A 71,001-nucleotide genomic window follows, 5' to 3' on the forward strand; every position below is an offset into this window, starting at 1 on the left:
GCCTTTCCCGGGTCCTGGGAAGCCGCCAGAGGGGCTGTTCTCCGGGAGGCGATGGTTTTCCCTAACCTTGTGGTCGCGCTCCGAGCTCTGGGGGATGCTTCGTTCCCGTTGCCATGGAAATGCCGAGCGGGCGGGGGGTGCGAGATGTGCTGCTGCCACCTCCTGGAGGAGGCCTGGATGGCGTGGGGGGTTAGGAAGAGCTCAGGCAGGTCCGAGATGTTTCAGGCAGAGCTCAGCCCAAATCTGGGCAGGTGCATTGGGGCCATGTGGTTTGAAGCCCAGCAGGGCTCACCTGGGCCCCCTCTTAGGGGCAGCCACCTGCAGAGTATCCCCCGAGCCAGCGGGTCTGCCAAACAGCCAGGAATGATTACAATGGCCCCAAATCACAGAACTGTTCAGGTTGGAAAAGCCCTCTAAGACCATCAAGTCCAGCTGTTCCCCCAGCACTGCCAAGGCCACCACTGACCATGTCCCCAAGTGTCACATCCACATGGCTTTGAAATCCCTCCAGGGATGGGGACTCCACCTCTGCCCTGGGCAGCTGTGCCAGGGCTGGACAACCCTTTCCAGGAAGAAATTTTCCCTAATATCAGGTCTAAACCTCCCATTGAGGCTGTTCCCTCTCCTCCTGTCCCCGTTCCCTGGAGCAGAGCCCGACACCCTTCAACTCCCCGCTCCTTCCAAGGAATTTTAGGGATCCAGAAGGTCCCCCTCGAGCCTCCTTTTCTCCAGGCTGAGCCTCCCCAGCTCCCTCAGGAGTTCTCCAGCCCCTTCCCAGCTCCATTCCCTGCCCTGGACACACTCCAACCCCTCAGTGTCTCTCCTGTCTGAGGGTCCCAGAACTGCCCCAGGGCTGGAGATGCCCCAGCAGTGCCAGCAGAGGGACGGGCACTGCCCTGGGCTGTGACCCACCAGGGCTGGCACAGCCCAGGATCACACCCAAACCTGCCCATGTTGTATTTTGGCCCCAGCAGCATCATCCTAGGGAGCTTTGGGCACATCTTCTGCTGGACTGGGCTCCCTGGGAGGGCCCTGCAGGGTTGGTGAGGTCAGCTCAGATGGAGAGTGACTTGGAGGTGGCTGCTCTTGGAAGAGAACACTCTGAAGGAGTTAATCCCATCCTTGATGCACCGATGGAAGTGGCAGCAAGGAAACACACGTGGCACACAGGATGCAGATGGGAGGGGATGGTGTGAGGTTCCTCTGTGTGTGTGGAGGCACCACAATGAACGTGGGACGTGTTAGAGCTGCAGCTGAAATGTTGTTTCTCAGGGTTACAACCAAGAGCTGCAGCTTTGCTGCACTTTTCCATGTATTCTCATCTCTCCTGTCAGCAGACACTCCCAGGGAACAGGAACCCCAGCACACAGGGCTGAGTGCTGCTTCCATCAGCATGGAAACCTTGGCTGGGGATGGTTCCTGGCCATGAAGGTGACATGAGACACCTGCCAGAGACCCAACGGTGGGGCAGGGGATGGAGACACAGCCTGGATTCCTGGAACTGATCATTATAGGGACAAAATGACAATAGCTGGAACATTGTTTGTGCCAATGGCCACAATCCCTGTGGTGTTAAATGATTTTAGAGGGGGGAGAACCTGACTCACCACCCAGGGAAAGGTATTCTCAGGAGCTGCCATTCTCCTGTGGGATGCCCTCAGCCCATCCTGGGATTCTACACTGGAGCAGATGAGAAATGTTTGGATTATTGGTGCTTCCAGCACAGCTCCAGCAGTCATTGTCCCATCGCAGCCTTCCCTTTGCTCAGAACTTTCTCCCCACGATCCCACTGACCCCTCTGAGCCACCAAAGAGCTCAGGCAGAGTGGGAGAAGCTCACACACAGCATCCCAGAGAAGCCTCTTCCTAGGAGGAGAGTGGGGAGAAAAATAAAAAACCTGCACAAATGTTCCCCAGCTCTCCTGGGGTGGGAGAATGTCCAAAGGTACCAGCAGAACCAGGACATCGTGTCCTGCACCGTGACTGCAGCACTGGCTCCTGATTCCAGAGTCCCCTGCCAGGCTGGAACGAGGCCACTGCTCTCCTCTGTCCCATGACCTTAATTTGATTCTGGCAGAAATTGTCCTCTGAGACAAACCAGAAATCTCTGTCATCTGCAGTGCCCCTGAATCCACCTGGCCAGGAGATGTTTTGGGAGATGCCCATCCTTCTTCCACTTCCCATCCCATTTGTCTCCAAGCAGTGTCATCCTCCCTGCAACCACTCTGACCCTGCTTTTAGGTCAGCTAAACCAGCTTCCATGACACTAAAATGGCCTGAAAGGGAGGCCAAAGGGAATTGTGTCTCTCTGCATCCCACAGAAAGGGAATTGTCTCTCTGCATCCCACAGTGCAGGTCTGCACAGGACCTGTGGGGTTTAGGGATAAGCAGATCAGCTGGATAAACTGTGCTGAAGATGCCCAAGAGCAGGATAAGCTGCAAAAGTCCTGCTGTGTCCATTCTCTGACCTCCAGGGTGGCCAGTTGTGCATCCTAGCTGTCACCTCTGCATCCATCCTTTGCCTAAGGAAGCCCTGGAATTCACCTGGTCCGACCTTTCCACTGGCACCAGAGCTAAGGGGGGATTGTCCACCTCATCATCACCTGACTGGGAGCACAGGGTGTGTCCCTGACCCAGGGGGATGGGTTTGGATTCCATGCTCTGGGCACTTCCATTGTCCATCTCTGCCTGTGGGATTCAGGAGAACAGGGCATGGATCCAGCCTCTGAAAGGTGGGAGCACAACTCTTATCCACAGGGAATGATCTGCCTCCAAACCAGATTTCTCCTCTGAGGGACAGCTTTTCCTTGCAGCCTCCCCTGTGGATGGGACAGGCCAGGCTGCCTGGCAGTGGTTTTGTCCTGATGGGCAAGCTCAGCACTTTTGGGAACACCCAACGGCTGCATCAGCACTTTCTGAAGGAGAGGAACAACATCAGAGGGGCTTATCTGGTGTCAGAAAGGGAAGTGCAGATCTTTGACTCCAAAAGGGGATGTGAACTGGGTCACTGGTCAACAAATCCATCTGGAGTTGCTTCTCTCTCACCACCAAACAACCCCTTCCTGGCATGAAAAGCCTTTTGAAGGGTGAAGAGTCACAGAATGATTTGGGTTGGGAGGGACCTTAAAGATCATCCAGTGCCATCCCCTGCCATGGGCAGGGACACCTCCCACCAGCCCAGGGTGCTGCAAGCCCTGTCCAACCTGGCCAGGAACACCAGGATGGGTGAAGAAGGCAAAGCTAAAGGTGGATCAGGTGGGCTGGAAAGGGCTGGGGCACCACTGGTGTGGGGTCTTGTCCCAAGCCAGCTGAGTCCCAGAAAGCGGTTCCACCACATAAGCAGATCAGAGACTTCTCCCCAGGGGCAGAAAATGCCACGTTTGGTGACTCCAGATGTACCCAGAAATCATAAAATGTTCCTTTGTCTTTAGGGCAGGAAGGAGATTTTTTCACTTTTCCTTTGTTTTACTGGAGTTTCAATTTTTTATTTTTTTTGTTATCATCTCAGAGAAGATGAAAAGAATTCAAGTCCCATCCCTACAGTGCTGCAGGCACAAAACCTCCCTGGATATGGGCTCTGTTGCAGGGCTCCCTGCAGTCATAAACTGGCATTAATGATCTGGATTTGCTTTTGGGGTTAAAAAGAAAGAAATCTGGGAATGCAGAACGTGGCTGTTCCTGTGCAGAGGGGAATGTTGCAGCCTCATGATTCAAAGCCATCTTGTGATATTTAGCATTTGCCTAAAAGGATGAACATACAATATGAATTAAAAAAGAACCCCAAACAACAAGAAAAAAACCCCAGATCTGTTCCCAGTATCCATAGTTACAGAGAAAACCTGGAAACCCTGAGGCTGATGGGCTCTAAAATTCGTATCACAAAGAAAGAAAACAAAAAGTTGTGACATTTGTTGCTTTTACATTTATTTTTTAACCTGCAAATCCTTCACAGAGACTCAATTTGTCAGCTGAAATAGAAGCTGGAGTTTTCCTTGATTAGATCCAACCTTGTGTGATCTGAACAGAAGGTTTTCAATCTCATTTTTATCTTGGCCTTTGCCTTCAGGTGGAATGGTAAAATTAGGACAAGCTCTCTCAAATGAGCCAGTAATTATTATTATGATTATTCCTTCCAGATGAAGTACCTGGGAGCTCTTGTGCTGGTTCAGAGGAAAAACATGGGGGAAAAAATGCTGCATAATGCATGGGAAAAGTTTAACAGAAAATAGGGAATTATTTTTTTTGAAAGTCACATAATAGGTGGATGCTCCAGATTTTTAAGAATTATAGAAGTAAATTGGCCCAAGCAGCAGGAAGCAAAATATCGAGACCATTTCCACACAGAAGGGCAGTGGGAGGAGATGTCCTTGCCCAGGGCTGATTCTGAGGAGGGGTTTCCATATGGATTATCCCAAAGGGAGGAGCCCAAAATCTTCAGTGCTGCCCAGTATTTTACGGTCTTTACAATTTTACCAGTATTTTCCTGCCCTGTATTTTGTTGCTGACTGAGCCAGACTGTTGTGGTGGGATGAGGGAGGGAATCAGAGGGGTAAAAGTGGGAAAAATCACAGGTTGAGACCATAGAATCGTGGAATGGTTTGGGTTGGAAGGGAGATGAAGGATCACCTCATGCCATGGGCAGGGACACCTCCCACCAGCCCAGGATGCTCCAAGCCCTGTCCAGCCTGGCCTTGGACACTCCCAGGGGCAGCCACAGCTTCTCTACCCAACCTGTGCCAGGGCCTGCCCACCCAATTCCTGCCCAATATCCCACCTATCCCTGCCCTCTGGCAGTGGGAAGCCATTCTCTGTGTCCTGTCCCTCCAGGCCTTGTCCCCAGTCCCTCTCCAGCTCTCCTAGAGCCCCTTCAGGCACTGGAAGGCTGGAAGGAGAGAAAGAATAAAGAGAGTTTAACATTTAAACCCTGGAGAAGGTGGGAGAGGGGAGAGGGGAGAGAGAGAGGGGAGAGGGGAGAAAGGAGAAGGGAGAGGGGAGAAGGGAGAGGGGAGAAGGGAGAGGGGAGAAGGGAGAGGGGAGAAGGGAGAGGGGAGAAGGGAGAGGGGAGAAGGGAGAGGGGAGAAGGGAGAGGGGAGAAGGGAGAGGGGAGAAGGGAGAGGGGAGAAGGGAGAGGGGAGAAGGGAGAAGGGAGAGGGGAGCCCCTCAGTGCCCAGAGATTGTTCCACCTCTCCAACAGCCCCTCAGCACCATCCTCACCCAGGGCATTGGGGACAACCCCCAGCTCAGCCACCACACACAAGGCTGTTCCCTAAACCAGTGCCAGCAGGGAGGGAATAACACTTCCCACGAGGTGCCTCTGGGACCTGTGAAATGTGTGTTATCACCTGATTGATGAATTCTGTCAGTGAAGCAATTCTGGGGACACAGCTCTGAGTTGCTTCCCCCTGCACACAGACACAGACACAGGTTTGAATTGCTCCATTTATAAACCATCCCAACAAATGGCCTGAAGCAATTGTATTCCAGACCTTCAACTGCCTTCTTGGACTGTGTATGTGGATTCCTAGAAAATACCAAGATGGTCTTTAATAGAAAAATGTTGGTATGATGTAACTGGGTGCAAAGTCCAGGATTAAGGCAGCAGAGCAGCAGCTGGCACAGCTACACAGTCACCCCTCACCCATTTCTAACACAAATCTCTGCAATTCTTTCAGTATTGCTGATTTTATTAAAAGAACAGTCTAAGACACAACAACAAAATCATGGCAAATTCAAGTAACTTTTAAAAGGTAATAATGAAACACTAATTTAGAGGTTTCATAAGCCTGAAACGTCAAGGAACCTGTTTGCTGGTTATGGTTGTACAACACTATGTGCTGGTCTCTCACACCATGTGGAGCTGCTCTGTAACTCCTGCACTCCCCCATCCTGCAGCAGGGCAGAGATTCAAAGGAAATATGTTTTATTGCTGTCTCATCCCACTGATAACGTGGCTTTTAGTCTACTCAAGTAATCTCTAAGTTTAGAAGAAACAAAACCTCTTGCCCTCCCCAATTACTGTTTATCCACATTAATTCTGTTGACTTCAGAGAAGAGAATTAACAAATTATTAAAAAAAATAAATATTCCTATGCAGGAAATATATTGACCCCTGCAATTAATACATTAATAATCATTTACTTGCAGCATTAATTGCATGACTCAGAGTGTCTGAAGTGTTTATTTAAAAACCCCCAACCCCCTAGAACACAGAGGCCACAGGGTGGGGGTGTCTGAGCCCTTCAGACACTCTGAGCTGGCTCTGACTTCAAAGGATGAATCATCAGAATCTGGTTGGTATCAGCAGAACTGCCCTGCACAATAAATGAGGCCAGTTCAGCCTTTCCCTGGAGGGGTTTCTGTCTCTTGGCTACAGGAAAATGATGCAGCTTGTCTGCAAGCAAAATTTTGTATTACTTCAACCAAGGAAAACATATTTATATAGCAAAGGTTGTCTGAAACAGCCTCTGAAGTTTTAATAACAGTGCAGCCACTCTTTGCAGAGTTTCAGGATGTATTTCAGTGAGAACAAAGACACACTTAGAGCACTTTCTTTTCACTCTGTCCTTCCACTGTGGACACAGCAGACAAAACCTACACACCCTTTTGTGTCCATCACTGCCACAAAGTTAAACAGCAGAGCAAGGCTGGAGGAATCAGAGTGCAATCCACCCAAAATCTGCTTGACACAGACATGCAAATCTGCAAAAAATCTACAGTTTGGGCACAGTCCCACAGGACTGACTGCTGAGGTATAAATTCCTGATACTGCTGGGCTACAGCTGCAGCAGAGTGTTTGAGCCCCAGCTCTGGCAGCCTCTGTTGTACAATCAAATGCCTTATTTTATCCCAGCCCTAACAGAGTGAAAAGCAAAACTTCTGAGAAGTCTCACAGCTGATGCTTCAAAAGCCCATCCTACCTTCACGCACCAAGCAGACTACAGAGCTCCTTGTTTGCTTTTAATTACCGGGTTTATTCACTCCAAGGTCAGACTCCTGCTGTGCTTTGCTCAGGCCACAGTTGGAGCAGCAGCTCTGCTGTCAGGCTGGAGGTTGATGAGGGAGTTGCTGGCCTGGGCCAGCTCTGCGATGGAGACTCGGCCTCGCTGTTTGATGTACTGAGCCACGGCCACCATCTCCTCCGGGGTGATGTAGATGAACTTCCCTCTGTCATCAATCACACCTACAGGGGACAACAAAGGGCCCTGCAGTCAGCACTGCACACACACAGCAGCCACTGCTCTGGGAAGGGACCTTCCAGCTGCTGAGGCAGCAGTTCCTATCTGGGGCAACAGAACGACGAGCCAGCACTCAGGCTTTTATCTCCTCGCTGCTGCTGGGGCTTTGAGCAGGGCTATGACAGTGGCCAAGTGACTTGATGAGACTCAGTTTGTTCAAAGGAACGTGTTCTTGTCATCAGGCACGGCTGGCTGGGAGTTCCACAGCTTCAGGTGTGTGGTTTTCATAGAATCATGGAATATCCTGAGCTGGAAGGGACCTCCAAGGACCATCCAGTCCAACCCTGGCCCTGCACAGACACCCCAACAATCCCACCCTGTGCCCCAGAGCATCATCCCAACCCTCCTGGAGCTCTGGCAGCCTTGGGGCCGTGCCCACTGTCCTGGGGAGCCTGGGCAGTGCCCACCACCCTCTGGGGGAAAAGCCTTTTCCTGAAATGCCACCTAACCCTGCCCTGACATAACTCCAGCCCTTCCCTGGGTGCTGTCCTGATCACAGGGAACAGAAATGGAGCTGCAGACCATGATGAGGTGTGATCTCAGCCTCCTCTTCTCCAGGCTGAACAAACCAAGTGCCCTCAGCCTCTCCCTGAATGGTCCCTCCAGACCCTTCATCTTTGCAACCCTCCCACTTTGCTGCTGATGGTCTAGGCCCAGGCAGCTGGTGGGCAGAGGCAAAGCAGGAGGGTCCAGGAGGGGATCCAGAGCCCTGTGGGGCCCAGCTCAGCCTTTAAAGCTTCCCCTCTGCAAGGGAATGAAGCTCTATTTCCATATTTCGGTGGCTCCAACCAGACTGAGAACAGTTCTCTCTGTTCTTCCACTCCAAGGCAGAGCCTGCCTGGCCTGACTTTGGGGACACAGACACAGCCAGGACTGTCCACATCTTTATCCTTCAATTCCAAGTACTTTGAGGCCATTTGAACAGGTATCCACATGTCCCTGCCAAGACAGCTGTTCCCCAGCCATGACCACAGGATCAGGTCACGGAATGTTTGTGCTGGCACCTTCCCCTCCTTCACCCTCAGGAAGAACGAGACTGCCCAGCAATAAACCAGATTTGTTCAGACACAGAACTCCCCACAGGCTCAGTCTCTGCTCACATTCCAACTTGGACTGTGTGGGTACATGGCTAGGAACAAGCACTTCACTTGCTCCAGCATCCTGGAGTGCTTTGGGATGTTTGCTTCTCCCACAGCACGCCCTACCCTGGTCCTGGGCTTAAACCACCAAACTATCCCAAATGATCCCAGTGATCCTTTCCAATTCAGATTTTACATGCCCCCATTTGCAGCTGGCTCCCAAAAGCCTTCAGCAGATGGATAAATAAATAAAATACAGGTAAGGATTTAGTTATCAAGCCCTACAAGGATCCCTAAAAGAGGAATGACACTGGAAATCTCTGTCTGACACAGGGAAGGCACATCCTGTCTCACCACCTCCCATCCCCTTTGTGTCTTGGCTGTCACCTGTCAAAGTGCCATCTGCCATCAGGGCCTGGATCCTGTTAATTGCATCCTGTGCAGGAGAGAAAAAGAAACAACAGACTGATCAAAAGAGAAGCAATAAACATTTCCCATGTTCAGATAAACCACAAATAGAGGTTTCCATTTAATCCCTCAGCATTAAGGGCTTCAGGGAGGGACACACACCAGAGTTCCAACACAGACAGGTGCAATAAGCCCTCTGGTCTTAGCAGGATGAAATTCCTGCATTTTGGGGTGTTCCAATCACTTCCTGACCCCAAAAGGAGGCTTTAATTGCTGTAAGGAAGAGGGGATGGCTCCAGAAATCCTCCCAGGGAAAGGCTGTGCAGTGCCACTGCAACAGGTGAATTCCATGAAGCACTGAGGGATCTCTCCAAGAATCTTCCTCAATACATTCCAGAGCTTTTTATATCTTTTCCTGCACCATTTAAGAGCAGGAAAACATCTTTTATCAATCCAAAGCAACAACTTGTTGAATTTATGGCTGGGTTAACTCCATAGTTAACCACGCACCTTAAGTATCACGCACCTTAAGTATCTAAGCCCTGGTTTCCACAATTCTGCCTCTCTCTTTCCTGTATTTATGTGACTGCAGAGGCAAATTAAAGTTTAAATTTCAACCTTAAGTGACTCAGTGCAAGTTTAAATGGAGTTCTGGTTTAAGAGACAGGCAGGGGCCCAGCAGCCTGGACTTAGAGCAGTGTAAGTTTTCTGTGAGAACAGAAACCATTGTTCCATCATTAGATTCACAAGCACCACAGGACCCATTAACCCACAGGCAGCTGTGGAAGGGGCACACTGGGCACTGTGCACTGCAACGGTCTCAAGAGCCAACACTCCTTCACTGGCTGGCTGGTACTGTGATGAATGGCCACAATTTTAGGGCTGATTTTGCTGATCCTCACCAAAATCCAAACATTTTCAGTAATGCTCAGACATTTCCATAGATACCCTCACTTACCCATTATCTCTCCTGTCCTTTTAAACTCTCTCCTTGCACTTGCACCCAAAAGTCAGTACTTAAACCCCAAAAGTCAGTGCTCACCTGTGTTCTCAAGCCCAGATGTGAAGCCAAGTCCTCCAGCTGGATAACCTTGGTTTTCTATGGGAACAAAGAATTACACACAGCTGATGAATTAGAAGGTTGGCATATTTTTTCCCATTCAAATAACAAATTGCTTTTACCAGACAAAGCAGACCCTGTCACACTAAATAACTTTTCCAAGCAAGCACTTTTTTCTGATGAAAAACTCTTGAGTTACTCAAACCAGTGAGCTCTGTGGAAAGACTGAGTGCCTGACCCACTTAGGGGAAGACTCAAATCCACTTGCAGCATTTATCCTGGACTTTTCCTTACATCAGGATGAGCACAGTAATCAGCCATGGTCCTGTTCTCCTGCCATTGAGTTTCTCAGCTGCTGCCTTTCATTTCTAGGGTGCTTTATCAAGAGCCTTTTTTTTCCTGAGAGATGTTTCAAAGTACCTTTTAAATTCATCACTGGAGTGTATCAGCACATACATAAAATCCAGCCAAGACTGGCAGCATTAAGTGCTTTAGTCTGTTTTACTAATGTCATGTGTATTAATGCCAAAATAATCTTCCTAAGCAAGCAAACACCTTATTAAAACTGTCGGGGTTGGAACTTCAAGTTGTCATTTTGCCTCTGACAGAGATTCCTCCTGCAGGTTTTCTCAGTCAGGGCACGGTCACCACTGCTCACATCTGGTTTTAGGCTTCTCTGCAGCTCCACAGAAAACACCTGGTGTGCTCATCTGGACCTGTTTGGTGCCTGTTTTCTTCTCTGCCAAAGCTTTAGGAACTCATCTGTTTAGACACAGTATTTGTAAGGAGCTTGGAAAATACAAAGCTGCTGAAAAATTCAGTTAATATTCAGGACCACATTCCTAAAATATATGGCCACAGGAGCTGCATGTCCATTAACAAATGGAATACTTCAAACAATGAGCTCATTTGTTTCTGGGAGGACACTGAAGAAATAAAGAGAAGCTGAAATAGATGAATCTCTTTCATTAACAAAATCAGACCAAAGAAAGCCACACACGGATTTGGTAGTTGTGAAGTTTGATGCAGCCAAGCTAGAGAACTGAATACCATGGACTGAACACATGGAACTGGAACCAGTCCATGGAATTCAGTTCTCAGAGCTGGGAACTGCCAACATTCGTCACATCTTCTTTTAAAAGGACTGGGGGGGGTGTTGGTGCAAAGCCACATAAACAAGAGAAACAGGACTTCAACCTTCACTTAAAGATATTCACCCTCAGTGACCAAGTTTAGTGGAAGCTTTCCAGGACAGATCCTGCTGGGAATAAGAGCCCAGGAGTGGGGTGGAATTGGGATGCATTCCCCACACACACTCGGAAACACAGTGACAATGTGAGGTCCCAAGGGAAGAAAACACTTCACCTGTTCTATAAACAGGCTTGATTTCCATAGGGCAACATATAAACATCCACAGTGGACTGAATTCCTTTAATTTCAGGTGTGATTCTGCTGCTGTCCTCTGCATTTTCCTTCCAGCACCCTCAGGAATGAAGCATGGGCTGAGCTATCTTCACTCAGTTATTCCAGCACAAGAAGTTACTCAAAAGAAGAGCTGAATTCAATTTTACATTTGAAAAAAATGCCAATTACTCTTAATTTATACATTTTCCAGACAGCTCCACGCAGCTCAGCACTGCTTCCTGTCAGAGAGTCTCTGTGAACAGAAGATGAGGGCAATACATAATCTATATATTAAGCACACGCTCAAGATTAAAGAAAAATACTTAAAGTGATGCCCCAGTTCTGCAGCTCAGAGGAAATCAGGTGTTGAGGTGCTTCTGAATTCAGATTTCAGCCCAAGTTTGACGTTGAGATGAAGTGACTAATCCAAAACCACACACTTGTGCTCAGACCCTGAGGTGGGACTTGGTGACTAATCTGTTCCACCACAGCCAGGGGGGCAATGGGCACAACCTGACCCAGCTGGGGCACCCCCTGGGAACCCTTTCAGAGGCTGGGGAAGATCCCAAGGGACACTGAGATCTCCCCTTGTCTCACCTGTGCTGTCCTAAGGCACGGGAGGCAGAGGGAAGCCCAGCAGAGCTCTGGAGAGACTCTGCACTGAGCTCCTGCTCAGCCCTGCTCCAGTGGGCTCCCTAAGGAGAGTTATCCACAAGGCAAATCTGTTTGTGAGTCCAGGAGATAAATCCAGGGGTTTGCTGGGATAATGGACAAGCAAAACTGGCCCAGGGTGAGAGATTTTGGATTAACAAAATGATTAGGATTTCACTAGGCATACATGATTTGCTTACTAAAGAAGCCTTTCACACACCCCCCTCCGCACTTCCTGAGAGTTCAGTTTCCAGGGAAAGAGGAAAGGGATTCATTAGGACAAAAGATTTGCATAACATTGTTAGAGGAGAGGAGAAAAATGCATCTGACCTTTGATATAGCAATAGTGGAGAGTGAGACATTTGTCCTTACAGATCAATGAACACACCCTAGGCTTTCAACACCCAACCTTACAACCCAATGGAAGGGACACTAACACACCCTGCTTAAAACAAGTGATCTTCTTCTCAAATCCCCCTGCCAAACATTGCATGAATAATCAGTCAGAAAGCTGGGATGGACCTTTGCAGTGGCAAAGGCAAAGTGTTTGGGGCACAAACCCACCCTCCTGCAGGGCAGGCAATGCTGGAGCAGCAGCTCTGGCTCCTGCTGGGCTCAGATGCAGAGCTCGTTTTCCAAATCGGTGGCTGATGCTCCCAAAGAAAAAAGCCTGAATGTCTCAAATCCCAACCCACAGCGAACATTAAACTTTGAGGGTGATTCACCAGGCCTGTCTGTATAAAGGAGCCACATCCTGCCCCAAGAAGCCAAGATGGAGCTGTAATTACAAAGCCTTTTAACAACGATGGACGTGTTGGTGCTGGTTAAGTAAATAAAGCTTATCTAAGGCATCACTTTGGTTACCTGCTGAATATTTAAGCAAATCAAAGAGGAAATGATGATGTCTCTCTTTAACAAAAGGCACTTTACAAAATCTAACAAGTGTGGAAGGAAGAGAAAGACCAATGGCAGCTTACCTTAACATACTCCAGGAATTCCAGAAGAAAGCTGCGAGACTGGACCCAGCAAGGAAAACAATTGTTATTTTCAATTCATGAACATCAAATGCATCACAAACTTGCTGAGTGCAAAGATCACAGAATGGTTTAGATTGCATAATTCTCAAGTTTTACCTACACACCCTGAGCTATTGAGCTGGCAACAAAAATAATCTAGATTTAACCTTGTGAGGGATTTATGGCAGGTATTTTCTGAGACAGAACATGGCTCAGGTGCGGTCTGTGTTTAAGTGTTTTCTGAAAGGAAATCTTTGAGTGTTTTACTCTTCCCATCACATTCCCCCTGAAATAACCAAGTCTGGGTGAGTTTGAGCATCAGAGAGTTACACACAGACCACCCTGAGGATGTTTGGTGCAGAAACAAACCCCAGAGTGACTCAGGACAGATGCCAAGGGCAGCACATCATGTGGAGGCTCAGCCCCTGTTCAAGCCACACACCTGGAATTCAGGGCTTTCATCTCACAGTTCCCTTTGCAAAGGCAGTGCCAACAACTTGCATTGAAGTTAAAGGAGATCAAGTTACTCTGCAGCCCTGGAAATCAATCAGCGTTAATTAATTGCTTAGCTCTGGACTCAGGAGTGTAATTTGCAGCCCGAGTTTCAGCACAGCAGCCCCAACACCACCAGGCAGAGTCAGCTCTGTAACAGGACACTGAAATGATTTGGTACTTCATCCCCCACAAGGCAAGGGTGGTTTGTCCTTTCTCCTTGGCTGCCTGTTCTTATTTCTGAATATGACTTTTAAATCACTTACAATTAAAGCTGTAACTCCCCAGCCCTACCAAAGCTGTCTCAGGTTGAGGTCCAGGCATCATGAACTGCCTGCCAAGCTCCTTCAGGTGAGGAACACCCTTCTCTGTTCTTACATAAAGGAACATTCCCTTCTCCTTGACAGGCAGTGTAGGAACATGGGCAATAAACACATTCCAGCTTGAAAGGGTGTCTAAAGTGGAAGAATTTAGTATTCAGGTGTAACCTCATCTTCTAAGAAAATAAGTACAGATTTTTGAATGAACTTTCAATGAAAAAATGCATTTTACTGTTCTCTGCCTCTTGGGGAATTCTCATCACCAGATACAAGTTCTCTTGGTGTTAATCCCGGTGAGATGGAGGAATTTTTCTTAATGGGAAGGGGTCCACAGTGAGAACTTGTAATGAGTCATTAGGCAGAAGCTCCTCGGCCCAAAGCCACTCTCAGTCACCCCAAAGCAAACCCATTTATTCAACAGGGTCATTTCAGCAGAGGACCAAATGCACAGATGGCCCTGAAACAAAATCCTTGCCATGAAATGCCCTGGACAGCTCAGATTTGGCAGCTACAACCCAAGAGCAAGTCCAGCATTTGAGGGCAAAATCGAGTCTAACAGGTTTTCAGCAGACAGAACAAGAGCTCTGCCTCCCTCAACAGCAAGACTTCTTCAGGTTTGCTGTGGTGTCATCTCAAGTCTCACATTTCAGCCCCCATCTGCAGGCAGGAACAGGGGCAGCCTGCAAGAATGTAATGCAGGAGTTTGAAATATCAGCATTTGCAACACTAAAAGTGTAATTTTCCAGAGTATAACCCCCAAGCACCCAGGCTGTGTGCTGGGAATTCTCTGAACAGAAGCCTTTCAAGACAGGAGTTTGGGTTTTGATTTGATTTCACAGCAGCTCTGTTGGTGTAGAAAATAAAACTCAAACCAAGCAATTGCCTCCAAGATCTCTGGGCACCACCAACCCCCCAGATTTATCTTTGTGGGCTCACCCTCTATGGGTAAGACAGAGCTGGTGACAGTGAGAGATCATCTGAACTCCAGGATGGGTTTTATCTCAGCCCTTAGAGGAGGGAGCAAAGGGCTCATTTCCATGATAAGCACTTCCTTTAGCACTCTAAACCAATTTGTAGAGGTCTGGCAGGAGGAACTGTAGCACTCCCCAGGAAATATTCCAGGGTAACCTGTGCCAGACACAATTCAGCTTTCCCAAGCAAAAACCTTTGTCTGACTCCTGCTTTGCAGTTCATTTTACACCAGCCAATGCAGTGAGTCCACCAAAGAGAAAGGAAAGTGCAGACCCAGCCTAAGACATACCTGTTCCTCTGTCATTGACTCTTCAACCCCTTCCTCTTCAACCACGAAACTCTCCTTCAGCTTCAGGTACTCTTCATACTCTCTCTTTTCCTCTTCTTCCTTTGCCTTCCTTTTTTCCTCTTCCTGGACAGAAAAAGATGACAAGTGGTCAGTTTGCTCCTCCCCAAGTCAGGTTTGGTTTGTGGTTTAAGTGAGGCAGCATCTTCCTTTGCTGCAGGCATGAGATAAAAAGCATTTCAAATAAGTCTGAGTTCTCCCCTGGTGGCATCACCAACGCCTCAGTACCCCCTGGGGGCAGTGCCCATCTCCCACCAGGTGTGAGCCTGCACTCCAGACACCAAGGCTGGCTCTAAGTCTGACAGAAGGCACAAACCCACTCCTAAATAGCAACCTGCTGCCTCAATTTGCATGAATCTGTTCCTCCTGCAGATCCCGTGACAGGAAGGCCCTGCCCCAACTGTCCTTTGATGCAACAGCCACAGTTTGGTGAGTGGCCCCAACCCTGCTCTGAACTGGAGCACACTGGGAGGGAGCACAACCCCAGTGTGGAGTTCCACTGGTGTCCAGAAGAAGCTGTTCTGTAAAAGTTTCAAGTAAAAGCAAGTTTTCAAGAGAATCTCTTTCTTAGGAAAGATTTCTCCCAGCAAACTGTGCCTACATGGAATGTAAAGATCTGTATGAAGCATTTTAGGCATTTTAGGGTTTTAGACAGTTGATTGTTAACCAAAATCTTCAGGTTCTGCTTTGAGTTCTCTGCAAGAAAATACTTTGTTGCCTGCCCTGAATGAAATACTGAAGTCTTTAAAAAAACCCCAAATGCCAACCCAGAAAACTCCAAGCCCAACATCTGTGACATGGTTTGGCAGAATTCACATGTTCCCAAAGCAAAACTGTGATTAAAGGTTTGCGAACATGAGAGTTACTTAGAAAATGTTCCCAGTAAGAACAGGTTTTCACTGGGAGCTCATAAATTTGCAGCTTTCCACGATTTTCTCTTAAAATTTGTTGTGCTCTTCTCCAAAATACTTTACAAGTGTTGATTTCAGTGACAATCTCAGGGCATTCCTTTATCATTAGCACAGGAATTGATCTTTTAAAGAACAATTATATGGATTTCTAAATGCTTCCCATGCTGCATCTTGGACACTAATATGGTAATTCCTTCCTTAAACAGCTGGAAAGCAAATATTTGTTCCATGAAACCAGGAAGGGACAGGAATAGGTCATTAAATATATTGAAAAATATCCATATTTAAAAAGATGCCACGTAAGGCCAAAACCAGCAAGGTACCAGAAATGGGAATGGCAGAGAAAAGAGTATTTGGTTGCAATTTTATTTAATCAAATTCCCAGAAAAGTCAGGAGAAGGAATCCTGCCAACATCCAAGGATGAGAAAAACAGGACTGAAAGGATCCTACTGTATCTGCAAAGCCAAAGCCATTTTTTAACTGCTATCTCATGAAAAATCTGCAGATCTGAGGAAGCTCTTGAGACAAAACAAGGCCATTTTTGGGTCATTCATCACTGCAACAATTAACCCAACAGCACATTTTTCCCTTATAAGCATTACAGGTGCCAAGAACAACAAAACCATATTTCATCTGGAAGTGACAACAATTGTTCTTTTAAGTGCAATAAAATCAATTTTGCTCCTGGAAAGACACGAATAAGGTTCTTCCCCATGTCTATTAGAGAGGTTGAAATTCAACAGGGTTTGAAATGAGGGGAAAAAAATAGTCACAAAACCTGAAAGTTCCTTTGGTAAATAATTTCTAGATACTTCTACAAAATAAATAAATTAACAGAGGGCAGTGTCTCTGAGAGCAACAATAAGTAAAATACATTTTCTGGTTTCTGGAAGGTCTAAGAAATGAATGAGGCCCCTCCCAGTCCAGTTTTTTAAAGCCCTCCCAGCACTTCCATGCCCAACATCTGCAGAAAGGCAGCTCTGCTGTGAGATTGCCAGAGCACTCAGCTGCCAGACCTTCTTTTGCTTAAAAACCCAGAGGAATCTGTTTTCCAGATGCTGAATTTTGCTCAGCAGGGCATTTCCAGGTGGTCTGAGCTTTGGTAGCTGAAGTGTGTCAGCCCTCAGAGCTTCCTGCTGGCTGGAGCCTCTCCCATAAAACAAACTATTTCCAGACGCTTCTTCACCCAGTAATTAAAAATTCATGCACAATCTCACAGGCTTTACAACCCAAATTCACCTGTGATTCAACCTGTGGAAAAAGAAGGGTTTGGTCTGACTAACCTGGGTCAGAGCCAGAGCAGCAGCCCTGGGGGCTGAGCAGGGGAACCAGCACGGATGGCACCATCTATTCCCAGCTTTTGTGTCCTCCATCACACCATCCCTGTTCCCTCACGTGCTCCAGTTCTGCAGCAGCTGCCTGGGAGCTGCAGGATCACATGAAGGTCAATGAGGGATGAAGTTCAACAAGGCCAAGTGCAGGTCCTGCCCTTTGGCCACCCCAACCCCCTGCAGCGCTCCAGGCTGGGCACAGAGTGGCTGGAGAGCAGCCAGGCAGAGGGACCTGGGGGGACTGAGGGACAGGAAGCTCAACAGGAGCCAACAATGTGCCCAGGTGGCCAAGAAGGCCAATGGGAACCTGTCCTGGATCCAAACTAGTGTGGCCAGGAGGCCCAGGGCAGTGACCCTTCCCCTGGACTCTGCCTTGGGGAGGCCACACCTTGAGTGTTGTGTTCAGTTCTGGGCCCCTCAGGTCAGGAAAGATCTTGAGGGGCTGGAGTGGGGCCAGAGAAGAGCAACGAGGCTGGAGAAGGGACTGGAGGTGGCACTGAGTGTCCTCTTAAACACCTCCAGGGACAGAGAATCCACCATGTCTTGATCCAACCCTACTGTGGTCACCAGCCCAGGGCACAGAGTGCCAGAGTGATCACAGTGGGGTTGGATCAAGGGTTGAACTTGATGATCTCAGAGGTCTTTTCTAACCCAACTGAGAAGAGAAGAGCAACGAGGCTGGAGAAGGGACTGGAGCACAAGTGCTGTGGGGAGAGGCTGAGGGAGCTGGGGGTGTTTAGCCTGGAGAGGAGGAGGCTCAGAGATGACCTCAGCACTGTCTGGAACTCCCTGAAGGGAAGTTCTGGCCAGGTGGGGGTTGGTCTCTTCTCCCAGGCACTCAGCAATAGGACAAGGGGGCACGATGGGCTCAAGCTCTGCCAGGGGAAATTGAAGTTGGAGAGCCGAAGAAACTTCTTTGCAGAGAGAGTGCTCAGGCATTGGAATGGGCTGCCCAGAGAGGGGGTGGATTCCCCATCCCTGGAGGTTTTTGAGCTGAGCTTGGCCGTGGCACTGAGTGCCATGATCTGGTAAAGGGACTGGAGTTGGACCAAGGGTTGGACTTGATGATCTCAGAGGTCTTTTCCAACCCAATCCACTCTATGGTTCTGTGATTCAGGCAGCATTCCCACAACCCCAGTGTCTGCAGGAATAACCCATGCACAAGAATGGCATCAGAGGGAGCTGAGCCCAGGCCTGGCTTGTGGGCACGTCACACGGAGGGCACTCAGTTCAAAAACAGAGTTAAACCCCACCTGTGGGTTTGGCAGCTTTGTGGGCTCTCCCCACTGAGCTGTCAGTGTTGCTCAGAGCACACTCAAGCTGGGCCACCTTCCCCAGCCATTGGTGGGGTGCTGGGGAAACCCCTAGAAATTCGGTGCCTGCAGATGCTCCCCTGCCTCCAGCTGGCTGCTTTGGTTAGTTCTTTTTCTTCCTTTTTTTTTTTGTTTGGTTTTTTATGCTTCTCTCCTCACTCACCTAAATGGTACCCAAACTGAACATTTGTACAGTGTGATAATTTCTGCATGTGAAGAACAAACTATCTCAGTTTCATCCTATTTTTATTGAACAAATGAATCAATTAGTCACTGAAACCTTTCTTCATCCTGTTCCTTTCCTGACAAAATGTCCATGTTATCATTGCTGGATCAACTCTCCCTCTGCTTGCTCACTGCCAGCCTCATGTGAGACCCAAGAGCTTCCAGAGCTCCATGTGGTCCATGGATCTCCAGCACTTAGAATCACAGAATCCTAGAATGGATTGGGTTGGAAAACACCTCCCAGATCATCAAGTCCAACCCTTGGTCCAACTCCAGTCCCTTTACCAGATCATGGCACTCAGTGCCACGGCCAAGCTCAGCTGAAAAACCTCCAGGGATGGGGAATCCACCCCCTCTCTGGGCAGCCCATTCCAGTGCCTGAGCACTCTCTCTGCAAAGAAGTTTTTTCTGCTCTCCAACTTCAATTTCCGCTGGCAGAGCTTGAGCCCATCGTGCCCCCTTGTCCTCTTGCTGAGTGCCTGGGAGAAGAGACCAACCCCCACCTGGCCAGAACTTCCAACATCCTTACCCCTTCCAGTCTGGACCTGCTCAGCACCAACTTCCCTCCCCTGCATTCAGTCCCACCAGGACCTGCATTTGCTGTGAGGTTCCTTCAGATCATCCCTCCCTGTTTGCCTCTTACCTTGATCCCAGGGATTATTCCCAAACACCTTCCTTGTGCCAACTGCACAGGAGCCCAATCTTTGCCCAGGAGAAACCCAGAGCATCCTGAAACTCCTGTGGGCTCACAGCTGGGTTTTTGGGACCACAAATTGCTCAGGAGTTCTGGGATGCTGTTGGCTCACTGAGCCCACACTGGACACTCTTCAACCACCCCCTGATACTTGTTATTCCCTTTTTTTGTGGGTGTTCCCTTGAGGTGCAGGATGAGGAAGAGCATCCAAATGCCTTGGGGTGCCTGGACCAAAGAAACCCTCCCTGCAGACCATCCAGGTTTTGTACTGGGAAGCAACAAGGGGCTTTGCAGGAAATAATCTGGCAGTGAGCAGATGGATCTGTAGGACTCCTGTCCCCTCACTGTGTCCTTATCCCCTCAGAATCAGAGAAAGAGTTTTTTGCAAGCTTTTCAACTTGCAATTCTTGAGGAGAAATCAATTTTCAGGCAAGTATCCACACTTGAAAACTGATATTTAAACTGGAGCAGCCTCCATCAGCCTCCAGAAAGGCACTGCTTCTGTTAGGTATAATGGATATAAATGCCCAACAGGCAATGAAAAGCTCTGCTGAGCAGCACAGGAATCTCAATGTTCACATAAGACATAATAACTAAAAATTGGTGCCTCTTCTTACATGACCAAGTATTAAAGAGTCAACACTTCAGGGTCTTCTTCTTCAAAAGGATCTTTGTGATCACGGCTGATCCTCTGAAGATCCAGAGCATTTTTATTCAGGCACTTAAATGCAAACTTACAAAATTAAAACAAGAAGAAAAAGCTGTTCAGTGAGCAACCAGCAAGGCTGTGCATGAAGCCCGTGCTTTGCAACATCAGAGGAAGTTGGTTCTCATTGATAAGTGTGGGTTGGTAAACCAGCTCACCACCAAAAAACTCCAGGAGTGAGAGGGAAATCCCCAGGGCAAAGCAGGGCTGAGGCAAATGCCGATTAAAAAGGAGCTTCCTCGGGCCTGCAGCCAATCAGGCCAGCAGAGCACTGGAAAGGAAACTTGAATTTTAAAAATACATTATCTGGTTTGCAACACTGAAGCCAAGGGGTAACCACATCTTATTTGTGAGTGCATAGAAATGTATTTAAATAGAAGAAGGGGGGGTATTTTTCTCAAGAATATGCAAGACTTTAGCCCCCATCACTCTCCTGAAGGGACAGTTTCCAGCTTTGAGCAAAATTTTTGGTTGTAGTTATTGGGAGAGAGACTGAACACGAAGTTCAAGTGGAATTTAGCCAACAAAGCTGGTTGTGCTTGGCTGGGTGGGACTTGCCACTGTCCCTGTACCTGCAGAAATACTCTGATGTACTGGAAAAGGAAAGGAAAAATGAGGTTATGTGACAACTGTGACAACTCCCAGACAAAATTCAGTGATAAAATCCAAGTTTCTTGTGCCTTGTGGGATTATGTAACCTGCAGCAATGTCAGTGATCAAAATGCCTCCCAAACCCACATAATCAGCACCCCCCTGGTTTTTATCTCATGGCCATCAGTCAGTTCATGGCCTATTTTTCAGAATTTTTACCTTTCCACCTCCTAACTTACAGGGGCAACAGTGTCACTACATCTGGTCCAAAAGTCTGGTGACAAAAATTCCTTGTGGAAGTGAAGAATTCCTTCCAGAGGGAAGTATAAATGACATTTTATCCTGTGTGTTCTTTGAAACCCACAATAAACCCACTGACCCAAAGGCAGCATCTTTTCCACCACCCAGAGTGTTAAGAAGCCTGGAAAGGGAAGATGTTATGATCCCAAAGACAGGCACAGTGATCCAGAATCCACTCATTCCATTTGTTTTCCCTTCCCATCACCCTGTCAAGGCCGAATCACTGAGGGTTTGTTGTTCCCAACTCCCTGTGGTGCTGCTCTCTTTGCTGACTGAGCAGGAACTGCAGCAAGCCTTGAATTGTTCTGCTTTCCCTTAAAGATTTGGATAAAAACAGACTTAAAAATTAGTAGAAAACAGTTGGGGATTTGCTTTAAATCACTGTCAGACATATTTACTTTGTCCACGCTCAAAATGTTCAGCAGGTACTGGATTATCAACTTAGACACAAGAAAAAAAATAAAATATTGAAGAAACTCTACTCTGAGAGGCAGAATAATGTTGCTGATACAGCTGGTGGGTTGGCTTTGCTGTCCTGAGAAACACTGGGGAAAACAAACAATCAAAGCAAATTAAAATGGTTTAAAATGACAGAATTTAAGTAGCTGAGCAAGGCATTGGTTAAAGGGAACATCAAGCTGGATTCTGGGATTTGGGCAATTTTCCCAGTCCCAGGGAAGTCTTTCTCTGGATTGTGGTGCACAAAATTTAAAAAATTAAAATAAAAAGAAAATCAGAGCCTTAGTTTGTATTCCTCTTTTTCACTGAGTCTTGCAAACAGAGGTGGAAGTGCTTTAGTGCAGACTCTACTAGGAATAAAATTAAAATAAAAACAAGAGTTTCCTCATTTAAAAAAAATACATTACAAAGAAACAAGATTTTAAAAAAGAGATAAATATGTTAATAAGCACGTTCTGTGTGAAGAGACTTCTGGCTGGAATTTCACCCTTATTTTCTACTCAGCTTTTCAACTGATCCTGATTCTCCAGGTATCCCACTAATCCCACAGTGATCTCAGGACAACACCTCTGTCCTTCCTTTCAGAGCAGGTTGGCCAAGCTCAGCTCCAATTTGCTTTGGAATTCTCCTGCCACCCTGGAAGGACCTGGAAGTCCCAGTGCCACTGGAAGTGCCACTTACACAGTGTTAGTGCCCAACCCTTGTGCCCTTCCAATTCTCCCAAAGTCCTGGAGTCATTTCAACTTGGGTTTTAAGGATATTAAACTCTCAGAACTGTAGGAAAATATGTAAAAAAATAAAATAAATAAATGAGGGAACTGAGTGCAGACAAAACACATAAAGGAATAAATCACTGGAGGTAGATTGTTATCAATGTGAGTTATCAGTTATGCCAAGCCCTCAAGATGTGTTCTGGGGCAGCCAGAGCTCATCTTCACTCTTTCTGAGCTGAATTATGAGGAGGAAAACTGGAAATACTTTGGAGAAGGGTCCAGAAGGCTGAAGGTGGTGCTGGTGGATTGTGTGGACAGGGAAAAAGAGGCAGGGATGGATCCAGGGGAAGGCAGGAGTGCTCCAGCACCCCTTGGCTGAGCACAGGGCTGGCCTGGAGTAGCCAAGGTTGGTTGGGCAGCCTCAGGACTCACAACCAGGTCCTTCCACATTTGTGCATCTCTCTTGGAAGGGGAGCTGTGCAATTATTGTCCCCTGCAAGTTTGATCAAGCTGGTTTACAAACCAAAGTCTTGGACTGTGCCACATATCCTGATGTTGCAGTACAGTCTCCTCCTCCACTTCAATTTCTGAAATTCAGGAGATTTTAATGATGAAAAGAAAATAAGACACCTCAGAAGAGGAGGATTTGGGGGGGAATAACCCCAGAGGTAAATGGACATTCACATAAAGATCTCATGGGTACAACCTACATGTGTAATGTGTGGGGCTTTTTAAAAAAAACTGCCTTATCCTTCCTTCATGTCCCCAACAGGGGAAAGGAAAAATTATCTTTTCCTTCCTTAAAATGTTCTCAATAACAAACTTCATTTACAAAACCTGCACTCACAACAAAAAAAATTAAATCTACAAGCCACACACACAAATTTCCATGCACAGAAGAATCCCAAAAACCTCCCAGTGAGAGTTGGGAGCAACTGCTCAGCACAGGACTGAGCACAACCCCTCGGTCCTCCAGGAGCAAAGCCACCACCACCTGCAACAGCACCAGAGCATGAAGTTCTCAGGCAGCAGCTCTGATGCCCTGAGCACACAGAGCAGCTCTGAACTAAGCTTTCCTCTCCCACTCATGAAAAGTATCCAACCCCTGTACTCGGTGCTGGTGAGGCCACACCTTGAGTGTTGTGTTCAGTTTTGGGCCCCTCAGGTCAGGAAAGATCTTGAGGGGCTGGAGTGGGGCCAGAGAAGAGCAACGAGGCTGGAGAAGGGACTGGAGGTGGCACTGAGTGTCCTCTTAAACACCTCCAGGGACAGAGAATTCACCATGTCTTGATCCAACCCCACTGTGATCACCAGCCCAGGGCACAGAGTGCCAGAGTGATCACAGTGGGGTTGGATCAAGGGTTGAACTTGATGATCTCAGAGGTCTTTTCTAACCCAACTGAGAAGAGCAACGAGGCTGGAGAAGGGACTGGAGCACAAGTGCTGTGGGGAGAGGCTGAGGGAGCTGGGGGTGTTTAGTCTGGAGAAGAGGAGGCTCAGAGGTGACCTCAGCACTGTCTGGAACTCCCTGAAGGGAAGTTCTGGCCAGGTGGGGGTTGGTCTCTTCTCCCAGGCACTCAGCAATAGGACAAGGGGGCACAGGCTCAAGCTCTGCCAGGGGAAATTGAAGTTGGAGAGCAGAAGAAACTTCTTTGCAGAGAGAGTGCTCAGGCATTGGAATGGGCTGCCCAGAGAGGGGGTGGATTCCCCATCCCTGGAGGTTTTTCAACTGAGCTTGGCCGTGGCACTGAGTGCCATGATCTGGTAAAGGGACTGGAGTTGGACCAAGGGTTGGACTTGATGATCTTGGAGGTCTTTTCCAACCCAATCCATTCTGTGATTCCAGCTGAGCAGTCCCTGTTTTTCTGGGTCGCTGCTGCTGTCACACCTCACATGGATAGTTTAGGAAACTTTAATTAGGAAGCACATACAAATTTGTGTAATTAGAATAAAATTATATGGTTTTACACAACAAAAGGTGAAGAATTACTGGTGGTGCCTTTCCCTTTCTGCCCTGCTGGCAGCTCAGAGGGAACTGAGCCCAGGGAATTGTGGAATCTCCATCCTCAGAGACACTCCAAGCTGGGCTGGGCAGTCCTGAGCAACCAGCTCTGCCTGGACTGGGCTGAGCAGGACAGAGCAGGTGGGCCCTGAGCTCAGAACTTCCCCAGAAGCAATTCCAAAGCAAACCTGCTCCAGAATATCCACAGACCAACACAAGGAACCCACCTGTCGCTCCTCCTCCAGCCGTATCCTCTCCTCCTCTTTCCGCCTTTCCTCCTCTCTTTTTGACTCGAGTTTTCTCCTCTCTTCTCTCTCTGCTTCTTCAGCCTAAAAAAGAAAACATAATGCAAGTCAAGCCTTACTCCTCCTGAATATACACATTTTTATTTCATATTGTGATCCCATGAGGGGGTTTCTTCCCATCTTCCCAGATGCCTGCTCAGAAAAAAACCTTAAAAAGAGTAATAATAATAGTCATTATCATTTAACTGCCCCTCCCCTTCAGCACAATCAGCATTGTAGTAAATTCACAATTACCCCCTCCCTTGCCTTTATTAAGGCTTTAAGTTTTGAATGTGCATATGAGGTTATAGTAACATTAAAAAATACGTTTTGTGGCATTCCATTTCTCCTCCCTTCAAGTTTAGTTACAATGGGAAAAAAAGTGCCGGGAATATAAACTCTGTAAAACCATTTCAAATTTATCATTCAATTTATCACTAATCTGGGCTGAATATCCTCAAGAAAATTTGTACTGGTCTCTTAAAATAATTTTATTTTTGTTTTTAAGCCAAAGAGATTGCTGAGAAATGCGGGGGAAAATAAAAAGGGTGTTTAGTGTATTACTTAATTTTTTTTTCTTCAGTCTCTTCAATACACTTAAATTTGAAAATATATTAAGAGAACAAACAGAAAACATTCAAATGGAGGATCAGTGGCTTGGAATGATTCAGAGAAAAAGCCCCAAGCAAGGAATTTATCTGTCTACATGGGAAAATAAAAATCAGCGTGGTTTAAAATGAAACAGAAGATTCCTTGCTCAGCCAAGTGATGCTCATCGAACTTCACTCAGATTTTCCACAAAAAAGAGGCCAATTAAATCGAATGAACGTGGAAAGTAACAACAAAATGATGAAAGAACTGAGTGAGTGAGAAAAGGCTTGTAATGGAAGGTTATATATAACATAATAATTAAGTTTATTATTAACTGCTCTGTCTACTGGAGAGCAGACACTGGAGTCAAACCTCAAGTGGCACTAAAATTGCCAGGCTGGGATTTCAGCAGCTTTGTTTGGACTCTACACATTAAAAACTTTCATACAGAACAATAGAGAGTCTGCAAAAAATAGAACAACTCCAAGGAATTAATGCACAACCTGCTGCCCTCCACAAACACCTCAGAAAGCTGCAAACCCCCTGTTGCTTCCCTGGAACTAACAGCAAAATGCTTTTCATTTCCCCCAGTCCATATAAACAATAAATGATGATCCTTATGGGTCCTGCACAACTCAGAATATTCTGTAATTCTGCAAACACGTAAAGCCAAAGGGAGTTTTTACACTGTGAGAGCACCTGGAATAGCACTCAGGGCTGCCCATGGCTTTGCTCACAACAACACCATGTGGGTTTGGGTGGATTTTTAAGGGTAGACAGGACTGACATCAAGGCACAAAGCAGAGGAAACATCTAATAGAGAGCACTCAAATTTTAACTCCTTTCCCCTCCCCAAAAAAATGCCAGAGATCTGAATGGAAAGAAAACAAAACTCCCATTTTCCATGGCCCTCTTGGGATTTGACAGAAAAAGCTGAATTTCCAGGTTTAAAGGAAAACAACAGTGGTTGCAGTGATGATGTTGGCTTTGCCTTCCTGGGGTGTCTCTCACCCCCAGTTCTCTGTTGAGCTTTTCAGGCTCTCTCTTGATACGTGGCAGGAAACACTCACCTCTCTCTGTGCTTTCCTGGCTTGTTTCTCTTCTAATTTCCTCTGCTTCTTTGCTCCAATTTTCCCAGACACCTGAACTTCTGGCACCTCCTCAGCATCCTCTTCCCCTGCAACATTAGATGACAAATTATAAACTATCTGTAAAAACTCCCCTGCAGAAACTCCAGTGCTGTCCAGGAAAAGGAGACACACACACACCAGGAAAGACTTATTGGATGGAAAAAGGCAAAAAAAAATTCACTCAAGACTGCCAAAGCCACAGAGCAGAAGCAACAAGGCAAACACACACTCAAGTGAAGGCAGAAGTAAAAATTTCCTTGATCTTTGGAAGGGTTTTCATAAGTATTTCCTGCTTTGGAACATTAAAAGAGGTATTTTCTCTTATACATTTCTTGTACTAATGGTTGTCATTAAGAATCTGCTGAACTTGCCTGCAAAGACTTTCCTCCCAGTCACCTTCAGGCTTTGCACAAGAGTTTATCCACTGAAAAAGTGGGATTCAGAGGTATTCCAATCACCCACTGGATAAAAGTCACCTTGGAGGGAAGAGGGGGGGAAAAAAAATTCCCTGACATCCAAATCTTGGGTCTAATTGCAAGAAAATGACATGTAAATAGGTGCCTGTTGGATGAAAATTGGGTGGTTACAGAGATGGTTTCTGCCACTGTGAAATATGGAAGAGTCTTCTCGCTCAGGAACATTTGGCCACTTTATTTACTGGTCTAAATTAGTCCTTGCTCTCAGCACACAAGTCCTGTGGACTGACATGACACTCCCAGAGAAATCCTCAGCTCTCTGCATGGAACACCACCAAAGACACGGAGATTCCTGGGTCTGAATCAGGGAGCAGGATCCAAATCAAAGATCTTCACACATGGATACCTTTTTGGGTAAAACAATTCATAGAATTGATATTCTGAGCACCCACGTGGTGACTTCACGTCCAAAGCCAAGATGTTTTCTGCAGGAAGTTCTTTCCAGAGCACCTGGTGCCCTTTTTTGGGAACCCTAAAAGTTGCCATGAAAGGAGCACATGGATGAACGAGACTTCCCCTTCTTTTACAGGCAGAATTAGGTTTGAAACACTCTTGCTTTACTTATTCCAAGACACTGTATGGGACTATGGTTAAGCCACTGAGAGACAGCAGGAGAAACAAATGTGAGAGCTGTGTAGGTGACTCTCAAATGACAGAGCTGTGCTCAGGAGAGGGCATTAATTAGTCTGAACTGGTCTGATTACTGATCAAAGAGGTTCCCCCTTCCCACACCACACAGAGCAACAGGGGACACTCAAACCTGACCCAGATGTTTCTGCAATTTTGCTGAAATTTAAAATCATAGAATCCTAGAACGGATTGGGTTGGAAAAAACCTCCGAGATCATCAAGTCCAAGCCTTGGTCCAACTCCAGTCCCTTTACCAGATCATGGCACTCAGTGCCACGGCCAAGCTCAGCTCAAAAACCTCCAGGGATGAGGAATCCACCCCCTCTCTGGGCAGCCCATTCCAATGCCTGAGCACTCTCTCTGCAAAGAATTTTTTGCTGCTCTCCAACTTCAATTTCCCCTGGCAGAGCTTGAGCCCATCATGGCCCCTTGTCCTATTGCTGAGTGCCTAGAAGAAAAGACCAACCCCCACCTGGTCAGAACTTCCCTTCAGGGAGTTCCAGACAGTGCTGAGGTCACCTCTGAGCCTCCTCTTCTCCAGGCTAAACACCCCCAGCTCCCTCAGCCTCTCCCCACAGCACTTGTGCTCCAGTCCCTTCTCCAGCCTCGTTGCTCTTCTCTGGCCCCGCTCCAGCCCCTCAAGATCTTTCCTCAACTGAGGGGCCCAGAACTGAACACAACACTCAAGGTGTGGCCTCCCCAAGGCAGAGTCCAGGGGAAGGGTCACTGCCCTGGGCCTGCTGGCCACGCTAGTTTGGATCCAGGACAGGTTCCCATTGGCCTTCTTGGCCACCTGGGCACACTGTTGGCTCCTGTTGAGCTTCCTGTCCCTCAGTCCCCCCAGGTCCCTCTGCCTGGCTGCTCTCCAGCCACTCTGTGCCCAGCCTGGAGCGCTGCAGGTGGTTGGGGTGGCCAAAGGGCAGGACCTGCACTTGGCCTTGTTGAGCTTCACCCCATTGGAATCAGCCCATCTCTCCAGTCTATCCAGATCCTAAATAATAAATAACTATTTATATGCTAAATATAGAGCCAAGGGAGGTCCCACCAAACACACTGTGTGAGCAATCCAGCATTAGCAGGTATTACTCCCAAATTAGCTCAGTACTGGTATTATTTTAAGAAAACTATTTCTGGCAAACATCACAAGTATAAAGCTGTGTCTATGACACTATTCCACCTGAGGGCTTCTCAGATTTCATCTATATTCAGATTACCTGAGGCAGACTAGGCAGAAATCTAAGCCAGGCTTTTAATACCTTATTCCAATCCTGGATCAAATGTGCCTTTCTTCAGGAGCATTTGCTGAGCAGCTTTAGATCCCTCAAGTACCAGGGGTGGTGCGGACACAGCCTGGGATTCAGCAGAGCTCCAAAGGCCAACAATGCACTAACCCTGGGGGCAATTAATATGGGTTAAATAAACCTGAATGTGCTGACAGGAACATAAACACAGGGTACAATTATTTGCTGAATCAATCTTACAGAGAAGAGCACGGAGGCCGGAGAAGGGACTGGAGCACAAGCGCTGTGGGGAGAGGCTGAGGGAGCTGGGGGTGTTTAGCCTGGAGAAGAGGAGGCTCAGAGGTGACCTCAGCACTGTCTAGAACTCCCTGAAGGGAAGTTCTGGCCAGCTGGGGCTTGGTCTCTTCTCCCAGGCACTCAGCAATAGCACAAGGGGGCACAATGGGCTCAAGCTCTGCCAGGGGAAATTGAAGTTGGAGAGCAGAAAAAACTTCTTTGCAGAGAGAGTGCTCAGGCATTGGAATGGGCTGCCCAGAGAGGGGGTGGATTCCCCATCCTTGGAGGTTTTTCAGCTGAGCTTGGCCGTGGCACTGAGTGCCATGATCTGGTAAAGGGACTGGAGTTGGACCAAGGGTTGGACTTTACCTGTTTTGCTTTACACAGACACAGGTTTGGCTGAACTGGCCAAGCTGAGGAGCAGCTTCAGGGAATCTTTGCTTTTCCTTAATATTTTGAACACATGGAGAGGCAGCACAGCAGGGAAGATTCACACAGGAGTCTGAATCTCTTGGAATTTACAGTTTACTTTTTAAAATGTTTCTCAATACTATCAGAAAATGTGCTGGAGTGCTGATGTTCTCTGTCATAACAGGAATTTACCACCTACTGTGTACAGGACACACAAAACTCCAAAAGAAACAATGAGCATCATTTATTTTGGTTATCACAGAATGGTTTGGGTTGGAAGGGACCCTAAAGATCATCTCATCCCACCCCCTGCCATGGGCAGGGACACCTTCCACTGTCCCAGGTTGTTCCAAGCCCCATCCAACCTGGCCTAGTTGTCCTTGTCATTTGTGTCCAAGGGCCCATCCTGCTTCCTGTGAAGTTCTGGAAGTGAAGCAAATGGATTCCCATCCATGAATAACTCCCAAAAAGTCCTTTGGGCACAGCCAGCTGCTTTAATTTACTATTTAAGCAGCACCTAAAAAGCAGGAAGAGAGGGGGGAAGATGCGAGTGAAAACAAAGAGCTCATCCTGAAAGCAGGAGATGTTGTTAATTAACAGCATGTTATTAACTTCAAAGAGAGGGAGGACACCAGGCACTGGAGGGAACTGGCCCACCATATGGCACTCCTGAGTGACACAGTCCTGTGCTGGCAATAGTCTAATAACTAGTCATAATTTTTATATTTTTGAATTTAATTTGGTATATGTACCCGGTTTAGAAACCGAACAAGACATGGGTTTATTAACCTGAAACCACAAAATCAGTCAACACACAGGCCAGAAAAAAGTGCAGCACAAACAAAGAACATCAGACCTTTAGAGCAGAACTCCAAATGATGAAGTTTATTCTCAAATAAAGTCATTTGGCAGAACTGAGAAACCACAGACCTCCCTCTCCCTTCCACACCTTCTGGGCCTGAACTGGCTCCAGGGCAGACACTGTGGGCACTTTGACAACACCAAAGTCACTGTATGAGTAGCAACAACTCAGAATTGACTTTTGATTCACTAGTTGGGATATTAGTCAAAGTTTAACTGTACTAGAAAGGTTTTTCTACTGATGAAGCATTAAAATTATTTCAAGCACCACAATTAATACAGCTCCATTTCCCTTTGCTGTTTCTACATTTACACATTTTCCACATCTTTCAGCACTTAGAAAAAATGCTTCTTATTTCAAGAAATTCCAGCAGCTCAAACTTAGGCACAACATCCATCAATGAATGTGGATTAAAAATTGGTTTTTATGTGACTTTACCCCAAAAAGTAGCAGAAAACACTCATGCAAACCTTTTTTAGCTGAAAGATCTGAATGCTGCATTTAGATGCTCCACAAAGCAACAATGGACACTTTAACATGTCCAGTTATAATTTTTAAAGCTTTCAAAACCTTTTTTCTTTTTTTTCTGCTTTCTTTCTCAATAGTGATTAAGAATTATAAAGAAAAACATGAGATTCTGATCTCCAAGTCTTTCCATGCAAAAGAAGAGAGGAACTTATTATATCATTTCTGTTGGACTTTAACTTTTCTTTATCATGTTTTATTCATAATCTGCCAAAAGTGGAGAGCCCACAGTCTGCACCAGTTTGGAATAAATAATAAAAGTAACCTGACAAACCCAGATTATTTCTTTGATGCAATCCTTACTTTCAGTTTGTTAAAAAACCAAACCAAAACACAACAGCTCAAACAAAGTCCCATTTTTTGGCAAGGCTTTTTGCAACAAGTCAGAGAGGTCATTCCTAAGATGTGGAAGTGAGTGTGTTTCAAAATTAAACCCTTGGAATCTTCCCTGGAAATGTCCTGGGTTGTTCAGGCTCTCCTGGCACGTCCTCTCTTTTTTTTATTGAGCACACCCACCACCCCCAGAGGGTTGCTCAGTGGTCTCTGCTCTGCTGGAGACACTTGGGAGGTTGCTCTCCTTTACTGGAGAAGTCTCTTTCTTTGTCACCGCACCAGCCAACAAAAATGCCACCCCCTCCCACCAACAGGAGCAAGTTTTGGTTCAAGACACCCTTTCAAATGACAGAAATCCTGAGCTGCACAACTTGTGTCCTGCTCTCCAACTGACTGATCAGCCAGGCAGGCAGGTTTGCTCCCTACATGTCTGTACAGAGTCACTGACAGAATAATGTCCAACAGCCCTCCAGGCAAACAGACATTTGCCTCAGATCCTCACCCTCCTTATTTTTACCACAGCAGGACCAAAATGATCACAGAATCCTAGAATGGATTGGGTTGGAAAAGACCTCCAAGATCATCAAGTCCAACCCTTGGTCCAACTCCAGTCCCTTTACCAGATCATGGCACTCAGTGCCACGGCCAAGCTCAGCTGAAAAACCTTCAAGTATGGGGAATCCACCCCCTCTCTGGGCAGCCCATTCCAATGCCTGAGCACTCTCTCTGCAAAGAAGTTTTATCTGCTCTCCAACTTCAATTTCCCCTGGCAGAGCTTGAGCCCATTGTGCCCCCTTGTCCTATTGCTGAGTGCCTGGGAGAAGAGACCAAGCCCCACCTGGCCAGAACTTCCCTTCAGGGAGTTCCAGACAGTGCTGAGGTCACCTCTGAGCCTCCTCTTCTCCAGGCTAAACACCCCCAGCTCCCTCAGCCTCTCCCCACAGCACTTGTGCTCCAGTCCCTTCTCCAGCCTCGTTGCTCTTCTCTTCTCACTTGGGTTGGAAGAGACCTCTGAGATCATCAAGTCCAACCCTTGATCCAACCCCACTGTGATTACCAGCCCAGGGCACTCTGTGATCACAGTAGGGTTGGATCAAGACATGGTGGATTTTCTGTCCCTGGAGGTGTTTAAGAGGACACTCAGTGCCACATCCAGTCCCTTCTCCAGCCTCGTTGCTCTTTGGCCCCGCTCCAGCCCCTCAATCTCTTTCCTGAGCTGAAGGGCCCAGAACTGAACACAACACTCAAGGTGATCCCACCATTCCTGCCATTATTTGTTCATCTTCACTATTTCCTTGTTACTTGACAGGAAATTGCAGTATTAAATATTTTATGGGAACATCAGATGGTTGAGTCACTCTCTGCTCCAGGAAACAAAAAATGCAGTGTCCAAGTACCTGCTTCACCCCTGAGCTCTTTGCAGTGTTCCCAAGAAGCAGGTTTGGAAGGACAAACTGAATTGCAGACCTGGACAACTGTTTTTTCTGCACACTATCAGCAACCACGTAAAAGGTTTCAACAAAACACCTTTATGTTGACCCAAATGTGATCAGAGCCCAAGTGGATGCTCTCAGAGCATCAGTCAGGCACACACAAGAGCTGCGCACACCCTCCTCAGGCAGGGAATAAATGGATTTGAAATTGGAAAATGGCCAATGCTATTTATTCACAGCACCCCATGCCCCAAACAACCCTCCACCCACCTCCAATTTATTCCCTTTCCCACTGCCCAGCTTGGCCTCTCCTGCCCTAAATGATTAATGCCTGAAACCCTCACCCATTTATGCCTTGCAGCAGGTTCCTTTTCATCTGGGCTGCAGCTGCCCACAAAGCCACCTCTGTCTGCATGCAATTGAAATTAAGATACAACAGAGCTAATTAAGTCTGCTGGCTGGGCTATCAACCCAACCACATGAATCCACAGCTCTGCTTCCAGACTCCTGTTCCACAGGGAAAGGCTTCAGCACTCTGCTCCAGTGTGCACACACACACACACACACACATTTAACAGGGCTGCAGCAAAGGCAGGAATGTTGTGGCTGGAATTAAATTAGGCAATTTAAGGCAATCAAACCCATTTTTCTAAAGCCAGCCTGGAAGTCACACTGGTGGGAACACGCTCAGGGGGTCTCAGTCATCTTGAGAATTACTTTGTCACCAAGGAAAAGTGTCTCCCCAGCAAGCTTTGGCCATCAGAGATGGTATTTACAGATGCTGATGTTCTAACTGAGCACCTCCTGTGAGCACTCAACCAATCCCTGAGAAACATTGCCCAGCACATTGAGACAGGGGGGGCACCCAGGTGGGGTCTGTCCCCCAGCACAGCCCACTCAGAACCCACCTACCCTCTGTGCTGTCATTCTGGTGAGAAAGTCAGGGCTTCACCTCTTGTTTTCTCTCTGTGACAATCCGTGAGTAATTTCAGGGTCTTACCCCTCTGAGCTAAAGGAAGAATTACAACCTGGTTTATAAAGTTCCACTGTAGATTTGAATATTCAAAATAATCTTTTACCATCCTTGTCTGTATTACCTCCTTATCCAAACCTGCAAGTAAATCAGACTTCAGCTACAGAAGAGACAATCAGAAGTTTTCAAGATTCTGCTCCTACTCCCCTGGAGGGCTTGGAGTTTTTTTTCATCCCCCATTACTCTGTCAGAGCTTTGCCTCCTGGCACAAATACAATTTAGCACAGGCAGCAGAAACTCTGAGCTACCACTTTACCCTTGAAGCTTCTTTTCTGATTCTGGAATTGAAATCTGATTGCTGGATGGAAAACACAAAACCCTGGTGCTAAACCACAACTGCAGGAGCTGCTTTGAGGCTGTTTCCAAGAGTCAGCACAACTGGCCCACAACAGGCAGAGCACTTTGGTGTGGCAGCAGCTCCCACCTGCCTGCACTTTCTGGGGCTGTGACAGCAACACAGATGTGGCCAGAGCCTCCTCAGTGAGGGATGAATCCAGCTGGTCACCAGTGGTGTCCCCAGGGGTCAGTGTTGGGGCCAGTCCTGTTTAAAGTCTTTATTGATGATTTAGATGAGGGGATTGAGTCCATCATCAGCAAATTTGCTGATGACACCAAGCTGGGAGGGAGTGTCAACCTGCTGGAAGGCAGGAGGGCTCTGCAGAGGGATCTGGAGAGACTGGAGAGATGGGCTGATTCCAATGGGATGAAGTTCGACAAAGCCAAGTGCAGGTCCTGCCCTTTGGCCACCCCAACCCCCTGCAGCGCTCCAGGCTGGGCACAGAGTGGCTGGAGAGCAGCCAGGCAGAAAGGGACCTGGGGGGACTGAGGGACAGGAAGCTCAACAGGAGCCAACAGTGTGCCCAGGTGGCCAAGAAGGCCAAGGGGATCCTGTCCTGGATCCAAACTAGCGTGGCCAGCAGGCCCAGGGCAGTGACCCTTCCCCTGGACTCTGCCTTGGGGAGGCCACACCTTGAGTGTTGTGTTCAGTTCTGGGCCCCTCAGTTGAGGAAAGATCTTGAGGGGCTGGAGCGGGGCCAGAGAAGAGCAACGAGGCTGGAGAAGGGACTGGAGCACAAGTGCTGTGGGGAGAGGCTGAGGGAGCTGGGGGTGTTTAGCCTGGAGAAGAGGAGGCTCAGAGGTGACCTCAGCACTGTCTGGAACTCCCTGAAGGGAAGTTCTGGCCAGGTGGGGGTTGGTCTTTTCTCCCAGGTACTCAGCAACAGGACAAGGGGCCATGATGGGCTCAAGCTCTGCCAGGGGAAATTGAAGTTGGAGAGCAGATAAAAATTCTTTGCAGAGAGAGTGCTCAGGCATTGGAATGGGCTGCCCAGAGAGGGGGTGGATTCCCCATCCCTGGAGGTTTTTCAACTGAGCTTGGCCATGGCACTGAGTGCTATGATCTGGTAAAGGGACTGGAGTTGGACCAAAGGTTGGACTTGATGATGTTGGAGGTTTTTTCCAACCCAATCCATTCTATGATCTTATGACTGAGGCCAGTCCTGGACATCCTGCAGCCCTGGGCTGGTGTAGAGATCACTTCTTGGCAGAAAAAGAGACACAGAGCAGGATCAGGCAGCTTTGCCCAAAGCTCAACACTTGCCCAGAGTGGAAATTCCACACACAGAACAGAAACTTCGTAGTAAAAAATTTCAAAACTTCCACAATGACAAAAGAATCCACTTCAGATGTTCAGAACTCTTCTAAAGCAACACGAGCATCTACAGGGCAAGACTGAAGAAGCCAGACTGGTTTGGTTTTGGTGTTTCTGGATAAACTGCCCAATCACTTTGCTCCTGAGCCCTGGGTGCCCCAGCTGGTGCTGCACTGCCTGGCACCAGCATCACTCTGGGCACTCTGGGCTCTCCCTCCACAGGAATCCACCACTTTTTGGAACACAAACAGTGTTTTGGGGAGAACTGGCTATTTCAACAGGTTGAAATGGAGACAGTGAATTGCCCCAAACTGCTTTATATTGCAATGGCACAAGACAAAATATCCACTGAGTAGGCTTTAAAACATGTGACATCCTTTTCTAAGGGGAAAAATGCCCAAACTCCAAACCACTGCAGGTGTAGCTCAGGGCCAGGCTAAAAGATTTGCAGCACAGAGACAGAAGCACAAAACAGAAGCAAAGAGCAAGAAGCTGTTTTAATTTGGAAAAGGAATTAAGAGAAAACAAATAAAAGAGAGATGTCATTTCAAAGGAAACTTCATGCAAGAGAGGCAGCACTTGCATCTGATGTACAGAAAGCTGCAAAAGAATTATTTATAAAGCCCAATGACACAGATTCCTCTGTTGCTGAAGTGACTAAGATGAGATGATCCACTTGCTTTGACAGCTTCCCTGCCAGCCTTGGCATTCAGACTTTTGATGTCTGGAGTTGAAAACTAAATATTTTTAGATTCCAATTTCTTTTCAGGTCGTTATCACATGAGCAGAAATAACTAAAGTTGAAAAGTTCAGGCCTGTCCATTCCCCATCTGTGAAATAATTAGCTTGGGAAGCACATTTACCTGTCAACATGAGAGCAAGAGGCTTTCTACAAACTGCAGGGCAAGAAAAGCTGACCAAAGTGCAGCTGGTCACTGTCAAGGCATCACACAGATGTGTGATCACTGCACACCAAAAAGGTGCTCTGATCTCCACTGCAAACCCAGGAAAAGCAAACCCCACTTGAGCAGAACCCTGAGCACTTCACCCACAATCTGAAAGTGGAAAGAATCCAGTGAGGTGAATCATGGTGATATCATCTCTGTAGCAATAAAGATAATAATGTGTGAAGTTTCAGCAGAAAAGGGAGTGATGCTTGCAGGGTGTTATTTATCACTGTATTTTTGTCCACAAGCACACCACAGAAATGCAGCTGCCAACTGCAAATCCAGCACAGCATTGACACAACACATTGTCAACAACCTGCTGGCAAAATGCTGCAGTCTGGGCTGTGACCTCGAGGGAATCAGCTTGATCCTGACCACCCCCTGGGTGGCTCCTTGGAATGAAAAATCCCACATTTTGCAGGGATTTCATTGGGAAATTAATGCTTCACATGGATTTGCAAGAAATCAGTATTTTCACTACAGCAAGGTAATAAATGCAAGGTGTGGATTCTGTTTTCCCAAATTTAAACTGCATGGCCGAACAGGAAAGCAGAAAGATAAGCCAGCAATAGGACAAGGGCGCACAGGCTCAAGCTCTGCCAGGGGAAATTGAAGTTGGAGAGCAGAAAAAAACTTCTTTGCAGAGAGAGTGCTCAGGCATTGGAATGGGCTGCCCAGAGAGGGGGTGGGTTCCCCATCCCTGGAGGTTTTTCAACTGAGCTTGGCCGTGGCACTGAGTGGAGGGACTGGAGGGACCAAGGGTTGGACTTGATGATCTCGGAGGTCTTTTCCAACCCAATCCATTCTATGGTTCTGTGATTCTATTTCAGAGTTGCAGAGGTGTGACCACACAGTGGTTAATAACATGTAAACACACACCAGGACTGAACTAATGCACTCTGTTTAAGTTTACAACATTTGAGGCAACTTGTGGAGCACAAAACACACGAAATATATATTTCAGTGTTTAAAAATGGGTTCTTCTGTGGTGTTTTTGAGAACCACTTTCAGGTGTATCAACACAACTTCAGATTTAATGGCTTTTTTGATTGTTTTCTGTGACCCTTTTTCTGCTCCTCCTCCTAGGCACTCAGCAATAGCACAAGGGGGCACGATGGGCTCAAGCTCTGCCAGGGGAAATTGAAGTTGGAGAGCAGAAAAAACTTCTTTGCAGAGAGAGTGCTCAGGCATTGGAATGGGCTGCCCAGAGAGGGGGTGGATTCCCCATCCCTGGAGGTTTTTCAGCTGAGCTTGGCCGTGGCACTGAGTGCCATGATCTGGTAAAGGGACTGGAGTTGGACCAAGGGTTGGACTTGATGATCTTGGAGGTCTTTTCCAACCCAATCCATTCTAGGATTCTATGAAATACCAAAGGCAGGTTTTAGGAAGTGAAGAACATGTTGTGATGCAGAGCTGGCACCACAAACAGCCAGGAGGAGGAAGACCCTGCAGCTGAAGGCTGGAGGTATCTGAGGGACCAGGGATGAAGGTGGGATAGAAGTCAGAGAGATCATGGTCAAGGTGAGAATCAGCAGAAAAACAAAACCCTCCCCCAGGAGGCAGCTGGAGCCCTTCCCCAGCCTTAACACCCACTGTGCAGGTTTCTTTGGGTGCCTGCAGGATGACCTGAGGTCAGGGTTACCTTCTCTCCACTCCTCTGCCTGCTGGGCTCTCCTCTGGGCCATCAGCCGGGCTCCCATGTTCCTGCGGCGCCGGGGCAGCCCCTCTGCCCGCTCCTCTGCCTGGGCACGGGGCCTGCCCACTGCTGCTGCTGTTGCTGCCACATGCTGCTGGTGCTCCTCATCAGCTGCAAAGAACAACAGACTTCTCCTTAATCCAATCATTTCATCTGTTTTTCCCTTCTGCCTTCACTTCTGAGCCACCAAACAGCAAAGTCCCCAAAGTCCCTTGTCTACCACACCCTTTTCCCCCTCCTTCTAAAGTATTTTTATTTTTTTAATTTTATTTTCATTTTGTACTTGCGTAACTCAGATGTAGGTTCATCTGATTGAAACCTCAGAGCATAAACCCTTGAGAGTCAATATGTAATTTGTTGTACCTGAAACAAAGCCCGAGGAGCAAATAAGGATCACAAATCACAGCTGAAAGAAAAAGTTAACGGGTAACTTCATTCTGCCCCTGGATTTAAACTCCCACAAACACATACAAGAGCAGACAGGACACCAAAGGCCACTGCAGCTCCTCTCTGCTGTCACTAATTAAGAGCTGAAAAATGAGGAATATCCTGACAGGAATAGCTGAGAGGAAGGAACTGACCAGTGGGTTCACTTCAGAAGTTTTCCATAAAAACTCTCCGCCAGGTTTTCTTTTTGAAACCTCCTTTTGCTATTAGGCAGTGATGGCAGAACGATCAGATAATGGTAAAACACCATCGCCCTTGACACCTGCTTTGCATATTCCGTTGTTAAGCCCAACTGATACCTGTGTATGTCGTTACTTGCTCAATCCTGCCAAGTATTAACTATTAAACCATAATTCAGGCAAATATTCAGATGGTTTCAGGGAAAGCTACAGAATTACTCCTTTCCTTCAACTCAGATCACTTACTGGTCACTGCTAAATGCCAGAGAAACTCTGCAGAAGCTTGTTATGTAAATGTAGTATTTCTCTAAGTTCTTGAGATACACTGGAACTTAAACTTTCAGCAACCTTCGACCTGCAAAAGTCAGTGTGTCTCTCTCAGTAATTCCAAAGCTGGTCCTGCCCAGTGGGTCACTGTGCAGTTCCAGCACTCATTCACTCTGCTTTTGTTTCCTGTTGTCCTGTGAAACACAGACTGGTTTGCATTTTTGTGCAAAAGGAATCTATTTATAAGACAAGTATTTATTTCCAGCTGCAGAGCTTAACCCTGACACAGTAAAATGTGTGAACCAAACCCTCCACTTTTCCCAGTTTAATTCTCTGCAGGTCACTCAGTAATTCCTCAAAGTGACTGGTGTGAACAGGGCTCAGAGTGAAGTAAAACCCACCAAACCTGGCCCATACATGGTCAAACATACCAGGACTTCTCAGATCTCCATAACATTCACACAAACAGAAGACAACCAGACACTACAGATTATCATTTGGTCAGAAAAAGGTATGTTTTAATAAAGCTTTTTGTCTTCCTCTTTCTTCCTGAAATATTTATACAGACTGAAGTTTCTTTTTCAATAGCACACAGGGGCTGAACATGAGCCCAGGTGGGCAAGAAGGCCAATGGCACCTGGGGGCACCTCCAGCCCTGGGACAGCTCTGGGACCCTCAGACAGGAGACACTGAGGGGCTGGAGGGTGTGCAGGGCAGGGAATGGAGCTGGGAAGGGGCTGGAGCAGCAGGAGCAGCTGAGGGAGCTGGGGGCACTCAGCCTGGAGAAAAGCAGGCTCAGGGGGGACCTTCTGGATCCCTAAAATTCCTTGGAAGGAGGGCTGAGTTGGAGGGGGTCATGCTCTGCTCCAGGGAACAGGGACAGGAAGAGAGGGAATGGCCTCAAGGGGAGGTTTAGACCTGATATGAGGGAAAATTCCTCCATGGAAAGGGCTGTCCAGCCCTGGCACAGCTGCCCAGGGAGGTTTGGAGTCCCCATCCCTGGGGGGATTTCAAAGCGATGTGGATGTGGCACTTGGGGACATGGGTTAGTGGTGGCCTTGGCAGTGCTGGGGGAATGGTTGGACTGATGATCTCTGAGGTATTTTCCAACCTTTTTGCTTCCAGGATTCTACAGCTTGTTTGCCGGGCATTCAGCTGCACATGAATGTCAGTGACTGCATTTCTGCCCATCCTTCACAGGAGGAGGAGAAAATCCTCGTTTCCTCTGCTCTAAGACACCTAAGCCTGGTCCTTCAGGGCTCAGTGACCTGGTCTACGTGACTCCAGACACAGCATGTGCTGTGACATGCACAAAGTTCAGCCCTGCTCTGTCTCCCTCTGACTCCTCACTGACTGCACAGGGAGGGCCGGGACCGGTGGGGGCTTCACAGAACACGGAGGGTAGACTCAAAAATCACTTTGCTTTGATAATAACAATTCTCTCTGGGGTCTGTCCCTCCTGTTTTTCCCTTCCTCCTGCAGCACAGGGCGAGGTTTGGCCGCTGCAATTATCTGAGCACGTCTCTTCCTCACCCTGGAGCTGCAGAGCACTCAGAAGTGGCACCCCAGGCTAATCAGATCATGCAGAGATTAGTCACACAAGGACTAATTAGGCTTGATACAGAGCCATCCGAGTGCAAATTAATGACCAGCATTACAGAGGTGAGACAAGTGAACCACAAGCTTCACAGAGTGACAGGCCAGGCTAAATTAATTAGTTAAGCCCCTCAAATTAAGGGGCAATACAAACAAAAAAATTCACCAGATGCCTGGAAAATGGACATGGGTTGAGTAAGTCCCTTAAGCTGCGTGTTCTCCAGCCCTCCAGAGCCCAGGGGACACCTCAGTGCCGGGCACTGCAGCTCTGAAGAAGCTTCAGAAGCCTTCAAGAAGCATCAGCACAGCACAGAGATTATTTCATCTGACTTTTCAGCCAGTGCACGGCAGCAACTGTGAGACTGGTTGTGTCTCCTCCCCAAGGACACAGAGAGCAGAACTGTGCTCTGAAAGCAGCAATCGGTGGGCCTGCCCAGAGAGGGGGTGGATTCCCCATCCCTGGAGGTATTTCAGCTGAGCTTGGCCGTGGCACTGAGTGCCATGATCTGGTAAAGGGACTGGAGTTGGACCAAAGGTTGGACTTGATGATCTCGGAGGTCTTTTCCAACCCAAGCCATTCTATGATCTCTCCTAAACTGGACGTGAAGCACCAGTCATGTCCTGCAAAATGAAATCTTTCTGAGCCCAGGCATGTCAGGACTTAAATTTACACCCCTTGCATAGAAATCTGCCCCTTCACAAAACAGAATCACAGAACCCCAGACTATTCTGGAGTTGGAAGGGACCCACAAGGATCATTGAGTCCAACTCTTCAGTCAATGGCCCACACAGGGGATTGAACCCATGACCTTGGTGTTATTACAACCAAGTTTCAACCAACTGAGCTGATCTCGGGGTCAACATTGCAAACTTCCACTTGCTCAGAGCAAAAATATTTGTCTTGAGAAGCAATCCCTTGCCTATCACAGCAGTTTATCCTCAGTTCCATCAGATAAGCAAGTCTGGAGGGTGTCACCTGGGCTGGCACAGACAGAGCTCCACCTGCTGCTCTCTCACACTCTGGTGGCACTTCCCACCCTGCTGGCACCACCCAGCACCTTCTACATTCATGCAAAACCCTGGGAAATTCAACCAGAAAGTGATTCAAAAAGTACCAACAGGTGGAAGTGTGCTTGGCTTCCCCGGGGAGGGGCTTTGGTCTCGTGCAGGTCATCACAAATAGATGTGTAAAAGCCAGAAATGCTACTTGGTTATTTTGTTTTGTATTCTCAGCAGAACAAGTCCAGGCATGAACCTGCTGGAAACACCGTGCTGCTCCAAATGACCTTTCCAAGCAAATACAAAGCACAGGATTTGGGTTGGTCTCTTCTCCCAGGCACTCAGCAATAGGACAAGGGGGCACGATGGGCTCAAGCTCTGCCAGGGGAAATTGAAGTTGGAGAGCAGAAAAAACTTCTTTGCAGAGAGAGTGCTCAGACATTGGAATGGGCTGCCCAGAGAGGGGGTGGATTCCCCATCCCTGGAGGTTTTTCTGCTGAGCTTGGCCGTGGCACTGAGTGCCATGATCTGGTAAGAGGACTGGAGTTGGACCAAGGGTTGGACTTGATGATCTCAGAGGTCTTTTCCAACCCAATCCATTCTATCATTCTATGATTTACCTTTTGTGATCTTCAGCTCTCTAAAGCAAGCAAGTCCTGAACATTTTAAAAAGGCAATTTCCAAGGGAGAACATAAAATGAAGCGGCTGCCCCAAAGCCCAGACATTAACAGGGAAAGGTGAGAGCTCCCACCACTTCTCTAGGTCAGGTATCCCCGGTGTCAAGTCCTTTCCATGTGGCAACACAGATTTACTGGCAGACCTCCATTTTCCATGTAATACAAAGGAATAGAAAAGCTTAAGACAAAGGTTTTGTGGATATTAAATACACCACAGCCCCGGTGAGTTTGAAAAATAATTTCTGTTGTGTACAGAAAACAAAGTTGCCCACACCAGCTGATGAAAGGACTTTATCATTACGGAAAACAGGGTATTAAGGTAGAAATGATCTTAAAATCACAATAAAAAAAGCAAGGCCAATGTGGAAGTGTCAAAAAGTTAATTCTGAAAAAGAGGCTTCGAGATAATTAAATTTTCCTAAATGTAAACTAACCAAGTTGTTAAAAATCAGTATTAAAGGTTTTTTTTTATTGTTGTCAACAATTCACACTATTTAAAACAGTAATATTGGGCCTCAATTTAGAACTTTGAATCCACTCTCCCAAGCCCGTGATTTATTTAAGTCAGGACAGGAGTCAAGTTCAGGAAATGATGTTTTTCTTCAGGAAATACATCCCTAACTTTCACCAAAAGCTCAGCTCCAAGTCATTAGAAATATGAGGAAGTTACATCAGTTTCCAAATCTTTCCAAAAATAAGATTTAGACCAGGTCTATGTAGGGAAATGCATTGGAAATTTTATCAGCAAAACCTGCTTTTCCCCAGCAGAGTCTCGCACTGATTGACTGTGTTTATACTGGAGGTGTGTGGGGGTTTTTTACCTCTTAATTAAAAATTATCAAAGCTACTCCCCCACAGGAAAATCAGTACAAACTCAAAGCCCAAACTGCCCCATATCCTCAAAACCTGTGTTGGTACTGACCAGGAATTCAGTGTTTGTCCTGGTTAAATATCTTAATTTGAGACCTGGCAGCCAACCAACCTCCCTTCTCTCACTGTGAAGGCACAACAAGGCTGATAAATTCACAGCCACATCTGCCTTCTTCCCACAACACTCAACTCCCACCCACACAAGGTCAACTCCACCTCAGTGGAACTGGTTGTGTTGTTCGGGGTTGGACTGGAGCATTTTAAAGGTCTTTTCCAGCCTCAAGGGCTCTGTGATTCAACACTGGTCAGCAGCGACACAGAGCCTGTTTGAGGGAGGGCTGAAGTGCTGCATCATCCACCTGTTCCCACAACATGTACCAGCACCAGGCAAGGTGGAAAAGGAGCAGAAGAGGGAAAAGGGCCTGCCCACCTTCATGTCTGTCTGGCACATTAACCCAGGAGCTGCCAGGGAAAACCAAGGGTGCTGTCCTGCCTGTCCCCTCCCAGCCCATTTCCCTCCCTGCTTGCAGGAGGAGCCTCAGCAGACACAGAATCCCAGGATGGGTCATGTTGGAAGGGACCACAGTGGGTCAGTTGGTCCAGCAGGGCCATCCCAGAGCACATGGCACTGGTTTGTGTCCAGAGGGGTCTGGAATATCCCCAGTGAGGAGACTCCACACCCTCTGGGCAATGTTCAGTGCTCACATTAAAGAAGTTCTCCCTCATGTCCAGGTGGACCTTCTGGCCATCAGTTCCTGCCCATTCCTCTTGTGCCATTGCTGGGTCCCCTGAGCAGAGCCTGGTCCGTGCTCTGCCCCCTCCCGGCAGGCACTGCCAGACATTGGGAGGTGCCCTCAGTGTCACCTCTGGAGGCTGCACAACCCCAGCTCCCTCAGCCTGTCCTGGGCACGGAGATGCTCCAGCCCTTCAGCATCTCCACAGTCCCTGCTGGATCTGCTGCAGAAGCTCCATGGCCCTGCTGGATCTGCTGCAGGAGCTCCATGGCCCTGCTGGATCTGCTGCAGGAGCTCCATGGCCCTCCTGCCCTGAGGAGCCAGAGGTGGACCAGCATTGCAGATGTGCCTCCCGAGGGCAGGAGAAGGGCAGGATCCCCTCCCTGACCTCCTGGCAATGCTCTTCCTGGTGCTCCCCAGGATCCCACTGGCCTTCTTGGCACAAGGACACACTACTGGTCATGTTGTCCCCCAGGTCCCTCTCCACAGCGCTGCTCTCCAGCAGGTCTCCCCCAGTCTGTGCTGGTGCCCAGGTTGTCCCTCCCCAGCAGCAGGACCTGCATCTGCCCTTGCTCAGTCTCAGACGGTTCTCTCTGCCCATCTCTCCGCCCCGCCGAGGCCCCCCCGGGGGCTGCACAACCCTCCGAGGTATCGGCCCCTGCCCAGCTTTGTGTCATCGGCGAGGCTGCTGAGGAGGCACCGACCCCCCCCCTCCAAAGTCACTGATGAACACGCTGACCACCAGTGTGCCCAGTACAGAACGCAGGGAGACCCCGTGCCCCGATCACGGCCCTCTGGGATCCATTCTCCGTTTCCCCCACGTTTGCAGGAGGAGCTTTGGCGACAACTTCCCAGTCCTGGAGGGGGAACCTGACAGAGCCCTCACAGAGCCCTCCACACATTCCCAACCCGCCAGCCCAGGCCGGGACCCCCCCGGGACCTTCAAAAATCCCCCGGGACCCCCCAACCGCCCCCCGGAACCCCAAATTCCCCTCCAAGACCCCCCAACTCCCCACCCCCCGGGACCCTCAAAATCCCACGGGACCCGCAACTCCCCCCCGAGACCCTCCAAACACCCCCGAGACTCTCAAAAATCCCCAGGGACCCCCAACGCCCCCCCCCCGGGACCCCCAACCCCACACCCGAGACTCCCCAGCCCCCCCCTCGGGACCCCCCAACCGCCCCCCAGAACCCACAATTCCCCCTCGAGACCCCCCAACCCCCCCGGGACCCTAAAGCCCCCCCCCCCGGGACCCCCTAAAGCCCCCCGGAACCATCAAAAATCCCACGGAATCCCCAACTCTCCCCCGAAACCCTCCAAACACCCCCGAGATCCCCCAACCCGCCCCGAGACCCCCAAACGCCCCCCTGAAACTCTCAATCGCCCCCCCCCCCCCCCCCCGGAACTCCCAATCATCCCCCGGGACTCCCAACTCTCCCCCGAAACCCTCAACTCCCCCCTGAGACCCCCCCCAAACCCCCCCGGCCCCCCCAACATGGCGGGTCCCCCCGGAGGGGTGCCCGAGGCGTGGCGCCCCCTGGCGGTTCCCGCGTAACCACAAACAGACCCATCTGCGAGCAGGGCCGCGCCCACCGGAACGGACGGGGGGGACTCGGGGTGGGGGGGACTCGGGGTGGGGGGGGGGGGCTCGGCCCGTCCGGTGCGCGCCGCGCCGTGACCCACCTGCCCTGGCTTGGCCTCGGAGGCGGGTGGCGAAGAAGAGCAGCACGGCGAGCAGCACGGCGGCAGCGGCGAGCAGAGCGGCGTCCATCGCGCAGCGGCGGCCCCGCCCACGGCGCGCTTGGTACGCCCCGTCCCCTGCCCTGCCTCAAGGCCCCCGCGGCGCGGGCTGCCCCGCGGGGTGCCTGTGGTGGAGCGGCGCGGGCCGTTGGGACAGGCGGGGCAGGCGCGGCGCGGCATCCCGCGGGAGGGGCCCTGAGGCGGGCGCTGAGGGAGGGCGCGGGGAGAGGAGTGAAAGGAGGAATTAAAGCGGGAATTGGAGCGGAAATTAAAGACGGTGAGGCAAAACCGGCCCTGAGTGTGGTGTCCGTGGGCCTGGCTGCCCGCTGAGTCGTCCGCCCAACGCACACGGCGGGTGTGGAGATCCTCAGCCGCGAGCCTGCGTAGGGGTCACCCTGGGCGGGCCCTCCCCGCTGTCAGGGCCGTCCCTGGCCGTGGGGAAGCTGAAGTGACACCTCTGAGCAGTCTCTACCTTCTGCCTTACGTCTCTGGGATGAAGCCGGAGCTGCCTGGCTCGGAGCGTGCCAGGAATAACGTCGTGAGCTGTCCCGGGCCAAAGCAAACGTCCCTCTGTCAAAACAGGCTGATTCTAAGCTGCCCCCAGACCAGTGTCTGATGTGGCTTAATTGGGTAAAAATGTAGGAATCCAAGCTGCCCAGAGGAGCTGGGGGGGCTCAGCCTGGAGAAAAGGAGGCTCAGGGGGGACAACCCCCCCAGCTCTCCCAGCCTGGCTCTAGCCCAGAGGGGCTCCCAATATCCCACCCATCCCTGCCCCCTGGCAGTGGGAAGCTATTCCCTGTGTCCTGTCCCTCCAGGCCTTGTCCCCAGTCCCTCTCCAGCTCTCCTGGAGCCCCTTCAGGCCCTGCCAGGGGCTCTCAGGTGTCCCTGGAGCCTTCTCTTCTCCAGGTGACCCCCCCAGCTCTCCCAGCCTGGCTCCAGCCCAGAGGGGCTCCAGCCCTGCACCATTTCCGGGGCCTCCTCTGCACTCGCTGCAGCAGCTCCACGGCCTTGGGCTGTTGTTGCCCAGGGCTGGGGCAGCTCTGGGGGGTTTGGGGGCTCCCCTGGGGGGGGCACAGGGGCACAATCCCCCCTGCCCTGCCCTGCTGCCCATGCTGTGGGACCACCCAGAACATGGGGGGGTCTGGCTGGGTCATGTCCCACCTCTCACCCACCAAGACCCCCAAGTCCCAGTGGCAGCACCTCTTTATTCCAGGGGTCTCTTTCTGTCTCAGGTTGGTCCCACACTCACTGTGTGCAGAGAAAATGTGTCCTCTGGTAACTTTTGAGACACAAGGAGAATGAGGCCTCTACACAGTCAGATTAATCATGAACTGGAGCTTCTCTGGTGGTTATTTCCAGGGTACCCCTCAGGCAGTGGTTATTTTATATTGTATGTAATGGTCAGGATTGCTTGTAAAAATAAAACCTGATTGAATTGTGGAATTTTCTTCTGCATCTTTTAAGCAATGATGTCTCTTTAATGAGAGTTCCTGTGCTGGAATAGAATTCATTTTCTTCAGAGTAGCTCTGAAGTGGCTGTGTTTGGATTTCATGCAATCATTTAGGTTGAAAAAGTCCTTTAGGATCAAGTCCAACCATTCCCCCAGCACTGCCAAGGCTACCACTGACCATGTCCCCAAGTGCCACATCCACAGGGCTTCGAAATCCCTGCAGGGATGGGGATTCCCCCCATGCCCTGGGCAGCTGTGCCGGTGCTGGACAACCTTTTCCATGGAGAAATTTTCCCTACAATCCAACCTAAACCTCCACTGGTACAGCTTGAGGATGTTTCCTCTTGTCCTGTCACTTGTCACCTGGGAGAAGAGCCCAACCCTCACTTGGCTCCACCTTTTTTATTTCACTTCCTTAAAATCCATTCTGATTAGAAAACAAACTGATTTTTTTAAAAATACCACATGCTCTAAAGTTTGAATGTTCTGTAGTCCTGTAACTGCCAAAACCTCAAGGGATGCCTCCAGACAGAAGCAATATTACAGAAATTCTACTTTTTATTCAGTTTGTTTAACTCTGCTGTACTTTGTGCTTTGCTTTGGCTAAAGCAGGTGTGACGTTGGAGGTTCCCAGGCCCTGTTTGTCCTCCAGCTGATGGCCCTGCCCTGCAGCCAACACACAGTGTGGGTGATGAGTGTTTGTTGGCTTGCCTGGTCCCTGTGGCCTTTAATAAGTAGATAACATTAATAGTGAGATGACACCTGCTCCTCTCTGGGCTGCAGAGGGAGCAGAGGAGATTTTCCTATAGGTGTCACTAACACCCCGTGCGGAATCTGAGCTTTAACCACACAGGAATGTCGGAGTCTGCGATGCTCAGGGCAGTTTTGTTACACACCAGAGTCTTCAGGAACATTTGACACCCCTTGGGGTGTATTTCCCAGAAGGCTTTTTGTATTTTTCCTAATTTAGATCTGAAAAATCCCTCTGGTTTCCTTAATAACCGTTTGTGAGTTACAGAGGATTTTGAGGCTGACTTTGCAGCAGGACATGGGAAATGTGTGTGAGGCTGTGATGAGCTGTGGGTGGTGATGGAGTTCAGTGGTGGCTGCTGGAGCGTGACTTGGCCCACTCAGTCTTGGAAATACTGCGCTGTGCTGGGGCCACAAAATTATGGAATGCTTTGGGTCGGAAGGGACCTTAAAGCTCATCCAGTGCCACCTCCTGCCATGGGCAGGGACACCACCCACCACCCCAGGGTGCTCCAAGCCCTGTCCAACCTGGCCTTGGACACTTCCAGGGATGGGGCAGCCACAGCTTCTCTGCCCAACCTGTGCCAGGGCCTGCCCACCCTGACAGGGAAGAATTTCTCCCCAATATCTAATCTAAATCTACCCTCTTTTATTGTAAAAGTCTTCCCCCTTATCCCTGCAACTGTAAGTCCTGAATCACAGTCATCCATTCCCTATTTTCTCACCCAGTGTGAGGGCAGCCCCTGATCCTGGTGCAGGGAGATTTGAGGGAAAATAGATCTTTTCAATTTATTTTGGCCAAGGCTTAAATAGCACATTCCCCCCTCAGACTCTTCACTGTATATAGAAATTTTATAGAATCATGGAATCATTAAGGTTGGAAAAGCCCTCTGAGATGGAGTCCAAACATTCCCCCAGCACTAACCATGTCCCCAAGTGCCACACCCACACTTAAAATCCCTTTAAATTTAAATCCCTCCAGTGCTGGAGGGATATCCACTTGTGTGAGATCAGGAGAACTCATCCAGCTGGCAGAGCATCCCAGAGGGTTGGATTCAGGTGGCGTCAGGATCGATGTCCGGTAATGAGCCTCTAAGTAGAGGCAATTCAGCTTCATCTCTGCTAATAAACTAAGTGCATCCAGGAACTTAGTGTGTGCTGGGCCCTGTGGCCAACTGGCACAAAACTCCCTCTTCCACACTTGTAAACTTGCCTTTCAGGACAGGGTGGCTGGATGCAAACTCCCTGCTGGGAGTTGTTCCTGGACTGGTGTTTGTGTGTTGAGCCCTGCCCAGGAATTATCTCGGAGAGCACAGGTTGGCACCTGAGCTTATGCAGGGGAACTTTCTAACCATTTTCTCTCATGGATTTTCTCTCATTTTCTCTCATACTTCCCAGTGCCTGGGCATGCCTGGATTTACAGCATGGATGGGACCTTCAGGTAACAGAATATATTTACAGGGGCAAAAATGCAAGTGCTGCCTGCCAGCTCCCTCCCTCCCACCTGGATATGGACCTCCGGCATTCTTCTAAATATTCATTTATAAAAGTGTTAATGAATGGGAGTGTTTCTGGATCCACTCCTTTGTGCCAGTGGGACAAAGCACCTTCCAGGAAGCTCTTGGTGGATTGCAGGATCAGACTCTGGGAAGTGTCTGACTCAGGGTGCAGGTTTATTTAATAGTGGCAGGGCAATGAGCTGGTAACCCAAATGTGGGGTGAGCTCCACCCAGGATCTGAGTGCACCATCTGGAGCTCAGCTCCTCCCCAAAGCTCTGAAGAACCTTGCTGGACCTGTCCTGCTCTGTTGAGACCCTGCTGCTTCCTTCTTGCTGCTCTACTTGGGTCACTTGTTACAAGAGAAAGAAGATGGTTTATTGTTTCTTGAGATAACTTTCAAATTTACCTTAAAAGAGGAATTTAAATACAAGTAATGGTCATAATCAAAGCAGAGTCCTAGTTCTTGAAACCAAAACTACAGACATGCATGAAAACAAGATGATAGTGTGGCAGAGGAAAATGAGGTCCTGCTTGTCTTGGTCTCTTGCTCCAGAATCTCTGAGGTTTTTGTGCAAAGGGGACAGTTTGCCAGGGCTCAGGAGCAGAACCACAGCCCTGGGTTTCTGTCTCCTGTACACTCCCAGGTCACTGCTGAAAGCCCTGGGCAGCCTATTCCAGGGCTTGGCAACCCTTCCCATGAAGAATTTCTCCCTAATATCCAATGTAAACTTCCCCTGGGGCAACTTGAGGCTGTTCCATCTCCTCCTGTCACTCCTGACGAGCGAGAAGAGCCCGACCCCCACCTGCTCCAACCTCCTGTCAAGGAGCTGGAGAGGGCAGGGAGGTGCTGTAGATCTGGAGGCTCAGAATCACTGTGAGGTGATTCCCACTGTGTTGTGTTTCATGGCAGCTCACTTCTGCCCTGAGGGTTTAAGTGTCTGGTCTGGTTCTGCACAGCTTCTTCTGGGGCAGGGTGTGCGAGGGATGCAGGGAGTGGGACTGGGTCAGGTAAAGGCCTCTTTCACCTTAGAAGCTGGGGGAGGATTTGAAACAAATAATGCCAGTAAAGATATAAATCTAAAATAAAACCAGCCAGGCTAAGGATTTCTTGAGCAGGTTTTCAAAAATACTTGGAGATGGAGACTGCTGTGCTAATGGGCAATTAAAGACAAGAGTAGTGGGGAAGTGAAATCCCTGTGACTGAAATTCAGAGGCTTTCATCTCTGTGGCCACAAACCCAGACCCTTTCAAAGGCTCTTTGGTGAGCAGTGAAGCCACACAAGGTGATAGGTTTGAATGTCCCTGATTTCAAGCAGGGGCTGTGCCAGGTTAATGACTTCACCACTTAGTTCAGACTGTGTGGCTGTTACTGCATCTCTGAATGTGGGTGACTTTCCACCAATTCATCTGCATGTTTTCTTCATCTCTGTTGGCTCTAAACTATTCCAGATGACTCTTGACCAGTGTTTCTTTGGAATGGCCACATCCCTAGAAAAGACCTGTTGGGAGTCCCCATGCCTGGGGGGCTTCAAGGAATGACCAGACATGGCACTCAGTGCTCTGGGCTTGGTGACAAGGTGGGGATCAGGCACTGCTTAGACTGGATGATCTTGGAGGTGTTTTCCAACTTCAATGATTCTGTGATTCTAGACCTGGATTCTAATCAGGGAAATCATTCTTGACTGCTGGGCTCATCCGAGCGTGGTCCCATCACCAGGCAGGTGCCTCTGCTGTGCCTGGCATTCTGTAGCTGAAAATAAAGATAAAAATATTGTCTTTCTTAGCAAAGTCAGTCCTGGGGAGGACAGTAACAGCAGTGGTGGTGATGTTCAGAGGTTGCTGTTTGTCTGGGTATGCTCATCCAGAGCTGCTCTGCCTGCCCAGCTCTCCCCTCTCCGCTCCTGCCAGAGCTGTTTGTCTGGAGCCTTAATGACTTCTCTTTATCTTTTCAAAATGTAAATTGTAACCAATTTTGAAGTCATTAGTGAAGAAGTCTGTCACTGCAGCCCTGCTTTAATTTCACCTGTCCCTTCCCGTGTTTCCATTAGACACAAGTTAATTAAAGTCTATTTGGTTCTTGGCGCCGTCAGCTCCATTTGGATTAAATGTCCCTGGAAATGTGTGACTCTGCTGACAGCACACGAGCAGCCCCCAGACCTGGCTGGTCAGGATTGCCAGCACAAATCAACAAAGAACTGTTCTCCTCTCTCCACATATCCGTAGGCACGAAGGGAAAAGAAAACTGGAGACACCAAAATACAATTTGGTTTCTTTTCTGGATGTAGAGAAAAGGGATGAATTGTCAAAACCCAGCAACACCTCCCTCAGGTTGTCCCAGGGGACCGAGGGGGACTTGCAGCTGGAACACCATTACTGGTTGAGGTAAGGCTTTCAGCTACAAAAATCCACGTTTCCAGCCAAGTTACATAAACCCAGGGTGCTTAGTTGGAGTGCACACTCCACTTAATGGGAATGTTGCTCACCATTTCACATCCTGATTTCAGCACATGCAGGTTGAGTCACACATTTCCCTTCCTGGATGCAACACAGGAGAAAGCATTTTTATTGTGTCTTGGCTGGAGGCTCAATTGTGGTGGTTGGCTCTGGGGCAAAGCCTCCCCTTCTCTAACAGGCTGCCCAGAGAAGCTGTGGCTGCCCCATCCCTGGGAGTGTCCAAGGCCAGGCTGGAAAGGGCTTGGAGCACCCTGGGCTGGTGGGAGGTGTCCCTGCCCATGGCAGGGGTGGCACTGGATGGTCTTTAAGGTCCCTTCCAACCCAAATGATTCAGTGGTTCTATGATTCTAAAGGCTTTTCTCCACCATTCTCAGCATCCCTTCACTTGTGCCTTCCTTCTGTGCTCATGAACACGTGGTGGAATGAGCCAGGGAATCAATCCTGGCTTCTGATAACCTTTTTATCACCAAAAGGTGTGTCTGTGGAACAACAGCATTAGAAATACTGGTGTAACCCAAGAGGGGGCTGTTTATCTGCCTGAGTTCATCTCCCTCTCTGACCTCTTCTGTGTTGCTGGCCAAGCCCAGGTCCTCTTGCTCCCTCCCCTAGTGATGCCAGACTGTTCTGGAAGCCCTTCATGTGTCTTGTCTGTCTTTCTGTCCTGAATATGAACAACTTGGCCAGTTGAGGTTTTGCCTTGGACTTTGCACCATGGGAATGTCCTAATGAGTGTGATCAGGGGGCTGGAGCAGAATCACAGATTTGATAGGGCTGGAAAAGCCCTCTGAGGTCATTGAGTCCAACTGTTCCCCCAGTGCTGCCAAGGCCACCACTAACCCATGTCCCCAAGTGCCACATCCACATGGCTTTGAAATCCCTCTAGGGATGGGGATTTAGCCCTACCCTGGGCAGCTGTGCCAGGGCTGGACAGCCCTTTTGGTGAAGAAATTTTCCCTAATACTCAACCTAAACTATCTCAGGTGGAACTTGAGGCCATTTCCTCTTGCCCCTTGTTCCCTGGAGCAGAGCCTGACCCCTCCCTGACTCCAGCCTCCTGTCAGGGAGTTGTAGACAGTGAGAAGGTCCCCCCTGAGCCTCCTCTTCTCCAGGCTGGACATAGAGGAGAGGCAGGAGGAGCTGGCTTGGTGTGGCCTGCAGTGGGGAAGCATCACCTGAGTGAGATGAAATGGCTCTTTTCAACTTTGTAATTAAGATTATAGAGAAGAAAGAGCTGATCCCTCACAGAGGTGTGTGCTGAAAGGATGGGAAGCAACAGGCATAAGCTGCAGGAAGGGCCATTCCATAATGCAGGAACAATATTTTCACTGTGAGGATGGTGAAAGGCTGGACCACAGGCCCAGAGAGGTGGGATCGTTGCTTCCCTTGGAGGTGTTCAACACTCACCTGGACAAGGCTCCTCCCAGCCTAAATTTTCATGCAGTTCTGCAAATTCCCATGAAATGGAGGAGAAGGAATTGCAGAGCTCAGTTGGGGTTCAGGATGCACAGTCCCTCCTTATCTGCCTCTGAAATAAATCGGCTCCGTTCAGCAGCTCCACACTGACATCAGGCCAAGAGCTGAACAAGCTGCACCAGAGACCAGGAATATTTGCTTTTCTACTCAGTCTGTGTGGAGAACACAGATAACTCTGAGAGCAGCAGCGCTACTTTCATCTCCCTGGAGCTAATCCAAATAGATCACGTTGCTGGAGGAAGTTGGGGAGAGTGGGAGAAGACAGAGTATCTTTATTTTAAAATAAATTAAAGAAATCCTTAAAATCAAAGCACTTAGCAGGGGTCTAGCAGGAGTCACCATCCTTGCTGCTGCTGAATTTAGTGCCCATGTTATGTTTCTGGAGTGAATTTCCTTCTCTCTCCAACAAGTGGTGATGCTCCTACCTGGTGTTAGTTGGACAGTGTGGGAAAAGGGGCTGAGCAGTTGTCCTTGCTGCAGCTTTTCCATGGATAACTGGGGAACATGGAATTGTGAGACTGTCAGGCTGGATTAGGCTCAGTGGAATCAAGTTCCTTGCTTTCTTTGATGACCAACACAGAGGGTTTCCAAGAGTCACGTTAAAAGCTGCACAAAAGGTTTCAGAGGAAAAATAATTTATCTTATCTCCCTTTCCCCAAAATATTGCCTTGTTTGCCTTCCTTGCAGGATCAATGTTAAAAAATCAGGAAGATCCAGAGTCTCTGGAAGGCTGTGAGTTGCTGGTGCTGGTGTAGACCCACAGTGAACCAATGGCTGAGGTGGACACAGCCCCCTGGGATGTGGGAACAGCCAGGGGAAGACAGGTGGGATCCCCAGGTTGCTGGGAGAGGAAAGAACTGATACATGGCTGTGCTGGTTTAAAGGTGAACCAGGAGGAACAAACTCAACACAAAAGAGATTATAAGCCAGAGTTACAATTCAAAAACAATATTGCAAGAAATGCAATGGCACAAAGAGAAATTGGGTTTAACCCCCAACCCCAGCAGTGTAACCCACCCCCTGGGGCACAAACACAGGGGGGTTTGGTGGCCCCTATGCTGAGCCCCACGTGGTTCCTCCGAGTCCAAAGGCAAAGGAAGGGACAAACCTGTTGGTGCAGATGATGGCACAGTCTGGGGGAGAGTGGTGGGCTCCTCCTGTCCAGGTTCTGCTCCTCCTCTGGATCCCATGAGTGGTCCCAGAGGTCCCCAAACCCCAAGATTCCATCCCCTCAGGTTTGGGTGGGAGCCCCCAGTGTGTCCCCCAGGGCAGGGAGTTCCACACTGGGAGATCTGACTCTGGGAGTCAGGGGGGATTTTGGAATCGTTGGTGGCCCCTGAGCAGAGCTGAGCCCTCAGGTGAGTGTGGAGGTGCCAAGGACTCCCTGCAGGGCAGTTCTCCCAGCTCCTCTGCCAGGCTTCTTTTCCAGCCAGCTCCCAGCCTGAGGGCTCAGCTGTGCCCTGGGCAGCTGCTGCCAATGGGCCATTGGGAACAGTTGGTGGGAAATGAATGGAGGGTGGAGAATGCACAGCTGTGGTCACCCCCACACAGGGATAAACTGGTCCCAGCTTGCTAAACTAGGATAATGGCCAGGAGTACCAGAGGTCTTCTGCTGCCTCAGTGTGTTTGACATGTGCAATGTGCATTGAATCATGGAAGTCTGGAGCCTTTAAGGTGTTGGACTTCCATAATCCCTGTGGTTCTCATCCACTTCAGAATGTTCTATGATATTCTAAAGGAAAGGGCGGGGAAACCCAGGCAAGAAATGTCCCACAAAAGCAGTCAGGAAAGCACTTTTGCAGGGATCTCTCTCTGCAGGGATCTGTCTCCAGCAGAGGTCAACATACTCAGAAATGCTCTTTGCTCTGGACTGCAGATCCTGAAGGAGGTAAACTGGATGCCCTGGGAGAGGTGTGAAAAACCAGTAACCCCATAAACGAGATTCACTGGATTTCATCTGCCACAAGCAACCAAATCATAGAGTCATGGAGTGGTTTGAGTTGGAAGGGACCTTAAAGATGATTTAATTCCAACTCCTTGCCATGGACAGGGACACCTTCCACCAGCCCAGGGTGCTCGAAGCCCTGTCCAACCTGGCCTTGGACACTCCCAGGGATGAGGCAGCCACAAATGCTCTGTCCAACCTGTACCAGGGTCTGCCCACCCTCCCAGCCAGGAATTCCTTCCCAGTATCCCACCCATCCCTGCCCTCTGGCAGTTGGAAGCCATTCCCTGTGTCCTGTCCCTCCAGGCCTTGTACCCAGTCCCTCCCCAGCTCTCCTGGAGCCCCTTCAGGCCCTGCCAGGGGCTCTCAGGTGTCCCTGGAGCCTTCTCTTCTCCAGGTGACCTCCCCCCAGCTCTCCCAGCCTGGCTCCAGCCCAGAGGGGCTCCAGCCCTGCACCATCTCCGGGGCCTCCTCTGCACTCGCTGCAGCAGCTCCACGGCCTTGGGCTGTTGTTGCCCAGGGCTGGGGCAGCTCTGCAGGGTTTGGAGGCTCCCCTGGCAGAGGGGCACAATCCCCACTGCCCTGCTGCCCATGCTGGGGGACCAACCCAGGGCATGGAGGGATCTGGGATGGGAGTGCACATGGATGGAGCATGTTGAGCTTCTTGTCCATCAGCACCCTCAAGACCTTCTCCTCAGGACTGGTCTCAATTCTCTACTCAGCCTGTGTTTGTGCTTGGGATTGCCCAGACACAAGGAATTTAAAGGAATTCCTCCTGTGAGTCAAGAGGAGGGTGTAAATATATTGTGAGTGCCTATGGGAGTCAGGAAAGCAGCCGTGCCAGCTGCCCCTGGGGCTCCCACATCCTCCATTCTCTTCAGACACTTCCCATCCCATTTCTGGACATTATCCCAACTCTGACCTGGGTGTAAAATGAAGAGCTGAGCTCAGTATGGGTGCTGGAGGATTTCATGGATATTAATGGATCCATCAGGTGGTGGGGACAGGGATTGTCTTTAGTGTCATTAACACAGGGCTGGAGGATGAATCCATGGCCAGAGATGACTGCCCAGGTTACTTTGTGTTCTCTGATTTAAACACTGTGTGATTAGTCCAGAGCTTGCAAATGATGCCATTAAACATTGTGCTGTCTCTTCTAATGGATGGCCACTGGGAGAACCTACTGGAAGATTTCCAATACTCCTGTTTCCATAGAAAGTGTGCAAAAGTGCAAGGGCTGTCTAGAATCTCACCTATTTGCCCCAAACCAGCATCTGGTGTACCTGCTGCATCCCTAAAATTTGGCTGTGTGCTTGAAAACCACCCCTGATGGGACAAAAACCCCAAACCCTTCCAGTTCATGACTGTCCGTGTCACAGAAAGGGTTTCCTTTATGCTTGACCTAAATCATCCTGCAGACAATATAAGCCCAATATCATCACCATTCCATAATGAATATTCATTATCTTCTGTAATGCATAACGAAGGTCAGTGTTCTTTAATAAGAGAGAAGAAAGGCACACAGGAGGTCCATTTAATAACAGAGGTGACTGGTACATAAAGCAGGGAGATATTATAATTAATATCTCAAGAGTGGTAATGGGCAAAGGAAAATCCTGGCAACTGGGATGAAGGGATGCCATGAAGTTTTAGCTTCAAGAAGTTAAAAAAGCTTTGACTGAAGTTAATGGAAATTCTGCCTGCATAAGAAACACAGGTGGAAAAGAAAATCGGCTTATTTTAATCAAAGCAAGGGGAAAAAAACCCTAATTTAAATCAGCCCAAGTGATTGCAGGCTTAATTCTCTCCCCTTATTAGACTCTTCAATCCTAACCCTACAGTCCTAAGAGATCTCTTTACATTGGAGGCACAGGAATTTGATTTGTATGCACAATGACCCTCTCCAAGTGATACAGCAAAGTCATCCTCCCTTGGTGGGGTGGCTTTGGAGTTGAATCTGCTGGTAAAGAGGATTATATTGACACTGACATTGTATTTCCTGGGAAAGGGGATGGGTGGGGACAGTGTCCCCCCAGGCAGTGTTCTCTGGTACGTGGGCCTGGGGTGCTGGATAACTGCTATGGATGGAAGGAGGAGGAGGGTGTTTTGCTCCTGCTCTGAGCTGGAGGGAAAGGAGTGATAAAGCACCTCTGCTGTGAGAACTGGGATTGTTCAGCCTGGAAAAGAGGAGGCTTTGGGGTCACCTGATTGTGGCCTTCCAGTACATAAAGGGGCTTCAAGAGAGCTGGAAAGGGACTTTGGAGAAGGGACTGGAGGTATGGGACAAGGGGGAATGGCTTCAAATGGAAAGAGAGTAGGTTTAAGTTGGATATTAGGAAGAAATTCTTCCCTATGAGGGTGGGCAGGCCCTGGCACAGGTTGGGCAGAGAAGCTGTGGCTGCCCCATCCCTGGAAGTGTCCAAGGCCAGGTTGGACAGGGATTGGAGCACCCTGGGCTGGTGGGAGGTGTCCCTGCCCATGACAGCGGGTGGGACTGGATGGTCTTTGATGTCCCTTCCAACCCAAACCAGTTTGTGATTCCATTCTTCTCTATCAGTATTTCCAGAGTGGAATTCTTGAGATATCTTTAAATGCATCAGAGTTGATGCATCAGAGTGTGGAAAACCATGTGGTCCAGGAAAAGCAACATGGAAAGGAAGTTTGAGCCCAAACTGATGCTGATCTTCTGGAGCGACCACATGGATGTTGTGTGGAGAACCTCTGCTTTGCAGCTCTGCTCTTGCTCCACTTCTTGGGCTGCTGGGTGGGTTGTGCTGAGGGCTCCATGCAGAGGCTTCCTGCCTCTTTGTGGGATTTATTCGTGTCAGGCAGTGACCACACATCTGCCTCCTTGTCATGCCTCTTGCCTTTCTGGACACCCAAGGCTCAGTTCTGCTGGGAACCAGAGCAGGAGCCCAGAACTGAAGCACTCAGGGGCACAGCTGTGTGGAGCCAGTAGGTTTATGGACATTAAAAAGGAGGAAGGGGAAAGTCAATCAGGAAATGTTTCCTTCATTAAAATACATCCCCAAACATCATAATTAAAAAACCCCACTAACCTCACACTTTTAGTTTTCTTTTCCTCTCTCCTGTGATTTTTATCTGCTCCAGAGGAAAGAGAAGCAAGGGAAAGGATGCCAGGGAGGTGTTAGTTTAGAAAGCCCTGATAAAAAGCCCTGATTTACCTTGGTTTTGATGGGGTTCAGCCAAGATTCCTCCCAAGACATAACTGTAAATGCATTCCTTTTCTTCCCATTTCACTTTTTTTTTCATCACAGAAATGACACAGACGGAGAGGTTTGAACGAGCCAATTCCCATGAATAAGTGGAGGAGAGACCCCATTTCATCCTGGCAGTGCTTCTGGAAACGGGGCCAATTCATTAGCCAGAGATCTCTGCATCCCTCAGCAGAACAGCCTGTTCTCCCTGCCCTGGGAGCTCCTTCTGCTCTCCCCTCTCCTACCATCCCCAGGGCTTGGTGCTTGGAGGGGACAGCCTTGGAAAGCTGCAGCCTCAGTGCAGACGATTTTAACCCTGATATATTTATATGGATTTGCCTTTGCAAAAATAATTTGGCTTTTGCAAACATTTTTATTTTTCACCCCTCCCATCCACGTTCTTCTCCATCCACAGGGAAAGTCCAGCCCTGAGAGGTTCAGCCAAAAAAGAAATGGGAATACCCTGGTGTGTTCTGCAGTTATATTGCTGTTTTGGTTTGGGGTTTTTTTGTTTCATTTTTGCATTGTGCATTTTTTGTTTATTTGTTCTATTCGGTTGGGGTGGTTTGAGGTTTTGTTGTTTAGTTGTTGGTTTTTTTTAAACAGAAAAGCAAAAATAACCCTGAGAAGTGGAGCTGAGAGCTCATATTCCCAGCCAGGCAAATATCAAAAGACCATTTTGCTTCCCTTCATCCCTGTCCCTTTGCAGCCTTGGGTTGGTTCTGCCCTGCCAGCTGTCTCCTGGTGCCAGCAGCGGTGCCCACCTGAGAAGGACTGTGAAAACTGGGTTTGGAGGCTTCCCCAGTGATGGATTTTGCTGCCATCCCGTGGTCATTGCCCTTTGAAGCCACTCAGGGCAGCTCTTTGATGGGCTCCTTCTCTGGCAGTGGGATCCTGTTCTCATCTGTAGGAACCCCAGGATTTTTGAAGGATCATCGAACTGTAGAATCTCTTGGGCTGGAAGGGACCCCCAAGGACCATCCAGTCCCACCCCTGGCCCTGCACAGACACCCCAACAATCCCACCCTGTGCCCCAGAAGATCATCCCAACCCTCCTGGAGCTCTGGCAGCCTTGGGGCTGTGCCCACTGCCCTGGGGAGCCTGGGCAGTGCCCACCACCCTCTGGGGGAAGAGCCTTTCCCTGAGATCCCACCTGAGCCTGCCCTGGCACAGATCCAGCCATTCCCTGGGTCCTGTCCCTGCTCACAGGGAGCAGAGATGGAGCTGTCCCTCTGCTTCCCCTCATGAGGAGAGGAAGGACACAGGCAGGAATTTCCAGAGGCCTCTCTGCTGATGGAGAGAGCCAGCCCCTTCCAGGGTCATTGATGGAGTTGGGAAATCTCTGCTCATCCATTTCTCCCACGAGTTGTCTCTGTGGCACTGCCCAGGTCACTTAACCTCTCCCAGCTTTTCCTTTGGCTGTGGAGAGAGGACAAGCCTCCAATTTCCTGCTCTGGTGAGACCCACTGCTTTAATGCAACAGAGCTTTGGTGTGAACCTTCCAATCCCCAACACAGCCTGGGTCAGTGGGAAGCAGAAAATTACAGCAGGGCTTGGAGAAGAGGAGCCACTGCCACCTCCTGGCTCATGGGTTGGCTTAAACACCTCCCGGATTTTGGTCCAGGTCCCTTAAATGAACTCTTGGCTGGAGCCCAGGATGGACTGGGAGCTCTCACAGCAAACAGCTTTGTGCAACCCACGTCCAGTGAGGTGTTTCTGTGTTAGAATAGAATCATAGAATCATAGAATGGATTGGGTTGGAAAAGACCTCTGAGATCATCAAGTCCAACCCTTGGTCCAACTCCAGTCCCTTTACCAGATCATGGCACTCAGTGCCACGACCAAGCGCAGTTGAGAAACCTCCAGGGATGGGGAATCCACCCCCTCTCTGGGCAGCCCATTCCAATGCCTGAGCACTCTGCAAAGACTGTTTTCTGCTCTCCAACTTCAATTTCCCCTGGCAGAGCTTGAGCCCATTGTGCCCCCTTGTTCTATTGCTGAGAGCCTGGGAGAAGAGACCAACCCCCACCTGGCCAGAACTTCCCTTCAGGCAGTTCCAGACAGTGCTGAGGTCACCTCTGAGCCTCCTCTTCTCCAGGCTAAACACCCCCAGCTCCCTCAGCCTCTCCCCACAGCACTTGTGCTCCAGTCCCTTCTCCAGCCTCATTGCTCTTCTCTTCTCACTTGGGTTGGAAGAGACCTCTGAGATCACCAAATCCAACCCTTGATGGATCAAGACATGGTGGATTCTCTGTCCCTGGAGGTGTTTAAGAGGACACTCAGAGCCACATCCACTCCCTTCTCAAGCCTCATTGCTCTTCTCTGGCCCCGCTCCAGCCCCTCAATCTCTTTCCTCAACTGAGGGGCCCAGAACTGAACACAACACTCAAGGTGTGGCCTCCCCAAGGCAGAGTCCAGGGGAAGGGTCACTACCCTGGGCCTGCTGGCCACGCTAGTTTGGATGCAGGACAGGATCCCATTGTTCTCTGGATCTGCCTGTGCACTGTGGTTCTGTTCCTCAGCAAACTAACCGGGGCTTGTTCTTTGCCTTCAAGTCCAGCTGACCTCCCTTACACTTCTCAACCCTCACACCCCCCTAAATCCTGCTCAGACATCCCGGGGGAACTGATTCCCTGGCTCCAGCATTGCCACTTCAGTGGCTGGGCCATCGCTTTGCAGAGGGTGCTTGAGTGACTGGGGTGGGAATAGTGTGTCAGAGCAGAGACTCCACAAAAAGCAACATGTTCTGGATGCAGCACCACATTTCAGCGTTGAGGATAATTCTGTATTCCCATCTGCTTTATTTTAAGCAGCTCCAGGGATGGAAAGAGCCACCTTAAGAAAATACAGCCAGTGCTATCCCACTCCATCCGCCCACAGGCTGACAGATTAAATCTCGTTTTTCTTGTGCCAAAGTCTTGCTCACTTGTTTGTCATTATGTGGAGTTTTGTTAGGCTGTGTTAAAAAACAAAATCAGCAAAACAGAACTTTCTTACCTTTTTTTTTTTTAAATAGAAGCAAAGTCAGGGATGGAGAAAGCACAGACATGCTCTTGGAGAGCAGCAGAACAGGACTGGTCAGATCCTGCCAAGGACATGTGAAGGAAAAGCTCTGGAAGACTCACATGAGGTGCTTCTGGCCATGCCACATGGCCTTGTCTGCCCTTGGACACTCACCCATCCCCACAATCTGTCTCTAGGCCTTGCAAGTCCACCTTCATTTCCAATTGCAGTTTGAAAATCCTTTCCAAAATTTGCTGTTATCTTGGGAGTTCTCTTATCTTGCACATCTTCTCCCACCCACGCTGAACACCAAAGCTACGATATCACAGTGAATTACACCCTTCTCCATTCAAATTCAAATGGAATAAGCCCAGATAGGAGCTGAGCAGACACATTTTGCCACCACACATCTTAACGTTCCATGCTGGTGTTCACATCTCCTTTTTTCTCTCTTGTTTTTTTATTTTTTTTTATTTCTTGCTTCACATCCTAATCCAGAGAATAAATCAGATGCATTACTTGGAAGGCCACCAATTCCCAGACCATGGGATCATGGAATCAGGGAATGGTTTGGGATGGAAGGGACATTAAAGATCATCTCATTCCACCCCCTGTCATCGGCAGGGACACCTCTCACCAGCCCAGGGTGCTCCAAGCCCCATCCAGCCTGGCCTTGGACACTTCCAGGGATGGGTCAACCACAGGTTCTCTGCCCAACCTGTGCCAGGGCCTGCCCACCCTCACAGGGAAGAATTTCTTCCAAATATCCAACCTAACCTTACCTCCTTTTAGTGCAAAATACCATCTGGAAATGCAAGGAAAATTTTTTTCACAGTGAGTGTGATCAAACATAGGAAAAGGGAATCAGACACACCATGGAATCTCCATCCATGGAGATATCCAAAACTCTGCTAGACATGACCAAGAGTTGGAAGATGACTCTGATGCAAAAGTTGAACTGGAGACCTCCAAAACACCCCTCCCACCTCAATTATTCTGCAATCTTGACACATGGAACAGATGGAGGCACGTTTCCCTGAGGTCTGTCCAGATCCTTCCTTCCTCTTCATGCTCTTCAGTGCCCTTCTGCTCCCAAACCCCCCGAGGAAGGTGCCTGCAGGAGTAGCTGAGCAGTGCCAGGCAACTCAACCATGCACAGCCTGATCCCCCACAGCCCCTGGAGCACTTCCATCACAGGCCTCATTCTCTCCATTAAATCATTGGGATAATTAATTCCCCAAGTCGATTTTAATGGCTCAGATCAGCACTGCTATGCAGAGCAGCATGACAGTGGCTTTTCAGGTGGATTGGTCCTCTGCTCAAATTATTCACATCAAATTCCTCGCAGAGACACGGCTCAACAGTGAGTTTTCCCACCCAAATCTGACCTCAAACTGAAAGAGGGGAAATTCAGGTTGGATATTGGGAAGAAATTCTTCCCTCTGAGGTGGGGGAGGCCCTGACACAGGTTGGGCAGAGAAGCTGTGGCTGCCCCATCCCTGGGAGTGTCCATGGCCATGTTGGACAGGGCTTGGAGCACCCTGGGCTGGTGGGAGGTGTCCCTGCCCATGACAGGGGGTTGGAGCTAAATGATATTTAAGGTCCCTTCCAACGCAAACCATTCTGGAATTTTATGATTTTATGACTCTCAGGGGCATGGGCTGAATTTTTGGCCTTACAATCCAGGCATCTGAATTTCAGAGGGCTGAAATTCTACTCAGATGTGCAGCAGGGGAGACAAGGCTGGAGAAGGGACTGGAGCACAAGTGCTGTTGGGGAGAGGCTGAAGGAGCTGGGGGTGTTTAGCCTGGAGAAGAGGAGGCTCAGAGGTGACCTCAGCACTGTCTGGAACTCCCTGAAGGGAAGTTCTGGCCAAGTGGGGGTTGGTCTCTTCTCCCAGGCACTCAGCAATAGAACAAGGGGGCACGATGGGCTCAAGCTCTGCCAGGGAAAATTGATGTTGGAGAGCAGAAAAAACTTCTTTGCAGAGAGAGTGCTCAGGCATTGGAATGGGCTGCCCAGAGAGGGGGTGGATTCCCCATCCCTGGAGGTTTTTCAGCTGAGCTTGGCTGTGGCACTGAGTGCCATGATCTGGTAGAAGGACTGGAGTTGGACCAAGGGTTGGACTTGATGATCATGGAGGTCTTTTCCAACCCAATCCATTCTAGGATTCTATGGTTTTATTTTATCCACGTCAAGAGCAAGTCCAGTTTTAAGTCTGTTTAGCTGCTTATGGTATAGGAACTTCACTAGCACAATTTTTAAATCACCCTTTTACACTGAAGGGAAGCAAAAATCCACAAGTAAAGTCATCTTTCCACTTTTTCACCTCTCCCAAAGATACTGAGATGATATTGAACAACCCATGAGAGATGGAGCTGCCCTTATCTCTGGCCTGGCAGGTAATGTATCAGAATAGCTTGGAGGGCCTGGAGAGTTACACTTTTATCACCAGGGGGAAAAAAAGGACAAACCCATGCTCTGGATAGACTTGTTTTGGAGTATCTTGTTTTACCTTCACAACCCATTTAAATGTTATTACATGGAGTCAAATAAATTGCCCAACAATCAGGACATTCCTTCTATTGACCTCTGGGGACTGAGGACAGCAAAAGCTCTAGTGCTTGAATCAGGCTTTCATGAGAAGATTAATGCCTTTGGGAAGACTTGTCACCTGCAGCTTGGCCCACCCTCTGCCATGGGCTGGGTTTAAGGGCTCAGCTTTGCAGAGGCTGCTCCTCTCCAACTGGTTTTCCCACAGAGAGGCTTTCTGGGAGCAAACATCTTCCAGCATCCTCCTAATCCTGGCTGGAGGAATCCCACTTGGAATGACCTCCCTGGCTGTGCTGGTGAGTGAGGGGATGTTTAATGATGGAGGAAACTGCCAGAAAATGGCTTTGGTTTTTCTAAAATCTGTTTCTTTTTTTTTTTAATTATTTGTTATAATTTTTGAGAACACTGATGGGCACATGACAGCAAAGCCCAGCAACTTGTTTACTGGGTGGTTGGTTGATTGGTGGCTTTGAGGTGAGACCAGACCTGCACAAGGCACAGGGTCAAAGCTCCACCTGGTCCCTCCCTGGGTCTGTCAAGGGACTGGAAACATTAATTTTTGCCAAACTGGAGTGCCCAGAACTTGACATGACCCACAGGACTGTGGTGGGTACAAGTTCATTTGCACACTGGTGGATTTTCATAGTGACATCTTCAGGAAATCCATTTCTAAGTCTCAGTCTCTGTATCTGCTCCTATATGAGCTCCAGAAAAGTTTTGTTCCTTCAGAGAAAACCTAAAATATCATTTTTAGGGTACTATAAACAGGTTAAGGTTCAAACAGACACGTTGTGATGGACAGGGTAAGTAAAACCTTTCAAGGAAGGGATGCCCCATCCCTGGGAGTGTCCAAGGCCAGGTTGGACGGGGCTTGGAGCACCCTGGGCTGGTGGGAGGTGTCCCTGCCCATGGCAGGGGCTTGGAACGAGAAGGTCTTTAAGGTTCTTTCCAACCCAAACTATTCTGTGGTTCAATGACTGTGAAATAACAGGAACATCATAATCCTGGTGAAGGACTCCAAGGACTGAACCACCACTGTAACCCTCCCAACCCCAGAGTGAGGCCACTCTGGACCCAGAGGGACAGGGACAAGGGAGGAAAACACAGGGACAGGGGTAGAAACAAACTGCATGTATTTTTTCATATTAAATATGATAAGATTTGTGATTTCAGTTATACCAACAATAATTCTGGGCCTTTATATGCAGAATAGAATCATTTAGGTTAGAAAACCTGATTAAGAAGTTCAACTGTTAATCCAGCAGTGCCAAGGCCACCACTAAAACATGTCTTTATATGCAAATATAAGGCATGTTCAGCTTTGCCCATAAAACAGTATTTGTAGTGCAGTGCCATTAAATCTGTGTCTGCAGTGATTTTACCTGATTTACACCTTTCTCTGTTGTCAGAAATGCATTTTCCCTACCCTGCCCCAGGCTGTTGTCCATATGGATGTGTGACCATATGTCTCACACCAAAGGTGGGCACGTCCCCACTGCAGCCACACCCCAATGTCCCAAACCTGCCACCAGGGCTGTGCAACCACCACTGCTGGAGATGTTCATCTGATCTGGACAAGGCTCTGAGCAACCAGCTTTGACTTGAAAATCGGCCCAAAGGGTTGGTCTGAAGCCCTCAGAGGCCCCTCCCAACCTCAGTCCTTCAGTGTTTTATGAAGGTGACCTCGTGGGACTTGGAAATGGGAGACACCACCGAGTCAAGGATATGAAGGGAAAAAACCCACACAGACTTGTATTTAAATCACTTCAAAATTCTCCAAGATCAGCCAGAAGTTCTGATTTTATTTTCCTCCTTTTTTCTCAGTTTACAGCCTTGACTTGCAGAACTGAACTAAAACCCATGGAACTGTTAATTGGAAACCAAGTGTCAACAGCAGTTCAGCACAGGAAGAGTTTCAATTAAAAGCAATCTCTTCTTGCCATCCAAAGTAATATTTTCCCTCCTGGCTAAATTTTAAGTGAGCACAAAGTGGCTGCTTGTCATTGCTTTAATGGGATCTGAGCTTTGTGTGGGAAAACTTCCTTTCACTCAGAGGCTGAGGAGCTTTTAATTTTTCAGGGCTGAGAGTGGAGAATTTGGGTATGATTTGGTACAAAGATTTTTGGTATGATCTGACCAATTTGCTCTTCTTTTCTTGGGCTGTGTGGATGAGGAGTGATGAAGACCACACCAAGAAGACTATCTGAAAGTAAGGGCTAGATGGGGCAGGGATGAGTGTTTCCCACTCCTTGCTCCTCCTGGACCTCCATCCACCCCTAGAATCCTAGAATGGATTGGGTTGGAAAAGACCTCTGAGATCATCAAGTCCAACCCTTGGTCCAACTCCAGTCCCTTTACCAGATCATGGCACTCAGGGCCACGGCCAAGCTCAGCTGAAAAACCTCCAGGGATGGGGAATCCACCCCCTCTCTGGGCAGCCCATTCCAATGCCTGAGCACTCTCTCTGCAAAGAATTTTTTTCTGCTCTCCAACTTCAATTTCCCCTGGCAGAGCTTGAGCCCATCGTGCCCCCTTGTCCTATTGCTGAGTGCCTGGGAGAAGAGACCAACCCCCACCTGGCCAGAACTTCCCTTCAGGGAGTTCCAGACAGTGCTGAGGTCACCTCTGAGCCTCCTCTTCTCCAGGCTAAACACTCTCAGCTCCCTCAGCCTCTCCCCAACAGCACTTGTGCTCCAGTCCCTTCTCCAGCCTCGTTGCTCTTCTCTTCTCACTTGGGTTGGAAGAGACCTCTGAGATCATTAAGTCCAACCCTTGATCCAACCCCACTGTGATCACCAGCCCAGGACACAGAGTGCCCTGGGCTGATGATCACAGTGGGGTTGGATCAAGACATGGTGGATTCTCTGTCCCTGGAGGTGTTTAAGAGGACACTCAGAGCCACATCCAGTCTCTTTTCCAGCCTCGTTGCTCTTCTCTGGCCCCGCTCCAGCCCCTCAATCTCTTTCCTGACCTGAGGGGCCCAGAACTGAACACAACACTCAAGGTGTGGCCTCCTCAGGTCTGTGCTCAGCCTGGCTGTGCTGTTTATCCAGGGTGGCTGAGCTGATGTGGGTAACACACACATGGCCAGAAGGTCCCAGGTACCCTCAGAAAGTTCCAGCTGAGTTTTTGGCCTGTTGATGTTGTCTGACCCACATGGGTGGAACACACAAGAGCATGAATTTTGGAGGGTTTCCAAAAGGGAAACAGAGGTGAGAGAAGTAAGAGGGGAGCTGACTCTGGGGATGTGGGAAGGCTGCCACCAAGCCTGGTGATATCTCTGAGGAAGGAGACCTTCTTGCAGCTGGAAGGTTTTGGATCATTTTCCCTGTTGCAATCCGGGATAAAGACCATGTGGCAGCAAGTTGCAAATAGGATGAGAAGAAACAGTTTCAGGATGCACCAGGCAAGGTTTCAATTGGATATTTGGAAAATTTTTTTTCTGAAAGGGCTGTCCAGCCCTGGCACAGCTGCCCAGGGCAGTGGTGGAGTGCCCAACCCTGGAGGGATTTAAAAGCCATGTTGATGTGGCACTTGAAGACATGGATTAGTGGTGGCCTTGGCAGTGCTGAGGGAATGGTTTGACTTGATGATCTTGGTAGGCTTTTCCAACCAAAATGATTCTGTATCATGGAGAATCAGGGGGGGAATTGGGATGGTGCTTGGGTGGAGGTGGCTGGTGACGCTGAGATGGAAGTTTGTGGGATGAAAGAGTTTCTGCCAACAGAGTCAGCAGCCAAAATATTGGCACCCCCCTCTTTGGCAGTAAAGAACACTGAACACTGTGGACAAACTCTGTGACCAGCATCTCTGGGAATAACTGGGGAACAGGGAAATGTCCTCAGAGAAAAGCAGGATCAGCTTTCAAAGTCCTGGGTTTGCATCCTGCTCCCTGCAGAGCCAGCCTGGATGGCCTTGCATCAATCACTTCTCCTCTTGGTCCCCAGAGTGAGGATGTAGCTGGGTCACCTTCCCAGTTCAGCATCCCCTCTAATCAAGTGTGCAGGTTTTTAAGAGCATTTCCAGACTTATTTTCCTGAAAAGGTGTCTAAAGTGCCCTAAAAGGAAGTGATAAAAGCAACAGCTGATGAATAAATGGCTCCTCATCACTGGGAAATGGAGAAAATGCTCTGCCTGCTGTTTCAGGGCTTTCACACAAAAAATGTTGGGGAAGGTTGTGGGGGCTGTGTCTTTGTGAGGTGTTCAAAAACAGGAGATCATTTTGGGAACAAAACCACCAAATGCCTCTTTGTGCACCAGCTCTGCTTCCTGCTTTGCTTTCTGATCAGCACCAAAATGCACCTTGAGCTGAAACTCAGGATATGGGACTCACGTCAGTGCTGTTCCAGGTGAGCAAAAGGGAGTTGAAGGCACTCTCAGTTGTGTTGGGACCTACTTTTCCATGCTTTAACTAATTTTTCTTTTGGCATTAACAGGGTCATGTGGCTGCTGCTGATCCCTGCAGGTCCCAGAGGTGAGCCCGGTGCTCCTGGCACATGGATGAGGAGGAACAGATCGAGACAGAGGAGCCTCCAGCCCATGGTCTGTCATAGAATCATAGAATGGATTGGGTTGGAAGAGACCTCCGAGATCATCAAGTCCAACCCTCAGTCCAACTCCAGTCCCTTTACCAGATCATGGCACTCAGTGCCACGGCCAAGCTCAGCTGAAAAACCTCCAGGGATGGGGAATCCATCCCCTCTCTGGGCAGCCCATTCCAATGCCTGAGCACTCTCTCTGCAAAGGATTTCTTTCTGCTCTCCAACTTCAATTTCCCCTGGCAGAGCTTGAGCCCATCGTGCCCCCTTGTCCTATTGCTGAGTGCCTGGGAGAAGAGACCAACCCCCACCTGGCCACAACTTCCCTTCAGGCAGTTCCAGACAGTGCTGAGGTCACCTCTGAGCCTCCTCTTCTCCAGGCTAAACACCCCTAGCTCCCTCAGCCTCACCCCACAGCACCTGTGCTCCAGTCCCTTCTCCAGCCTCGTTGCTCTTCTCTTCTCACTTGGGTTGGAAGAGACCTCTGAGATCATCAAGTCCAACCCGTGATTCAACCCTACTGTTATCATCAGCCCAGGGCTGTGATCTGGGCTGGTGATCACAGTGGGGTTGGATCAAGACATGGTGGATTCTCTGTCCCTGGAGGTGTTTAAGAGGACACTCAGTGCCACATCCAGTCCCTTCTCCAGCCTCGTTGCTCTTCTCTGGCCCCGCTCCAGCCCCTCAATCTCTTTCCTGACCTGAGAGCCCCAGAACTGAACACAACACTCAAGGTGTGGCCTCCCCAAGGCAGAGTCCACGGGAAGGGTCACTGATACAGGACAGGACCAGACCAAGGTGCCAAACACCAGGGTTAGCTCTGGCGTGGAAAACATGGCTCCAGGGCACATCCAGAGCCATCCCCATCCTTTTTATGAGTCACAAGGACAAGCAGCAGCTGCTGGGGCTGCTTTTGAACTCTGCTGGTATCATTTATCTACATTCAGTGCTCCATTCAATCTGTCTCACCAAGCCTTTGTGGAAGTTCTTTATCAACTTCTTTGTGCCTTTTAACACAAAGGCAACCTGACATGGCTCGTCCAGGAGGCTTTGTAGCAAAACCAAATGGAAATGATCATGTTCTTAATGCTTTACCTGCTCCAGGAGTGATTTATGGGTGTTGTTGAATGCACTCATTGTTGGCAGAGATAAATCTCAGTCCCTTAGAGAGCCAGGATCATCTCGGGAGCACCTCTGAAGTAAAGAAGGAGGAAAAGAATCCAAACAAAAGACTAGAATAGAGATCAGCACAGAAAATGAGGTGGTTCTTGGGGTAATCCTTCCTCTGCAGGATCTCAAGGCCTGTGAGGGAAGCTGGTTTTTTTTTGGTCAGATCTGTACTGGGCAGTTGGCATTTTGCCAGCTCAACCCAAGACACTCATCTTCTAGAGGCAACCTGAGGCTTGGTGTGAGCAAAGCCACTCCCCAGCCTTCCCTGGGGACATTCAGGAGCTCAGAGGACAGGACAAGAAATGGATTGGGCAAGTTCTGCCAAGGGAAACTCCAGTGAGGGACCTGGGAAAGGTAGGTCTGTTTGTCACTGCCCCAGACCTTTGCAGATCTTATGTGGTCCTGAAGACACCCATTGTGGGCTACTATCAGACTTGGGTGTAGACAGACCTTTGCTCACACTAGGGGCAGTTTAGGTTGGTATTAGAATTAATTTCTTCACCAAAGGGTTGTCCAGCCCTGGCACAGCTGCCCAGGGCAGTGGTGGAGTCACCATCCCTGGAATGTAGATGTGGCACTTGGGGATGTGGTTTAGTGGTGGCCTTGACAGTGCTTGGTTAACAGTTGGGGTTAATGATCTTAGAGGGCTTTTCCAGCCTAAATGATTCCCTGATTCTTCTGTCTTGACTTGTCTGTGGTAGATCAGCCCTTGCCAGAGGCATGCAGAGCTCACCACAGCCCTGCCCATCTCCTGCCTCTGAACATGCACACGGGGGACACCACACATGGTCAACCTCTCCCAGGAAACTCCATGGACCTCCCCCTGAAACTCCCCAACTGATATCCCGGGAACTTTTAGCCCTGCTTTATTTGAGTGTTCACAAACCTTTCAGTCCCAGCAGTGTGCCATCAAATTTTGATGCCTAACGAAGGAACAATCATCTCTTTGCTTCCCCTTTAGAGCAGCTGAGGCTTTCAGTAACATTATCCTGCCATGTTTTGACATCTGCCTTGTCAGGAAGAACATTATCTATCATGAAATGTTTTTTCTATGAGCAAAACTTTGACATGAATTCCCTGGCAGGCTGGAGAGATGCTTCCAAATAATAAACCCACTTCCAGACAGAAGATTTGGAGGCTTTCTTTTATTCCCAGATCAACTGAGGTGGGAAATGTTGCACCCACTGACCACCCTTGGGCTGTGCCATAAATCCCAGGAATCTTGTAGGCCCCTCTTTGGTGTATCTGGGGACAGGGTGATTTTCTTTGGTGTCACCACCACCATCACCAGCGTGGGGTCTTGCTGACATTGAGACACCCTCATCACAGTGCCCACAGTGCAGGGCTGTGATTTAGTGGCCTGATCATTGTGCCAGGAGCCACCTGAGATGCCCTCAGTTGCATGGGAGTCTGGCAGGTGGAACCCAGGTGGGAAAGGTGGATTTTCCAGCCAGGATTGCACATCCAGGCTAGTTGTCATCTACACGCCTTGCTCTTGCCAGTTTTTTAATCAGTGATTTTCAGCCTTTGCTCTGTGCATGGAGGTGTATCTGTAGGATATTTCCCAACCTCTGATGGACCACCAGAAGAAGAACTGTTTGTCTTTCCACCTTTCTTTTCCAACTTGCTCCAGAACTGTGTGTACCACCTGGACATCTTCCCACCCAGTTGTTCTCCTGCCACCGCAGC

The 71,001-nt window shown here is 48.9% G+C and overlaps 1 protein-coding gene across 2 annotated transcripts; it reads right to left on the reverse strand.

The window, feature by feature from the left end:
- Positions 1–5,576: 5,576 nt before the first annotated feature.
- On the reverse strand, positions 5,577–45,331 carry DDRGK1 (DDRGK domain containing 1). Of its 2 annotated transcripts, XM_071557072.1 has the most exons (10): positions 45,201–45,331; positions 37,693–37,857; positions 26,174–26,280; positions 24,456–24,557; positions 14,926–15,048; positions 12,814–12,852; positions 9,764–9,820; positions 8,701–8,749; positions 6,965–7,179; positions 5,613–5,885 (listed from the first exon to the last, which is right to left on the reverse strand). In XM_071557072.1, the coding sequence occupies exons 1-9, from the start codon at positions 45,286–45,288 to the stop codon at positions 7,007–7,009; spliced, it is 903 nt and encodes a 300-aa protein (XP_071413173.1). In that variant the 5' UTR covers positions 45,289–45,331; the 3' UTR covers positions 5,613–5,885; positions 6,965–7,006. The 2 variants fall into 2 exon arrangements, with proteins under 2 accessions (XP_071413172.1, XP_071413173.1); XM_071557071.1 differs by having other exon boundaries at positions 5,577–7,179; positions 45,201–45,330.
- Between the last annotated feature and the right edge of the window lie 25,670 nt (positions 45,332–71,001).

This window comes from Pithys albifrons, chromosome 5, assembly GCF_047495875.1.
Source record: "Pithys albifrons albifrons isolate INPA30051 chromosome 5, PitAlb_v1, whole genome shotgun sequence".
NCBI lineage: Eukaryota > Metazoa > Chordata > Aves > Passeriformes > Thamnophilidae > Pithys > Pithys albifrons.

Bases quoted from the DNA above. Each gene is read 5' to 3' on its own strand.
- DDRGK1 (XM_071557071.1), bottom strand. From the start codon at position 45,288: ATGGACGCCGCTCTGCTCGCCGCTGCCGCCGTGCTGCTCGCCGTGCTG. The intron at 26,281-37,692 runs GTAACCCTGACC...CTAATGTTGCAG, and splicing joins GGCAGAGGAGTGGAGAGAAG to GGGAAGAGGATGCTGAGGAG. The intron at 7,180-8,700 runs GTGACAGCCAAG...TGTCCCCTGTAG, and splicing joins GGCAGATGGCACTTTGACAG to GTGTGATTGATGACAGAGGG.